The sequence below is a fragment of the Podarcis gaigeae genome (assembly GCF_964106915.1).
Source record: "Podarcis gaigeae genome assembly, chromosome: 1".
NCBI lineage: Eukaryota > Metazoa > Chordata > Lepidosauria > Squamata > Lacertidae > Podarcis > Podarcis gaigeae.
Window position 1 is genome coordinate 41,674,929 of NC_139678.1, and position 72,089 is coordinate 41,747,017.

The window sequence follows — 72,089 nt, forward strand, 5'->3', positions numbered from 1 at the left end:
ATGTAGGTAGTTTTCAAGGCCTGAATGAATAAAAATGTCTTCATCTGGTGCCAAAAACACCTTAAGGCAAACCCCTCTGTGGAGATTTTCCCCAAACCTCATACCCTGCAAGTGTCCCGGAAAAAATGGGATATTCCATTTTCTCACATGAAAGCATGGCAGCCATTTTGCGCTCCGTAATCTTGCATAGGTGGTAAGACACACATCCTGGTTTCAGACTCAATATGTTGGAGGGTATGCAACTGGAGTGCCATCACTGAAAAGGCCTTCACCCTAGCAGGCAACTGTCTCACTTCATTTGGTGAAAGTAATCAGAACAGGGCTTCAGACAAGGATTTCGAGAATCAGGTAAGAAAATACTCACAGGAAGTCTGAATCCAACCCACAGAGTTCAGTAGGGCTTACTCACAGGAAACTGACCATAGGATTGCAGCCTTAAAACCTTTTTACCACATCTCTGCAATGAATTTAGAGGGCCCATTTATCTAAAGCCAAAATATATGTCAAGTCCAGCTTCAAAAATACATGCCACCCTTAATACATGCCACCCTTTTCTAGCATTTAATGAAACCAAACAATGAGATAACTTATCAGGAATAACAGTTTTTATTTCCATGGAGCCACAGTCACTTTCCAAGAAATATAGACAGCCTTTCCATATTTCCTTCTGCGGGCTTGAACTTGGGGCCAAGGAACTTCACATTGATGTTATTTTTTAAAAAATAATAATAATAATTCATTTCCTTATTCACTTTGGCCATAACTCTGGCATACCAACACACATGCAAAACCTGGTTTACAGTTGCACAAAGGCCTTATACACAACATTTTGCATGAGACTGTTTAATGCTGTCGTAAATGAACGGTGCTGAGAGACTCAAATCTCCATAAAAGCCATGCCTTTGGACCTATGAGGAAAGTGACTATCTTCCCATTACCAGATAGGTCAGGACTGGTTACAACAAGCAGGAAAGGAAAGGCTGAAAATTTGCATATTGGTTTGTAGGGATTGCCCATTAGTCACAGACATATTAGGAGCAGCTTTCTGCTGCTTCCAGGAAAAAAAATTATTTGCCAATGGTTAGATCTGCAATCAGTGTAATATCTCAACAAAGCCATGGCCTATAACTTCCTCTTGTGGGTGATACACATTTATGGGTAGAAAGACAACACTGACTGCTTTCTGAGCCTTTCTACTGAATAAAAACGTGGAGAAATATAAAGTTCCCCAGATCACATTAAATACAATGTGATGACAATGTGATGTTGAATTAATTACTCCCCAAGAGCTCCTTACTCCCTCTTTACTATTATTTCACTTTTAAGAGCAGTCCGGAAGGAAGAGGAAACTGCTCAACATTCCCTAAAACCACATTTGGATGACAGCCCACCTGCACATGAAGCTTCCTTATATTGCGTCAGAGCATTGGTCCTCATAGCTTGTTATTGTCTCTCCTGACCCTCCAGGGTCTCAGACAGGTGCCTTTCATGGCCTACTGCTTGAAATCCTTTTGGCTGGAGATGCTAGGGACTGAACTTGGAGCTTTTTGCAATCAAAAGAATGCACTCTGCCACTGTGCTGCACTGTGCCCACGCATGAGGCCAGGTGAGGTGGCTGCCTCAGGCAGCAGGATCCGCAGGGGCAGCACATCTTTCTTTCCCCCTTGTTTTCGATATAGATATTCACTCACGCCTTCTTTCTTAGCGGGGAAGAAAGCACCATTTTGTGGTTCACCGTCCTCTCTCATGGCACCTGAAGAGTTTGCCGGGCTCTGTAAAAATCAACTTTTGTTCTTTTGAAAGTTATGTTTTGATATCAGAAATAAGCTTAGAAATGTAACAGCAAAAATCTGAAAAGTCTAGGGGACATGTAAAAAGTCAGGAGTGCCAGTTAAGTTGATTCTCAGCTTTCTAAATTTCTGTCAGAATTCTATAGGTTCATATCACAGAAGGAGGGTCATTTCACACACTTACCATATTTTTCTGTGTATAGGATGCCCCTGTGTATAAGACAACCCCTATTTTTTAACCCAAAATTAGGAAATCAAGTTGTTTAAGGTTTTTTGGGGGGAGGTCACTTCTGCCAATCGCTCACCCACCTGTCCGCCACTGCTGATCGCACACTTCACCACAGCCACCAATTGTCTGCCGGCTTGCTGCTACCAACATCCCACCTGCCCATTTGCCGCAGCCAAACCAATCGCCAGCAGGTCTTGCTGCAGCCACCAATCACCCGCCCAATCGCTGCTGCCAATCTCCTGCTTCCTGCTGCCATTCATTGCTTGTCCCCCCCCCCCTTTGCATTCACTATCCGTGTATAAAACGACACCCATTTTTTGCCAATTTTTTTTTAGCAAAAAAATACACTGGAAAAATACGGTACTTTACTTGTGCTCTGCCTCCAGATTCGTGCTCATTAAGGCAAACGATTATCACAGAGATAATCCTTAGATCAGAGGTTTTCAACCTACATTCTTTCTGCAGCTCCCCTGGAGCTCAGGAGCCCAGCTATGTCACCCCTTGCCTACAGAGCTGGCAGCCCCTCACCCTTTTTCGAACACCCTCCCTTGTGGAGGGTTCCCTCAGCCTCCTCTTCTCTTCCCTCTCCTTGGGAGTCCTCCAGGCAGCTGCTGCTGCTGGACCTGCCCCCACCCTACCCCAAAGAGAGGTGCTCCCAGAGGGACTATTTGCCCGCGGAGCTTATAGCCAGGGCTGCTGCAATAAACAGCTGTGCAAGCCTTTGGGAGGCAGAGACGAGAGAGGGCATGAGAGGAGGAAGGAAAGGAAAGAGGGGCAGAGGCTAGTGTTGCCCGTGGCACCCCTTGACCATCATTCAAGGCACCCCAGGGTGCCATGGCGCACTGGTTGAAATCCACTGCCTTAGAGTATAGCAGGTAGAAATACAGTGGTACGTCTGGCTGCGAACAAGATCCGTTCCGGAGGCCAGTTCGCAACACAAAAAGAGCACAACCCGCAGCACACATGCGCAAGCGGCGAAACCCAGAAGTAACCCTTTCTGGTACTTCTGGGTCACCACGGGACGTAACCTGAAAGAATGTAACATGAGGTATGACTGTAAGTGCTGCTGTATTAATAGAAACACATCCATGATTTCACAACTCTAATGTTATGTTTAACCACCTGGAAGAGTAAGTGATTGCATGCATATTGGGGTCATGCATGTTCATAGCTGTGAAAAGAGTGTGTACATACCAATGCTGTTAAACCATGAAAGATCAGCTCTTTCTTGAATACATAGGCCATGAGTCAATGTGCTTCTGGATCCCACATTTTACCAATTTATGGTGGAAATTCTATCATTGTGCTGTGGGGTGTATTACTAGTAAATTATGGCTTAGAATTAAACCAAACAGTTTGAACCATCAATGGACCAGAGAGAGCTATGGAGAGGAACATAAGTATGAAAAAGATGAATAGCTTTGAAACAGAGTCTCTGCTAATGAGATGACAAAAACATACCCTTTGCATATTTTGTGGGTTTTGGTTTTGATATTCTACTTATGTCAAATATATGTAATTTTCAACCCTCATTTTATGAATTCATATACTATTCTGTTTCCTGTGTGGTTAGTAAGCATGCCAAAATTGACACTGTAGAAGTCTTGGAGATTTTCACGTCCAAGACATATTTTCAGGGGGATGGGATTTCTAAATCTGGCTTCTTCATTTTAGAAGATACCAACGGATATTTGGCTCAGATGCTTTCCAAGTTGGGGTGTCTACCACAAAAGATCAACAGGCAAACAGAAAAGTGTAGTCATATTTTTGGAAACTTGGGTTTGCTCCACCTAAAAGGCAAAAAAGGTAATGACTTTAGCAGATTTAAATCAAATGCTGCTGGACAAACGTATACAAACTATTTCCTATTAGAAATATTTTCTAGTTGGCTAAGCTTCTCCATGTTGGCTAAGCTTCTCCATGTTTTATTGAAAAAAGGGGGAATTGGATTGCATCAATGGAAATAGGTGCAGGAATGCTGTGTTCAAATAGGCAGGAGCAGTGGTCAAAAGAGTGGGTGGGGCTAACGGGTCTAGCATACTAGATAGTCATAGTGCCATCTTATGTAATGTTATGAGTTTGGGGAAGTATGCTATATGCCAAACCTCTCTAATCCCTAGATCCACCAAGTGCTAAAAGCTAATCAAGCCTTCTAATTCCAAAAATAGCCAAGCTAGCTTCCTGGTGAGGTGGTGGTGGATTAAGGGGGTCGGTGTGAGACTGCTAATGGGTGGGCCCCCTCCCTGAGCAGAGAATGCCAGAGTTTGGAATAAAGTTTTGCCGTGATGGGACCTAGAAGTAAAACAGCAAGCTGGACTGTACAGTAAGACATCTGTATCAAATGAAGTGGGGGGGGGGCAGAATTCTTATATTTTTATCTGCAGAAAAGACAAAGGCTAGGAAACAGTGATGCAAACTCTGCAAATACACCTTAATTTGACTGTAACTTTGAAGTGGCTGTAGCTTTGAAGCCATTTCCTCCCCAGAGTCTGCTCTGCTAACCATGTGACATGGCTCTCGCCTTGAAAGTCTATCAAGTTACATAATCCATCTAGCACATTCCTCACCATTCCTGTTTTTAATGACCTAGACCGGATTCAACCCAATGGCCTCCTTAAACATTCCTGCGGCTTTCTGTCACTTACAGTATCGAGTTAGGAGCGTGTGTTTTGTGTTTGCTTCTGCACTATTAAATAATACAGCGGGACATGAAGATGTTTCACATATTTATGGCTTTTTCGTTATCTTCTCGGTTCAGATTCCTTTTGCACATGGTGCCAGTGGGTGAGTGACTTCCCTACATCCATTCTGAAATTCATTTTCCACTATACTGCTGTAACCTTTAACCTGTCAAGAAAAATCTCTTGTTGATCAAAAGACACAAACATTTAAAGGGTCATGTGATGTCCTGGAATTCCCCCTCCCCACCCCTTAGTTCTGTCAATGTCTCTCAGTGATTTCGCCAAATTTCTGCTAAAAACCCAGCCAGCACCTGTCTTTCCTGATTAGTTTTTTAAAAGAAAGAAAAGCGATGGAGAATACAGGTAGACCTGGAGACACCTGATCTGATTTTTTTGAGGGTAACCAACAATCTGATACCTGTGAGAAGCAGGGCACATCAGTATGATCTGCAGGTGGCTTTTGCAGTATCAGCACATCTCTAATATTACTGGAGATTTTTGTGCGTGTGAAGAAAAGAAATACATTAACAAGGCCTGGACTGGACAAAACACATGGGATACAATGGATCTGTCAAGTTAATCCACTATTCTGTCCTCTTATCCCCTGACGGTAACCAATATCCCTTACATCGTTAAAGCAATTTGCCTTTTGTAGCCCTAAAGAGGCAAACATCTTCTTTCCCCTCTTTGTTATAGGGACCACTGTCCCTAGATCTAGAAAACTGTGGTAAAGATTCCACTGTAAACTCACTTTGAGGCCTTCCCTGGAAATAGGGGTGGAGAAGACATTTGGACCTGTTCATATTTAAATGCAGACCTATCTAATTTTGTACTTTCTGAAAACCAAAACACAGCTCTCCTTTGAAAGGAACATTTCTCTGAATTTTGCAATTCTGTTCTCCAACCAAATAATGTGTACAAAAATGTGTTCATTTGGGGAAGTGTGCATAAAAATGCATTTATGAGCAAAAATAACTTAGAAAATGTGTTCCTTTGGTAGACATTGCATGAAAAAATGTACATATTGTGGAAAATATGGGCTAAAACAATTGCAAACTGATGCAGGGCCGTGGAGAACTGAGGACTGGAAAATGAGAAACCACCATTGACATATTTGTCTATCCCTAACTATAAATAAGCAGAATTTAAAAGGACAACATGTTAATGTGACCATCTGGCTTACAGTTCTATTGTGTGGTTGTTGGGCAGGGGGAGAGGCAAAGAGTCTTGACTCACAATAGACCCCTTTACAAAACATATCAGTTAAAGGGCACATTCTCACTTTGTATGATTGCAATAAAACATGGCATGGAGGGAAAAAAGCACATTGTTGAGTTGTCTTGGTGCTATTTTCATAGGAGAGTTTTGAACTCCACAAGTACTTTAATGCTCTGTTAAAATGCTTAGCTTGACATCTAAAAATCATTACGGCTTCTTGTGTTTTAAAAACCGTTTTAGATACTATTGACACTTTATGAAGAAAGAATTTCAACTTCAGTTATGCCCTGAGTGTGTGTTGGTGGAAAAGAGGGGTGCTAATATTCTTGACTGTCATTTTTCAGAAAGCCCCAGAAGAGGATGAAGGTTCCATGGATTATTACAAAGAGTAATAAATATTCAGTGAACCATTTTTTTTTTTTAAGCCTAAAGAGCTCTGGTTTACGGAAATGCTGTGTGTTGCATGTTACTACTCAAAATAACAGTAAACCAGGCAAGATGGATTTATATTCAAGCTGCCGTTCTTAAGTAGCAGCTGAAAAGAAGGAGCACTCATGTGCTTCTCAACCAGTGAAGGAGGAGTGGGTGCCATTCAAGTGGTACAACCATAGAGACACTCTACTTACAGAAAGGTCTGTGTTAGCCTGCAAATGCTGATTACGGTACATCAGCCACTCAACTACTGAATAGTAGAGTTCTATGCAAATACAGTGGTACCTCAGGTTACAGGTACTTCAGGTTACAGACTCCGCTAACCCAGAAATAGTACCTCTAAAGAACTTTGCTTCAGGATGACAACAGAAATCGTGCGGTGGCAGCGCAGTGGCAGCTGGAGGCCCCATTAGCTAAAGTGGTATCTCAGGTTAAGAACAGTTTCAGGTTGAGAACGGACCTCCAGAATGAATTAAATTCTTAACCCGAGGTACCACTGTATATAATTTTTTTCTTAGATTTTCTCTTTTACAATTTAACATACTCATTTTACATCCTTAAGATATCAACAACTTCCCTTCTTATCTTTCCATGCTTCATTTTACATACCATAAATCCCTGCATATTTTACAAAAATTATACATTTCAGTATTCCATTATTGCATCCATCAAAACTTATTTACACTATTGAATTTATCTTAATGCTGCCAGCATTTTCAGCTGTATAGTGGTACCTCAGGTTACAGACACTTCAGGTCACAGACTCCACTAACCCAGAAATAGTACCTCAGGTTAAGAACTTTACCTCAGGATGAGAACAGAAATCGCATGCCAGTGGTGTGGCAGCAGCAGGAGGCCTCATTAGCTAAAGTGGTACCTCAGGTTAAGAACAGTTTCAGGTTAAGAATGGACCTCCAGAACAAATTAAGTTCTTAACCTGAGGTACCACTGTACAGGGTTGCCGTGGTTGGACTACTGTGGTGAGTTTATTAGACTGTAAAACTGTAAGCTGGGACAGTTGTGAATTTCATTTCTTGGAAAGCACTTACTATACATTAAATAATAAATGAGGAAAACAATGAGGAAGCAATCCAGATGGAGAGGAAGGGACGTGAGAGGTGGAATTAAAGAGCCATACATTTATGGGAGGGGGTGCCACATAACAGCACCCCGCTTTCAAGAACATATGTGTCTGGAATACGCCCAGGGTTTGTTTGTTTTTTACAGTTGTTCCAAATCCACAATGATTTCTTCTCAATCAATTTATATTTTATTCCTCATCCTCTTCCAGAGGAGGTCCATGGATCCAAAAGCTTCTCCGCACAGCCAATTCTCCACAGCTCCTAACATACTTAAGATTCCTTCAGCTTTGCTCAACCCAACTCTGTACCGCATCCATTTAAGATGATCTTTGTATTGTTCATTCTTGGCAAAAGTAGAGCCCAGTCCATCTGCCTTATGTTGGGGATGCAGTGCACAAGGGACCATTCTGTTGCATATAATCTGGTGGTTAGGACTTAGAAGCTGAGAGGCAAACCAGCAGTTCAGCATGCTCAGGCAGGGCTAAAATGCAAAATATTCATGGCTAGGTCACAATTTCTACTGGCCAACAGTTTGGCATCAAAAGGTAGAATTCAAATCTCCTAGCTCCAGCCTACCTGCTAGGCAGAAGTTAGGAGAACTAAGGAAGGCCTGTTGCTCAGTGGTAGAACATCTGCTTTTCATGCAGAAGGTCACAGGTTCAATTGCCACTACCTACAGTATAGTTAGGCCCAAGAATGAACCCATAAGAAATCCCAAAGAGTCACTGACAGTCACTGCTCAGCTAGATGGGCCAATGACTGCATCCTATGTTCCTGTAATGTTTTCCCATTCTCACTATCTCAGCCACATCCCGCAGTTCTCCTGGTCAAAACTGCCTCTTCTGTTCTTGTTAAAAGTGAAAATCCGGAAACAAAAGTGGTTGAGGTGTTGTTGTTTTTTGCATGTTTGTTTTGGGCCAAAGTTGTTGAGCGTTGCAAAATCTCAAAAAAAGAAAAAGAAAAAGGAAAGACGTTTTGAGCTGTTTTTAAGGAAATTCGCCAAATTCTACACTTCCAACAAGGGTTGCCAGTACGGGGTTGCCAATACGTCCAGATTTTCCCAGACATTTCAGTGATTTCCGCCCAGACACTGTTTCTGACGGCCCAATCCAGGCTATGTCCGGGAAATTCCGGACATATGGCAACCCTAATTTAACTCAACTTCATGCAGGAAATAGTTTCTCTCCAGTGAAAGCTGTTTTTTTTAAAAATAATAATTAAGAAATCCCTCTGAGTAGGAGGAAAAATAAGTATGGTAGCCCAGGGTTGATTTACTCTCCTTCCTATTTGGGGAAACATGTCAGGGGAAGCAAGAAGGCTTTGGATCTAGCAGATCCAAGTATCCCTCAATCTGTATCCTGGTGCATCCCCTTTGCCTTGTCAGTTGTCAGAGTACTGACAGTCAGCAACACCAAGGCCATTTTCCCCATGCTGGCTGGGAAGGTGCTTCATTTAAGAGAACTCCCTCTGTGAAAGTGGAGCTTCTTCTCTACTTGCAGAGCAGATCTGCAAAACCCTACCATGCCTAGGATGCCCTCCCACAGACCATAAGATTGTGCCTCAAGTAAGTGAGAAATAGTTCTTTTTTATTGGAACGCATGCTGAAGCAAATATGCCAAAGAGGGAAATTCTGGTTTTATTGTTAATTTCTATCAGAATGGGTTTTTCCCTTTTGCACTTGGGTTTGCCGTTTTGAATTCCAGCTGGATAAAGTGTTCTTTTTGTCTACTTTCCATTATGTGTGGTGTATACCTTTTCAAATGTCAAATCCCTCAGACATCAGTGGTTTTATACAGTTGAGGACAAAGTTACTGTTGTAAGAATCAAAGTATTCAACATGACCTTTGTATGGATGTCTAGTGGTTAATTAATGAACTGATTCTTTTTGCAGCTAGAAACCTCCTGGCATATTTTTTAAACCCAATTTTTCATATGTATATTTAAATGCATGTTTAAATATCAGTTTCTGAGACCCTAGCATATTTTGCACAGGGTTTCTGAGCATGTGCTGTTGAACACTTTTTAGAGGAGACCTTTAAACTAAACATGGAAAGGACTGAGCCTGCATGCCCAGGGACCCTGGCAATGGGGCTTTCTGTACAGACCTCTACCCTATCCCCAATTCAAGCCCTTGCATATGTAGTCCAATGCCTGAACCAGGCTTATGTTATATAGCATTGTGATGTCATTACATTAACTGCATAATCCCTCAATGACTAGGACAAGGGCGAATTTCAATGCACTGCTGACTTTCCTTTGGCCTATAGTGCTTGACTGCTTCCAACATCACATCAGGTTGGGGTGCCTGCTTGCTTCCCATGCCAGGCCTTTCCCAGGAGGGAGGGAGGAAGAGATCTGGGGTACGAGAGAAAAAGAGGGGTGTGCTCAGCAGAGAAATAGAGGGACAGGTAGCAGAGGAAGAGGGGTGGATTGGGAGAGAGAGAGCAGGAAAGAGAGAGAGAGAGAGAGAGTTGTGGGAAATTATAGGCAGATGGAGGGATGCGATCAAAAAGAGAGAGGCAGGGTGAGAGTGTGAGAAGAGTTTTGAAGGTGTGGATCAGCCAACCCAATCTGTACTTTCAAAGGCATCCCGCAATGGAATGCATATGTTGATGAGCTGTGTCCTGTCTCTGCTTCATGCTTCTGACAAATTCTTTTCCAGGCAATAGCTTTGAATAACCCAGTGACGCCATATCCAGAAATATTTCTGGCAAAGCAGCCCTGGAGGTCCGCTCTGCACCAGCAGGTCACTTCACACAACATAACTCTGTACTAGCACAGTGTCGATTGTGCATAAAGGTCATGGCCCCAAATCAAAAAGATGTGATCAATACAGTTAGACAGAGCAGTAGAAAAATGGTGTTGGATGGACAGGGTGTTACCATTCCATTTTCTGTTGTCATTTTCATAATCCACAAGAGTTCTTACCGCATTCACTGCCCAGAAACAATGCAAAAAGGAAGTATTGGGCAACAGGAGAAAAGAAAGATTTGTGGGCTCTGTTCCAAGTTATTTCATAATGTTTTTCTTGGATCAGTTTGAAACAAACGGGAATGACTATGCCTCCGTTATTATTACTTCATACACCACTTTCTGTGGAACCCGCAGAAAAAAAACATTATTAATCAACATGGGGGGGGGGAAGGATTGCAAATCAAGTCTTTCTGAGATGCGCAAATTGCAGCAGCACCACAGGCCTTGGAGGTTGGCACTTTCAACATAATCCGCACTTCTTGGCACCTCCATTGCCAGCAGTAAGAAGAAAGGGATGTTTTTAATATACAGTAGTACCTTGTTTTGTGACCAGGATCCATTCCGGAGCCTCGGCCGCTAGCCGAAAAGGACGCTGGACAAAGTGCCGCGACTGCACACATGTGCGGAGTGGTTGGCACTTCTGCGCTTGCGCAAAGCACGATTTTGCAACTCCAGGCTAGCCTCAAAAAGCCAGTTCTAGATACTAGTCCCTGTTTGGTCTGCAGTATTAATACATGTTTGCCCAGCAGAATACAATTATTTTTTTAAGAATAATTTTAATCATGCCTAGAATGTAGCACCTTATGGCTTGTTCCTAATACTGTGGTGAAGTTTTCAAGCTGTGGAGTCAAGCACAGAGCAGCACAAAGCAAAAAGTAGCAAGAGGACTTTTTGAGCAGTGTAATGTGTCATGGCTTCAGCATGGTGCATTATAGCACAGGAATCAACTTGTGTGTTATAAAACACTAGCAGCCTTGTTCCCGGCATTGCTCAGGGATTCTCAGAAACAAAAAAAACAGAAAAATCACCTCAGTTTTGAAATCAGTGGCTAAAATCAGGGCAGTTTTTGAAAGGATCAGTCCACCCTCTTGATTCAAAAATAGTACCCAATTGTATCTAAACCTAGGCAAAAGCCTGCTCCATGATCTCAGGAACTATAATGTGAAATTTGGTTATGGTATCTTGAGGTGCCCAAATGAGTGGCAAAGAAACAAGCAGCTTCTCAAGATATATGGTGCATAATTGGAGCTCTTGCCTGGGTCTGTAATCTATAGAAATCTCCTCTAACCAGCCTTGACATGAATGTGTTTGTGGCTCTGTTGCTCTTAAACAGATAAAAGTTGAGCTGACATACTTGGCTCATAAAGATTGTTCCATCAGTGCAAGCATTTCTCCTTGCCCAGTAGAGCAATCTTCCCTGTCCTTCCCCTGCACACTGTTCTTGAAGGTCAGATTTTGGGGAGCTAGGGCGGGGTGCAATCGAAGGAGGAGGGAAGCCCCACTGCGCTTTCCTCCTTGCACTGGCTTCCACTTGCGGAACAGGCCACTTGAATCCCACCCAGTACATTTGTCTAAGCAATGGAAGCAACATAATATTTAGTTTGATGGTGGGTTTCTGTCTGAAGTTTGCACAGTTCTTGATCTTATTTCTTTGCTGATTTTCATTTTCACATAAAATTAAAAACACAAACAGAGAGAGAGAAAGCATGTCCAACTGTTTTATTTTGATTTGGGGGATTCATTTTTGCTAACCTGAAAGCCAGCTTGAATCTATGTAAATCAATCAAGAACTACAAAACCACAGTAAACAGTCAAAGGACTGTAAACGGCAAATTAACAAAATACTGGCAATGCTGTAGGGGGACCCAGTAAACACAAAGAAGCAGGGCCAGTAAATACAGAAGACACCGCTTTGCTTCCTTTTCCCATTGTCATTTCTTCATTCCTCATTCTCAGGCCACATCCTCTCTAGCCTGATTATCAACCTGTCTTATACTGAGTCAGACCATTGGTCCACCTAGAACAGTGCTGTTTATTCTAGCTGGCAGCTGCTCTTCGGGGTTTTAGGCAGAGAGAACTTTCACATTACCAGCGGCCTGATTCTTTCAGCTGGAGATGTTAGGAATTCAATTTGCTGTATGTAAAGCATTTGCTTTTCTAAAGACCTGTAACCCTCAGAGCAGACGGTCTATATATGTCAGAGAATGAGGTATCAGGATGGACTCTCCCACTTCAGACGGCAAGTGTGTGGAGGGGATGTCTCATTGCTGAATGCTCCTCTGCAGTAAAGCGTGTTCTCACTAAAAGGAGAGCACGGGTTGCGGATGGGGCTATACAAGGCACCCCATGATTGCTAGGCAAGTTAAAGCCAGGGCTTGTTTAGATGGGAGGATCTGGTTATCTGGGGAAAGTTGATGTTGCAAACTTAGGGGTGGGGTCAGTGGCTATTTAAGCAAGGTCCACAGCTTTCTCTTTCTCTTTTGCTGTGGACATCGGATCTCATCGGATCTCTGAGTGACTACAGCAGAAGTTTGGGTCGTATACCTTTTCCCTTTGTTTTTCTTCCTCCATTTTCTCCTCTTTCTTTAATTTGTTGCTGAAAGATCCTTCCCCACTTTATTTAATTTTCCTGTTTGTTTTGATTCCCTTTAATTTAGTCGGGGGGGGGGTGCTCGGCCTGGGCCCAGGGGCCGTGTGGGGAGGGCTTCCCTCAATTCCCCTGCCCTCTTGCAGGGTCGATCCCTTTCCTCCCCCCCTCCCCCCCCCGCGAAAACGCTATTCAGGGCCTTTGCTTCCCTGCGGCTGGCTGCCTGGCTAGGGGTGGCTTACCTTGCCCTGTAGCAGGCCCTGGGAGGCCGGCCTGGTGTTGCTGGGGGGCTGGGTGCCGCTGGTTGTCCCCAGAGGTGCATTGATTTGAGCGGAGAGCTGTGAGGCCTCCATTTTGCAGCCTCATTAGGCGGGAGCGCCATTTTGATTCCTCTCGGCCACGTGGCGGCCTCTAGCGTTCAGGCCTAGTAATTGCAGGGCCTGGTGGTTGCTTTATCCTAGGCTGAGTATAATTGGTACTACTGCGACCTCTTGTGGCAGTTGATATGTTTGCAGGCAATTAATTTCTTCAATTGCACGCAGCCTGGACGGCTAGTGTAGGTGTGTGTGCTGGTAAAGACAGCTTCTGATTTGGTGGCTGGTGCTCTTCCCAGCTGCTCCTGGGTTACCGATCTGTTGCATAATCTGTAAGCAAGTGGTTGCCTCCTGTCTACTGGTGCATCATTTTATAGTCTAGGTCTTAGTTTTAATTAACTATTTAATTCATTCTGCTTCATTTTCTTGCAGATTCTAGCGTCTTAAAGAACTTAGTTGGGGTTTTTTTTTGTTTTTTTTTTTCCTCTACTTAATTTTATTTTCTTTTCTTTTCTCACCAGTAGTAGGAATGGCTCCTAAGAAGGCAGCAGGAAGGCCTGTTCCAGCCCGCTCCTCGAAGCGGCCTATAAAAGGCCCATCCCAGGCCTTGCGATCTCCGCAGCCTGGTCAGTCCTTGAAACGCATCCAGGCTATGGTTTCAAGTTTGTCTGGCGACCCGGTGACACTGGCAAGGGTAGAGGCGGAGATGGATGGCCTGCTACACCGTTGCTCGACCCCGTCAACGTCATCAGCATTCCCGCCTCCCCCGGTGGATGTTTCCTCTCCTGCATCATCATCTAGTGAAGAAGGGGAGCCACTGTTAGCCGGAGTTGGCTTACCTGATGCTCCGCAGGTCCAACCTTCGGTGCTGCCTGTATCGCAGGATGCAGTGCCTAGGGGCCGTGGTCGTGCCAGGGTCGGCGCCAGAAGAAGCGCATCGACCCGGGGCCGCGCTGTACGGGGCTCACCTGTACGGCCCCCAGCGCTGGGGCATTCTAATCCAGTTCATTCACAAGTTGTCTCTGTTCAGTCAGCCCCAGGTGCAGTGCAACAGGGTGAAGCGTCAGATTCTTCGATTGAAGACAGTCTTCCTCTTCCTCCAAGGTCCTCTTCCGGTGGGCATCGTCGCCGAAAAAGGGGCTCCAGGAGGCACTCTAAGAAGAGACGGAGGGACACATCGTCCTCCACTTCAGGTACTTCCTCCATCAGCTCTAGCAGTGATGAGGGGGCCCCCCTTAAGCTTTACTGGGGCTACGGGGAGTCGTCGGGGCTGCCAAAGTGGGTTTGGGAGCGTAGGGCAAATTCTCATAGGGCCAGGTATGGCGCCGTACAGGAGTGTCGAGAAGGGGTCCTGGTGCCTGACGTAAGAGTCTCCACCAATTCTGCTAGGGATATTATTCCTGGTGCCCACTTGTCTTCCAAATTGCGGTCTAGGATTCTGGATGGCCGCTACGTGGATATTTTCAGCTTGGCTCCTCCGCTTGATGGTCGGGAGCCGCTGGACAAGGGCCTTTCCGTTCCCAAAAGACGGACAATTGTAGCAAAGGCTGACAGGACTTTTGAACGTTGGATGGATAGTTTCCAGGTTTTTGCTGGTGTGATTTCTGCAGCGTATCCCAAGAGGTCTCTGCACCTCTGGGTTTATCTGTCTATTGTCCGTTCAGCTTTTACGATGGCTGGCGAGACTGCTGCATTATCATATGACCAGAACTTTAGGCGTAGGGCGGCCAAGATACCGACGGCCCGCTGGGACAGGAAGGACTTGGATGTGTGGACCACTTATGTGGCACCACGTATTGAGAAGAAGGCTTCTGAGTTGCAAAAATTCAAGCCTGCCACCCAAAAAGTTGGGCGCAAGTGGTTCTGCTGGGACTTTAATAAGGGCATTTGCCAACGTCAAGCCTGTAAATTCGCACACCTTTGTGACAAATGCTCTGGGAGCCACTCGGCTTCTGCTTGCTCCGCGGCCAGGCGGCCCTTTCGCAGGGGAGGGGGCTCCCAGCAGCCCCCCAAGGTCCCTGCCCAGCCTCCTGTTCCCGGAGCAGGAAAGTGATATCTTTTCTTTGGCCTATACTCCGGTTCGGCTACAGCCGTTACTGGCGTTACTGGAATCTTACCCAGACAGAGAGTCAGCGTCGTATTTGAGTAATGGTTTTTCGCTGGGATTTAGGATCCCAGTGGTCGTGGCCCCTGTAGCCCAGAATCCTAGGAACCAGAAATCCGTTAAGGACATGCCTGGTGTGGCGCGTAAGAAAATTGAAAAGGAACTGGCTTTACGTCGTATGGCTGGTCCTTTCGCCACCCCCCCCTTTCCTAATTTGCACATTTCACCCTTGGGAATAGTTCCCAAGAAGGCCCCGGGGGAGTTTCGCCTAATTCATAACCTCTCTCATCCTAATGGTACGTCGGTTAACGACGTAATTCCCCCGGAGCTCTGTTCGGTGAAGTATGCCTCTCTTGATCATGCGATCAAGATGATAAGGAAGTTTGGGCCTGGTGCCCTATTGGCCAAGTGCGACATTGAGTCGGCTTTTCGTTTGTTGCCAATTCATCCTGAGGATTTCTGGCTGCTGGGTTTTCAGTTTGACGGGGGATTCTATTTTGATAAGGCTATGCCCATGGGCTGCTCGGTAGCTTGTGCGGCTTTTGAGTGTTTCAGCTCATTCCTGGAATGGGCCTTGCGCGACAGAACCGGTTTGGGCGGGGTTACGCATTATTTGGATGACTTTTTACTGGCCTCCGCGAGGGACACGGGGAATTGCGTGGTTCTGCTGCGTGCCTTTGCGTCCCTGGCTGAAGACCTGGGGGTTCCATTAGCGGCAGAGAAAACTGAGGGTCCCACTACGCAACTTACCTATTTGGGTATCTTGTTGGATACCGTGGCCCAAACCTCTAGTTTGCCGCCAGATAAGTTAGTTGCTTTAAGGAAGGTCATTGAAGAACTGCTCCCATTGAGGAAGGTTACCTTGCGACAGCTTCAGTCGTTGCTAGGTCATTTAAACTTTGCTTGCAGGGTGGTGGCGCCGGGGCGCCCGTTCTGCTCTCGCCTGGCCAAACTTACCTCGGGGCTGCAGGCACCGCATCATAGGGTTCGTTTGTCCGCCCAAGTGCAAGCCGACCTCCGTGTGTGGCTGGAATTCCTGGAAGAATTTAATGGCGTATCACTGTGGCAGGACACTTTGAACCTCCACAATGATTTTCAAGTGCATTCGGACGCGGCAGGGTCACTGGGGTTTGGTTTGTTTTGGGACGGCAGGTGGTGTGCTGAACCTTGGCCCCAGGCTTGGTGTGGGGAAGCGATAACTCGAGACCTGACATTTCTTGAGTTTTTCCCCATAGTTGTTGCGGTACACTTGTGGGTCGAGCATTTTAAGGACCATCGGGTTTGTTTTTGGTCCGATAACCAGGCAGTAGTGACTGTTTTAGCTAAGCAGTCATCCCGGTCGTCTAGGGTTTCGGCCTTGCTTCGGGTGTTTGTTTTGCACTGTCTGCGTTTTAATATTGTATTTTCTGCTCGCTTCGTTCCGGGTATTTCTAACGAGATTGCTGATGCTCTGTCCCGTTTTCAGATGGAACGATTCAGGTCATTGGCGCCAGAGGCTCGAGACCGTCCGGAGATTTTCCCGGATCATCTCTGGAACCTTGGCAACACTTAGTTTCACAGGGAGTAGCAGCATCAGTCGCCCCTTCCACGCTAAGGTCCTATAAGAAGGCCTGGGCTGATTTTCTGTCCTTTAATGGCCAATCGGCGGGGGCGGTCATCACCCCTCATTCTACTGCCCAGGTGCTTAAGTATCTGGCACATTTGTTCCAGATGCGCCGGGCGGCTAGGACCCTGCGACTTCACTCGGCAGCAATTTCTTTCTTTAGCAGGGCCACTTTTGACAAGGACCCATGTAGGAAGTTTGTGGTGCGCCGGGCATTGGAGGGATGGGGACGGCTCACCCCATCGAGGACTGTTCCCAGAAGTCCCATCACTTTTGAGTTGCTGATACAGATGCGCAGTAAACTGCGGAGCATCTGTTGGTCCAAGTTTGAGGCCCGTCTATTTTCAGCAGCCTTTTCCTTGGCATTCTTTGGGGCACTGAGGGTAGGCGAGGTGGTCCTGGAGCAAAAACGGGATGGAGGTTCCAGGGGTTTGCTGTTGCAGGACGTGAGCATGTCACAGTCGGACCTGAGGGTGCATATCAGGAATTCGAAGACCGACCAGGTGGGTAGGGGAGCCGTCATTCGGCTCTCGGCAACGGGAGAGAAGGGTCCTTGCCCCGTAAAGGATCTTAAGAGATACTTGTCCTTGCGGCCGGCAGGCGAGGGGCCTTTGTTTATTCATGAAAATGGGCACCCTTTAGTCCGGCATCAGTTCACTAAGGTGATGCGCAAGGTGGTAGTGGCCTGCGGCCGCAAAGCATCGGAATTTGCTCCTCACTCCTTCCGTATTGGTGCCGCAACGACAGCTGCCCATTGGGGTTTGTCTGCAAGGAGGATAAAGGACCTGGGTCGTTGGAGATCGGATGCATTCAAAGTATATGTGAGGAAATAATGGTGGTGTGTGTACTGACATTTTTGTGTTTTAACCCTAGGTCTGGCCGCTATCCGTATTTGGATAGTGGGACACAGCATTGTGCACTGGGCCGCTGTCAGAGCTCGTCAATCTGGTCTGGGAGCTGGCTTGGGCCTTCCGCAGCACGTGCAGGTGTCCTGGATTTCCAGACGAGGGATGCAGTGGAGAGAATTATTGCCTCTCATGCACAGACGGGTCCTCCACGCTGGCCCCCCTACAGCGATAGTGGTGCAGCTGGGGGAGAATGATATGGTTTCCTCTTCCTGCTTTGGGCTGCGTGCTGCCATATTACTGGACTTGAGGGATTTGGCGGCCTTGGTGCCTTCAACCACACTAATTTGGTCGCAGCTGCTGAAACGCCGCATTTGGAGGGGTAGCCCTTGCCCGGCGGCCACCGAAAGAGTTAGGAAGCGGATTAATTCCGCGGCAAGCAAATTGGTGGTTGGTTTGGGCGGATTTGTGATTCCTCACCCTCTGATTTCGTTCAAGGCCTCTGAATTATTCAGGGATGATGGGGTGCATCTTTCCCCGTTGGGGAATGATGTCTGGTTGGATGCAGTGGTGTCCAAGTTGAGGGTGTGGTTTAGTCTGTGAGTGGTTGGCGGCGAGCGTAAAGGGCTCGGGTGGCGGTTAGGCATTGGTTAAAATTGGTTGGTGGAGGGGTATGGATAGGCTGGGCCTGCCCCTCCAATGCTGCACGGGTATTCCGTTAAAGGAATTCTGGAACTTACCATCCCCTTCGTCCAAACCCTTGGTGCAGGGTGCGGGCCGTGTAAGTTCCAAGGAGCATGCGGGGATTAGCTGAGGGTCTGTTTCGCAGCTCCAGTTGACCCTGATCTTGCTCTTCCGCACTGACTACGGAGTCAGGGCTGTCCCCAAGGCGGGGAGGACAGATAGTCTAACCAATGCCTAAGCAACCACTCACAATTTGTATTGATAATAAAGTTGTGGCCAAAATTATGCCAAAAACCTTAAACAAAAATAATGTGTGAAGTTTGAGTTATTGGGTTTGGGGTGTCTTGGGGACCTCAGCACGCAAAGCGTGTTCTCACTAAAAGGAGAGCACGGGTTGCGGATGGGGCTATACAAGGCACCCCATGATTGCTAGGCAAGTTAAAGCCAGGGCTTGTTTAGATGGGAGGATCTGGTTATCTGGGGAAAGTTGATGTTGCAAACTTAGGGGTGGGGTCAGTGGCTATTTAAGCAAGGTCCACAGCTTTCTCTTTCTCTTTTGCTGTGGACATCGGATCTCCCGCCCGCCCTCCCTTGTTGGGCTTCGCTTGACCTTGCTATGCCTGTCATGGGGTCGTTCGCCTTGGTGCGGGGGCCCAGTAGGAATTTACCTCTTGGCTGATTAGTGTGTGCCAATTGGGTTTTGCCTACTGCGTAGCAAATCGTCACAACTTGTAAGGTTGGCGGTTAGGCATTGGTTAAAATTGGTTGGTGGAGGGGTATGGATAGGCTGGGCCTGCCCCTCCAATGCTGCACGGGTATTCCGTTAAAGGAATTCTGGAACTTACCATCCCCTTCGTCCAAACCCTTGGTGCAGGGTGCGGGCCGTGTAAGTTCCAAGGAGCATGCGGGGATTAGCTGAGGGTCTGTTTCGCAGCTCCAGTTGACCCTGATCTTGCTCTTCCGCACTGACTACGGAGTCAGGGCTGTCCCCAAGGCGGGGAGGACAGATAGTCTAACCAATGCCTAAGCAACCACTCACAATTTGTATTGATAATAAAGTTGTGGCCAAAATTATGCCAAAAACCTTAAACAAAAATAATGTGTGAAGTTTGAGTTATTGGGTTTGGGGTGTCTTGGGGACCTCAGCACGCAAAACAAACAAACAAGCAAACAAACAAACTTCCAGAAAATAGAAAACAGCATGGCAGGCAAAGAACTGCTGAGTTTCTTTTCTATTTGCTGGAGAGTTTGGGAAAGTGGAAGAGGAGAGTTGAAAGCCATAATCCACCAGCTGTTGTCTGAAGTGGTACAATCCAGCCTAATCCCTCATCATTCTTTTGCCTTATTTATTTGGAAGAGAAGCCTCTTCCAGGCCTATGGTGTGAGTGGAGAACCATTCAATAAAGTACTGGTTGTTGTAGCAGCAACAGTAGAAGTAGTAGAAATACTAGGATGTTTATTTGCTTAACATGTGATCATTACTAAAAGGGCTTATCTTGATGTATTTTAATAGTGTTTAATTGTACAGTACAATATTATGCAGTGAATCACTGAATGACTATATAACATGGTTTATCCATATATGCCAAGGTAAATTTGGAACTATGTGCTCTGGCCTGATGATGTCGGTTATTTTATTTTCTCTGCGGCACTTGAAACTTGATAGGTTTCCAAACACGAATTGAAAAGTTTCTTCTGCCACTTTATGAAAGCGCAGTTTCTGGCTTTCCAGTTGGCACAAAGCTGTTGTTTGCCTCCTGATCTGTAGTTTGTAGAAATTACGGGAGTCAGAATGAAATTCAGCAAAAAGCACTTCTTTCCCTGCCTATAACAGTTGACTAGATTCTTATCATAACTTTTTGCTTACAGTACTGTACTATGGCATTCTCCTTAGTCTACAATTCAGGGTAAATGAAAGATAAATGAAAACAGAGCTCGTAGATACCAAATGCCACAGCCCAGGCCATCAGCAGCAGCACTTCTGGATTACCATTCCCTTGACAAAATACACCAAAACACTGTCATATATTTTTGCAACAATTCATTATTTTACACATTACAGTGGTACCTCAGGTTAAGTACTTAATTCGTTCTGGAGGTCGGTACTTAACCTGAAACTGTTCTTAACCTGAAGCACTTTAGCTAATGGGGCCTCCCGCTGCCGACGTGCCACCGGCGCACAATTTCTGTTCTCATCCTGAAGCAAAGTTCTTAACCTGAAGCACTATTTCTGGGTTAGCAGAGTCTGTAACCTGAAGCGTATGTAACTTGAAGCGTATGTAACCTGAGGTACCACTGTACCTAATACCTCTCCCCCCCAAAAAAATGACCCCTGAATTTTTGAATTTTATTGACATTGATGCTGCATTTTATGTTGTATTTTATGCTGTTTTATGCTGTTTTTAAGTCGCATTTTAATTAATGTTTTATATTTGCTGTTAGCCGCCCTGAGCCCGGTTTTTAAACCAGGAAGGGCGGGGTATAAATAATTTATTATTATTATTATTATTATTATTATTATTATTATTATTATTAAAGTCGAATGTACAATCCCTTTCATGAGTAATATCTCACTTCCCATAATGGATTTGGCCTCCAAATCATGCACCTAGGAATACATTACCATAGCAACATAGATTCTCTACAAGAGGGATGAGGAGTCTGTGGTTCTCCAAAGGTTCTTGCTCCAATTAGCCCCGGCCAGTATGGCCAAAAGTCAGGGATGATGACTAGAGGGCCACAGGTTCCCCATAAAAGAATGAGGGACGATAGTTCCCTCCCCAGCCCTTGTGCAGCTGGGCCATGCATCACCCTGTTAAACTGATGCTTCTGTGGGCATCCAGGTAACGTGAAACAGGGGGACTGCCCTCTGCACTCCCTAAATGACATCTGTTTCTGGCACATTCATAAGAACACCAGAAGGGCTCTGCTGGATCAGTCCAATGGCATCCTTCACTCACAGTGGTCAACCAGATGTCTGCAGGAAACACAAGCAGGATCATCATCATCATCATCATTTTATTTGTATGCTCCCATAGTTAAAACAATGCTCAAGGCAGCCTACAACATGACAAGATTTACATAATGATCAACATAACAAAAGTCATAAACAATAGACACATCAAAAAGTACACAACCAAATAAAAAACAATTTCCACATAAATCATAAAATCTACAACTAAGAATACAGCATTAATATCAATCACAATTTAAAATGACATAGATAAAAAAAGCAATTTAAAAACAAAAAGAAAACAAAAACGGAGCCCTCTCTGTTAGAATTCCTGCTCAATGATTACAGTCATGGGATTGTTGTCTATCACATGGTGGTGTATGTTTTGACTCCACAGAGTGGGAAGTGACAGAGACAGGATGTTTGTATTACTGTGTTCCGTGAAGTGGGACTATTGTCTTTTGTTCTTTCTCTCTTTGCTGCCTGATGCTAGAGAGAGAGGGAGCCATGTTGGAATGCTCCGTGTGTGTTTATATGTAAATAAAGTAGATTAGCCAAAATGCTGAGTTGCTGAGGTCTGTCACGCAAGCTGTTGAAGACTCTGTGGATCCCTAAGTGTGCTGATGTCTGTTGGCATCTGTCGCTGTGATGTTTGGGCTGAAGAAAGCTTCTGAAGCTCCTGAACAAAAAACCAGGAGGGAGAGAACATGCCAGTTAGGCATGTGTTTCTGCCAGGGTCCTACTCGAGTGTAGGACGAGCTCCTGACACTCTCTGCCCAGCAGCAGCAGCAGTCCTTTATGGAGCCTGTCAGGCCCCGCCCCAAGCCAGGTGGAGAGAAGCAGGGCAGGGCCCTTCAGGCTCCCAGCAGGTCAGGCCTCCATAAAGATCTGTGACAGTCCTCCATAAAGGATGTGAGCACAAGAGCACAGAAGCATTACAGCCTCCAACTGCAGAGGTAGGGCATAGCCATCGTGGATAGTATCCACCACTAGCCTTCTCCTCCATGAATTTTTGTGCGGCATGCTGGAAGCTTTCCCTGTGTAAAAACACCTCCATACGTTAAGGAATGGTGACACGGTCTAAATGAGTGATTGGTGCAGAAATCTCTTCCTGTGTGCTGATTGCCCTCCCGGATTCTGACATGTTATTTGACTTGTAACCATCTTTTGGCATCTGCTCTTATTTGATAATGACTGAAAGTCTTCCTGATGCAGGAATGTTCTAAAAGTTAAAGTCTGCCTAAAGGTCTATGTTATTGCATTTTGAAATGCTGAAGAAGAAGAAAATTCTCCATCTTAAAAAGATGCCACCCAGATTCCTTCGCATTTGTCTGTCTGCAGGAAGGATGAGAAACCTGTGGTCCTCCAGATGCTGTTGATGTCATTTCCCATCAGCCCCAGCCAGCATGACCAATGGTCAGCGATTAGGACAATTGAGTCCAATAACTTCTGGAGGGTTCCCTATTCCTGGTCTGCATTTTTGTAGGATACTGCATCTGGTAATAAGCTCAGTATCCTAATAAAAATAGTTACTGTGCATCTTTCTGCCTACATGGCGAATTCACTTTTAAATTTACATTGGCATACTCCTTGATTGGGGGAAAAATAGCAACAAAGGAAATATATTGAAGTCTATTAAGAATTATTACATTTTTTAGGGAAAACAGTTCCAAGTATTGCACATAAAATCGCTCTTTGTTCCTTGCCAATCTTTGTCTGTAGAGCATTGTTGTCTTATCCACCCTCTTCAGAAAGAATTCAGGAGAGAGAGAAAATTGGCCTCTCTGAACTTTCCCTCACTTGTTGTCTTTCTTTCAGCTGCAACTCTCCATGTGACGGATCCTGTGTCATAAATGCTGGCATAAGGATGCTATAAAAGGCAGCTGGGCTACTTTGAGAAAACATCTGGCAACCCCCTCCCCCCAAGACCTTTTCTTAAAGAAAGAGGAGGATTGGGATCTTATCTGAGAGCCGTTGTGCAACAGAGGATTGTGTGTTGGTGTTGGACTAGGACCAGGGAGACCTGGGTTCAAATTCCTTCTCAGCCTTGAAGTGTACTGAGTGGCCTTGAACTCTTTGCCAAAAGAAGAGACAAAATATAAACAGGAGAAACTGCAGCTGCCCCAGTGATGAGCAACCCTCTACACAGTCAAGCAAATAGTGCTTCAGGTTATTAGAGGTGCATGTCTCTCTCTCCCAAAGCAATATACCATGGGTAGGGAAACTAAGGCCCAGGAGCTGGATCAGGCCCAATCGCCTTCTAAATCTGGCCCATGGATGGTCCGAGAATCAGCATGTTTTTACATGAGTAGAATGTGTCCTTTTATTTAAAATGCATCTCTGGGTTATTGTGGGGCATAGGAATTTGTTCATTTCCCCCCCCCAAAAAAATATAGTCTGCCCCCCCCCCCAAGTTCTGAGGGACAGTGGACCAGCCCCCTGCTGAAAAAGGTTGCTGACCCCTGCAATATACCTTTGATTTTTTCTCCCATTTCAATACTTTACTCTCTCAGGGGAGTCTCCCTAGCTCCCTGCAATTCCAAACAATTAGTGGGAGTGCTGTAACTCAGTTACGCTTTGCATACAGAAGTTCCCATGTTCAATCCCTCGCATTGCCAAGTCTGGGAAATGCCTGTCTGAAAAACAGAGCCCTTACCAATTAGGATAGTCCAACCTTCCCCAACCTGGTGCCCACCTGATGGTTTGGACCATGATTCCCATTGAGGTTAGTATTGGCCATGCTGATTAGAGCCATAGCTGTCAACGTTTCCCTTTTTTAAAGGGAAATTCCCTTATTTCGAATAAGATTCCTCGCAAGACAAGGGAAAAGTTGACAGCTATGGTTAGGGCTGATGAGAGCTGTTGTTCAACACATCTGCAGGGCTTCAGATTGGGAAGGCTCGTGTAGACATTATTGAGCTAGCAATGATCCAAAGTAGTATAGGACAGTTTCCTATGTTTGGAGCATCAACAGTGGTGGTAATTACAACTTAGAGATCCTTTGCAGCTGAAGACCATTGGAAGATCTGCCATACAGAGAGCAAGACAGGATTTTCCATCCCAAAAACTGTTTGAGATTTTAAATACTGACGTATATTAGGGGTGGTCCAAGCTAGCAATATCTATAACAGAGGTGGGAAAGCTCAGGCCTGGAGGTCAAATGTGCCCCCTAAGCCATCTGTGTCTGGCCCTCTCTCCAGGCCACACCCCTCACTGGATCTGCTTTGAACTCACAATTGCTTTTGTTTCCAGACTGGAATTTGTCTTTGATAATGCTTGCCTGGAGGAGAATATATGAGTGTATGTAGGAACCAGCCTACTGCACAGTGGTCAAATTTACAGTTGTTGCTCTTCTCACTTTCATGTCTGGTCCAGCCCACAACCCTTGGAAGCTTGCCCATAAGAGAGTTGTGTGTATGCACACTTCTTCAGACGAAAACTCATACCAATAACTAACTTAGTTGGTCTCTAGGGTGCTACTGGAAGGATTTCTTAAATTTTTTTATTTTATTTGTTTTATTTTGTTTCGACTATGGCAGACCAATCCAGCTACCTACCTGTAAGAGGATATTCAGAGAGACTAGCACAATCCCAAGAGGTTTAGCGGGTATTGGTTCACAGGGGAAATTTAAGACAGAGTTTGAGGAGAAGTTTCTTTCAACAACAGGAGTTTGACATTATCATACCTACAACCATCTATATCTGACATTGGCGGGAAGGTAAACTGTGTTTCTGTGAGCTCTAGTTTCTTTCATGGTGTTCCATTGCGCCAGAAGTGGTTCAGTCATGCTGGCCTCATGACCCAGAAAGCTGTCTGTGGACAAATGCCGGCTCCCTCGGCCTGAAAGCGAGATGAACGCCACACCGCATTGTCACCTTTGACTGGCCTTAACCGTCCAGAGGTCCTTTACCTTTACCTTTTTTTATATCCGACAGTATCTGATAGTAGGCATTTAGTAGCGGTCAGATTTGAAAGTATCTGCTTTACAGTGGATTTGAAGATATCCAAACAATGATCAATATTTGACATGAGACATGCAGAAGCAGCCAGTACTGTATCTTCTTTTCAAAATTTTCTCAATTTATTTTCCCTTAACCAAGCGGTCGTTATTCTGCAGGGAACACCAAGTTATTATGTGGGAAAATTAAGGCCACCCTCTGGCATTTTTGTATGCCTCTTCAAAAATGAGGGAGAGGTTGTTACTAGGGAATCAAGAGTACACAAACATAGACACAGGGACTGTCACATGAAAGCAGGAACGGCTCAATAGAAGTGGCTCTGGGATATGTCTACTTGTGAGTGTGACTGCTTGGTTCATCCCCAAGGGAAGCCGAATTGTCTGCCTGAGGAAAACGATAAATGCCAGCACTAAATTAAGAACATTAGGAGACTGCTGCAGAGTTTTGAGAAATTAAAAAACAAAGTGCGAGATTGGCTTCATTATTACCAGATAATGGAGACATATAATTTGGACAAGAAAATTGGCTTCCAGGTGGAAAAATCAAAATTAGAAACAGAGCTGTTAGAACCTAAAACTAAGATTTTGTCAAAGATGTATAACTTGCTGTTGAAATGGAACACTCAGGATGAAACGGTGAAATCTGCTATGATTAAATGGGCACAAGATGTTGGACATAACATTATGTTTGCTGACTGGGAACAGTTATGGACCACAGGTATGAAGTTTACGGCATGTAATGCCTTAAGAGAGAATATTATGAAAATGATATACAGGTGGTACATGACCCCAGTCAAGCTTGCAAAAATTTATCATTTGCCCGATAATAAATGTTGGAAATGCAAAGAGACTGAAGGTACATTCTTTCACCTTTGGTGGATGTGCCCAAGGATTAAGGCTTTCTGGAAAATGATTTATAATGAAATGAAAAAGGTATTTAAATATACCTTCCTGAAGAAACCAGAGGCCTTTCTCCTGGGCATGGTCGGCCAATTGGTGCCAAAGAAGGATAGAACTTGCTTTATGTATGCTACAACAGCAGCAAGAATACTCATTGCAAAGTACTGGAAGACACAAGATCTACCCACTCTGGAAGAATGGCAGATGAAAGTGATGGACTATATGGGATTGGCAGAAATGACTGGCAGAATCCGAGACCAGGGGAGAGAGACAGCGGAAGAAGATTGGAAGAAATTTAAAGACTATTTACAGAAATATTGCAAAATTAATGAATGTTAGAATGATGTCGGATAGAAACTAAGTGGTTTCCAGCTGTAATGCTTTAAGAGAATATGGGGAAAAATGGTTTAGAAATAGGTTAAAATTTATTGATAAGGATTTGCTGAACTAACAATTTGAACTGGAATACACAAAAGGGAGGTATGAGGAGGTCTGGGAAATAAGTTAATTTAAAATAAGTAATGGAAACTCTGTGTGTTTTTAATTATTTTGATTTTTGTTTTTTTTTTGTTTTTTTTGTATTATTATTGAAAACTTTAATAAATATTCTTTTAAAAGAAAAAGAACATTAGGAGACTGGAGAAACAATATTTAACCATTCCTGTGTAGAACTCAGCAAAAAGAAGCCAAACTTCCCCAAAGGCTGGTTGAAAGCACATTCCTGGTGATAAGCTTGATTTGGATTCATTTCTTTTTTTCCAAGTACAGTTATTTTTAATAATCACAGGTTGAACAGTCTTGTGTCTTTAAAAATGGGAACGAACTAGATTATAGAGAATACGTGATTTGCCACAGTACCAATGACTTATTTCTAGGCTGTGTATCAGAATGATATTCAAATGGAGAAATAATAAAATAAATTTTAAATTTTCCCCTACTGGAATCACAAACAAACTTGTGTCCTGTGATGCTTCTAGATTTCATATCTGATGCACCAGCAGGATTTCTGCAATCCTTCAGACACCTCTTGAGGGACTCTGTCAATCATCAAGCACTTGAATGACACTATTGCGCAAGGATTTGCTTCAGTGCCAGATTTTGGTACCTGTCTTGAGGATGCTCAAAGCAACTGAGCAAATTCTTAAGAAAAGCTAACTGAGCAAATTCTTAAGAAAAGCTGTCAAACTGTGGCATTGCTCCCTGCCAGAATTTGCAACCTGAGCAGGATAAAGAGAGGCAATAGGGGGAAACAGAGGCACAGTTTTTGTCCAGTTTAAGCAAGCAGCTTCCAACCTCATGTTAAAATGACTTGTAATGGGGAGATTTCAGACAACTGGAAAACCCAGACAGTCTGCTCGAAAACAGGAAGGTAATGAGAGCACAATATTAGATTCAGGAATTACAAATATCTGATGCCCCAGAGAGAAACGGCCAGGTTATTCTATCTCTTCAGATGAAATTGATACAAAATCTGGGATTGAAAACAAAATTCTTTATTCGGATTCTGAAAATATGACTGTCCTTACTGGAAGGTGCCACATTTGGAGTAATGTGAGATTGATGTGAAAGGCTGCAAAGTTTGACAGGATGTCTGCCCTCGGAACTCCTAGCCCAGATGATAAATTGCAAATCTAGGAGGAACGCTGTGTTTGTAATGGAGTGTTCACACATGAAGGGGGCACATGAACACTAACAAGCAGTAAACCCCAAGTGAGAAGAAAGGAAGAGATTTCCCCAGGCCTCTCAACCTCAGAATGTCTGTGTATTCCCTATATTTTGCAACCTCTGAGCAAAACATAGCAGAGGCACGACCACAGATGCTGACAGAGATGACTGGCCCTTGTACGGTCAGAATGTTAAATTAAGGCTCTGGCTGCATTCACCAAGCATTTTATTCTGTCTTCCCAGCATTCCCATACCTGTTAATTTTCACATTTTATGTGATCTTTCACACATCATGTAAAATCCACTTCTGGAAATCTTGCAGAATCTAGTTTAATGCCCATTTCTGTTTTAATTGTTTCAAGACAAGAATATATTTGCACCCTGGAAACCCAGAATATCATGGGACTCTTGCATTGTAAATTTCCTTGAAGGAAAGGCTGGCTATAAATGGAATAGTTCTATCTGGCAAAACACTGATTTAGCATGAGACAGTAGGATCAGGGCAGAACTATGGCAGCCCAATGCATCAATTTCTGAAGTACCACCTGCCTATCCTAGATTCCATGGTATCTTTTAGGTCCAAGTTTGAGTTTAATATTAATATTTAACATTGAAAAGATGACTTTCAGGATGAACTAGCCTGAAGTATATTTGTGGATAGAAAATACATTCACTATTTTCAATCATAGATGTTCAAAGAAATGTACTATGTAGAAGGGCTCTGTTTATTTTATTCTAAACGTTACACTGTCCAGCAATAATTCTGGTCATAATAACAAAGCAAAATGTGGTGTGAGTTAAATGCTGACAATACTTTCAGAACATACATTTTTTTCAGAATTGGAAGTGTCACTCAGACTTCTTGTTTAGGGATGTTTAAGGAAAATCATTAAACAAAGCAAGTGCCATTATGAACGACTTCCAGTGGATGTTGTTAATAATGGCACAAGGCCATTATATCTTCCGACTGTTGCAATAATAAAAGCAACACTTGATGAATAATTTTATACTTTCAACTGTTTTTTTTTAATATATAACATTAGCTGGCCTTAGCTACAAGCAAAGAAGTATTTATATCTGTAAGACAGCCACACAGATGTCAAAAACTATGGATGTCTCTACTGCTAAAGTTCATAGGAATTTTGTCTCTGATATAGGCAGGAAAGGGAGACCCAAAGCACACATAAATATATTTGACAGTTTAAATTTATTATAGTAGCTATGTGGTACCTATTACATCAGTAAATTCTTATGAAAGGAAATGTTTATTTCAGAATGCCTGAATGATATTAATGTGTTTGCTCTGCCAGATCAAAATGAAGTGTCAAGAAATCCTCAAAGAAACATAAGCCATCAGAACAAACCATCAGAACCAATCAAATAATTCTGCTGAAATGAAAGTGTGTTAATGATTCTTTCCAAACTCTAAAGTGATGTTGTGCTGTTGTAATTGTAGGTGCAACTCCACAAGGAAGGGACAGAAAGCCAGAGTCTTATTCACTGATCTGAATAACTGGGATGAAAACATGCTGGAAAAAGCATGAAGTCCAGTGCCGAGGGCCTTCTGATGGTTCCCTCGCTGCGAGAAGCCAAGTTACAGGGAACCAGGCAGAGGGCCTTCTCGGTAGTGGCACCTGCCCTGTGGAACGCCCTCCCACCAGATGTCAAAGAGGAAAACAACTACCAGACTTTTAGAAGACATCTGAAGGCAGCCCTGTTTAGGGAAGCTTTTAATGTTTAATAGGTTATTGTATTTTGGTGTTTTGTTGGAAGCCGCCTAGAGTGGCTGGGGAAACCCAGCCAGATGGGTGGGATATAAATAATAAATTATTATTATTATTATTATTATTATTATTATTATTATTATTATTATTCCCTGATATTTTGGTGCTCAAGTTTCTTGGTATTCAGGCTTCTGAAAATGTACCAAATATGAGATTCAGATCCTTAGGTCCATCACCTGGAGTGCTGGAGCAACTTAACATTTGTCTAAAGTGCCATTGCAGATTATCTGCATAACAAGTAATTATTTGGGCTTCCAGTGGTTCAACTATTTCAAACTATCCTTCATTACATTCAATGCAAAAGGCTAAAGTCAACACAAAGGGATCGCGATCACGATTGCTGAGCTTCAGTATTCCTCGTGGGACGTCCTGTTCCCTTGTCTTCAGGTTGTTTTGACATTCAAATAAGATCATCCCTTTAAAAAAGGGAAGGTGATCAACGCCAAAGAATGCTAAAGCAATTTGTGTGTGGTAAATATTCATTAAAGAGTTTTCATTTTCAAATAATAGCTTTACCATCTTAACCTCATAGTTGAGCAAGGGACACTGCCCTTTCTTGAATTTTCAGTTATAAATATTTGCTTGAAGGTTACAGAACATTTTCTTTACACAGACATGTAATACAAAGGTTGTGAATGCTGAAACTTCAAAATAGAAAGCAAGCAAGCCATCTGGCACTCCTCCCATGTTTTGAGGCAAAGACAAGATTGCCAGCATTTAGCTGTGGCAACCATAGCCGCATTTAGGCATTTCTTAGGAAATCCAAGGGATATGTTTTCTGCCAAAGAAGGATCATGTGCTATAATAATTGTTAATCATTAGGTATTTGGCTACAGCCTACTTGGGCAATTTTCTTTTTAATAAATTCTAGTAGCTGATTTGAATATGTGCCTCATATTTCAGACACTGACTCACCATCAACAAAATGCCATTCAAGTTCATACCGGAGAGAACGCTGATAACTATAGACAAGGTAGGCTTCACATTTGGGAGAATGTAAGTAAGTCTGAATCACTGTTCCGTCCAACAGCCAACTGAGTGACAATCAGTTTGGAAGTGAAATGGGACCACACAAAAACAAAACAGTAGTTTCTTCATTTTACTTAGGGGACTTGCTAAGTAAGGAGAAGCATATGTCTGTAAATCAATAGGTGAAATAAATAACTCCAAAATGGGTTGACACAAACCTGAATTTCTAGGAGGTAATGGACCATTCTCCAGTGATACCCTGCAATGTCTTTTTGCACGTTGTGCTTTTAACTGTACAACCAAGGAAAATTTCAGCTTGTGCAGAATGTGGCCAACCATTTTCTGATGGTACCAAAGCCCCTGGTTGCTTCTTACAAGTCTCCTCCTCACCCAGCTACCTTTTGCCCGGGTAGGCAAATATATTTTGAAATCTGTTTCTGGATGCAGATTGCCTCTACTGAGTTGTGGCTTCAATTGGAGAAAGATGTGGAAAATCTTGCCGCAGCCACTGAAAATAGATGTACCATCAACCGCACTTTCTACACAACCCTGTATGTTGCTAAATTCAGCCTTAAGTGAGACATTAAACTTGTTGGCAAATGAAACTGCATCCGAATGGGCTCTCTGAAACACAATGCATCAGTAACATGGTTTTGTTGAGCAATGAAGAGAGACTTAATTTAATGTTATAAAATTAAGGCGGGAGTTCAGTACAGATTCCCCATTGGCTCTGGTATTGTTTGCTTGGCTTTTCCTACAGCATCTTTCTTGGGTCACGAACAATCTACAGCTATCTACTCTGCAAGCACTTTCCTGAAAGGGCACCCTCACTCTGTGACACACTGGTGATCACAATGATGTGATAGTTTGGTGACCCGGAGGGAGCCTGCTCGGCAGGGGCTGGGTTCCACCGTGTCGGCGTCGCGGGTACCCTCAAAAACCATGGGCGCTGAAACCCATGGGCATGGTGACTCAGCGGGCACTGTTTGCGCCCCCCGACCCGCGAAGGAGCCTTTTTAAAGGCTACGGAGTGGGTGTCGGGGGGGGTGTGGTGCTATGAGTCCTCCGCTTCCCCTACCGAGCGAAGCCGCATGCCATTTGGCGGAGAGTGCTGACTTCTTCCATTGAAAATTCGGATTAAAAGAACAACCCGTGAGTAATTGGAAACTGGACTTAAAAAGGGAAAAGATTTTAAATTTTAAATTAGGAGCAAGCGGGGGAGGTGCAAAAAGGAAGTCAGCCTCCCCCCTGTCGTAGAGGATTTAAAGCAAAGGATTTAACAACTAAGATCGAGTGCTACCTAAGTTTGATAAAGTTACTAATTTCACGATGGAAAATTATAAGACTGGGCTGGAGGAGAAAAGTAGAACGTGAGCTAAAATGCAACCCCCCCCCCCGGGAACTGGGAGCGAACCGCGAGAGCGCCGGGAGAGGAGAAACAGAGGCTTTGACAGCTGTCAAAGGAGCTGTCAAAGCTGAAGAATAAAAAAGAGAACTTTGTTATGAGGATTTTGCCGGTTACATTTGTTACAAATTAGATATAAATTGTTTAAAACAAGGAATAACAAGTTACTTTGACTGTTGGGTGTGATCTGGAAGGAAACTGAGTTACTATAATCCCTCTAGAGGGGCTGTGGGACACTACAAGTATTGCTGGTATGGAATTTGAATTGGACTTTTTATCTCCTGGGAAACTGCAGAAATGGAACACTATTTTGTCTACAGAGGTCTCTACACTAAAGGAGACAATAGACTTATCTATTGAAGAATGGAAGGGACTTGACGTAAAGTTTTGTTCCTGAATAACAAAGCCTCTGTAGGGGATTTAGAAGCTTTTGGAATTGGAACATTTTTGCAGGAGAGCAGGAAAAGAAATTAGAGAAAAGTGAGGAGAGAGAATAATAAGAACAACATGAACAACAAGAATTGGACAAAGCTGGAAGTGGGAACATTTGGGACATCCAGATTTGAAAGCTCTAAAGAAACAAAATTGGAGTTTTTACTCTTAAATACAGAGATCTGGATGGAAGAAATGGACCTTTTTGAGATAAAGTTTTTCCAAGATTGGACGCTCGAAACTAAAGATGATCAAAAAGACGGCAAAGACTATTAAAAAGACGGCAAAGTGGACTTGTGAAGGATTTCGGCCTAGATGTGGGATCTCTAGGATGACAACAGGCATTGATGGACATTGGGGAACGCAACCGGGAAAGGGGGGAGGGAAATTTGGAATCCAAAAGGTGTTAAATTATACTTTATTCTTTTTTCTATTTTCTTTTATTTTAATCTGTTCTGCATATTAAAAAGGGGAACTCGTGGAAGGGAGCGGGGTCGATTTTAGGGGAGGGAAAAACATTCTTAACATTGGGTTAATTGTAATAAGTTTAAAATTTGGGGTAAGAACTTGTTGAATCTATTTGAAGGAATTGGAATACAAGAGGGGGTGGGGAGGGGAAGTCCTGGAAGGATATTAATGAAAATAAGGTTATAAAATGGATGTTACTTTTTTTTCTTTTTTCTGTTATATTTGAAAATGTTCAATAAATATTATTTAAAACACACACACACAATGATGTGATAGTTTGGTCAGTTAGGCAGTACAGTGGTACCTCGGGTTAAGTACTTAATTCGTTCCGGAGGTCCGTTCTTAACCTGAAACTGTTCTTAACCTGAAGCACCACTTTAGCTAATGAGGCCTCCTGCTGCTGCCGCGCCGCCGGAGCACAATTTCTGTTCTCATCCTGAAGCAAAGTTCTTAACCCAAGGTAATATTTCTGGGTTAGCGGAGTCTGTAACCTGAAGCGTATGTAACCTGAAGCATATGTAACCCGAGGTACCACTGTAATGATTTCACATAATGTGTGGCAGACATGCCGCCTTTGTGAAAATAACGTAGAGGGGGTGGTCTTCTGTTTCTTTCAGCTCTATAAGTCTACGTCATTCTCCCACCTGACCAGTTCAGTAACTATTTTGCAGCATGAGTGCTCGAAGCAACTAGCACAAGCTTGTATCAAGTGCCTAATGGTGCACTATTATGCTTGTTTTCCTCATTTTCCTTCCTACTTGGTGTTCTGTGGTTTCTGAATGACTTTACAACAGCCCTTTGATGTTTTTTTTTTCCAAATTCATGAGGTTATTTTTGTCAGTGTTAGTCTTGTTTCTGTGGCTGCTGCTATCATATGCCAGGTGCAGTAAAAACACTGGAAGGTTATTTGTACAAATACCAGTGCAAGGAAGAGGACAAGAATGGAGAAGAAATTTAAATCAGTTCACATTTAAAGGTGAACCTTCCTAATTCATACTTTCTGAAATGATATGTGAACTAAAACAGTGATTCTTCGTGGTTTGCACTTTTTTCAAATTTTTCAATGCAGTTCTTCAGGCAACTAATGTATACAGAATTGTATTTACTAAGGCAACACGAATGTGTGAGTTAGAGAATAACATGCAAAGTATGGAAACTTGGTTTGGAAACATGTATATTAGGCAAAATTGGATAGAAAAATGTGTATAGTAGAAGAAATTCATACTAAATGCTCATTAATTTTCATGAGGGCTTTTTTTCTAAATGTAAAATGATGTGGAAATGTAGATAACTGAACTTAAGACAGGAAAAATGAAAACCAGTAAGAGGTTGAAACTGAGAGATTCATCCATCCCTAACTGTGCCCATTGTTATTTAGCATGCAGAAAAGAAATAGTCACCCCAAACAACTGCCAACTCTCTTCCTCATGCAAAACATGGATAAATGCCTCATTTGCCTTCTTTTTGAAGGCCTCTGCAGTTCTATTGCTATCAAAGAAAGGACAAAATGCATGTGGTTTTGTAGAATTTACTGTGGTGTTTTTCCTCAGTTGGAGATTTCACTTCAGTGTTAGCTCCTTCTCCTGTTTCTACCCAAGTTTAGCAACTTAACACCATCATTGGCAGTTCATTAACAAAGCTGTATAATATCAATACAAAAGAGCTGTGGGAAATTCTGCAATGTTTTAAAAAGAAAAATACCATGTGTGGAATTCCTACATAACATTGCAATCTCAATTTCCATAACATAAAAATTACTCCCCCCCCACCTCACTTTTTGTTGCAGAAACACTTTCCAGTTCTTTGTTCCATACTGACCCAACTGGATCAAATAAGCCGGTTATCTCTCTTTGTGTTAAGCAGAGCTAGCTGCAATCTGATGAGGCCAATGAACAAGCTCCATATGCCCACAACTGTGTAGGAACAACTGGTGCCACTTTACTGATGCTCTGTGTGTCAATCATGGCAGAAAGGACAATATTGGAGTTTGCTGCGAGGCAATCCAGATTGCTAATCCTTAAACTACTAGCTAAATCCTGCCTCCATGACTGAAATCTATAGGCCCACCTAAGCAATTCTAAGTCTAGGAAAGTAAATGCAGGAGTAGAAGATGATTCAAAGTCTTTATGCAAATAAAGGCTGCCAGAGGGACATAGTTTATCAGCCAATGCCATCTATAAATTGATCTGCATCCTCAAATAATTAGAATATAAAAGGCTGAACCTTTGATGTTTCGCCTTTCTCTGAAAATAGGCTGAAATATTTACCAGGCCAAACTTCCTTAGTGATTTATAATAGTAGATGCTCAGATAGTTCCCAAGCATAGTCACTGGTTTGGACTCTGGGGAATTTTTGTTGATATGATTTTATGATGTTGAACCAGTTGAATCACTCATTTCTAAATAGAAAAACCAAGTCCATAAACTTTAGATCCCCAGAAATAAGCATAAGGTTTTCCTTGGAATTTACTATGTGTAATAAGTTTATACTTGTCATTCATTTATTACATTCTGTATAAGTAAATTGTTGCCTTAGTCTGCCCTTTTCAGTGGGTTAATCTGTTCTTGTATAATTTGATTATTTGCTCAAAATAGCCAAGGAAAGAGCTTAAAGACTAGAATCTCTATTTCATAAAACTTAATTATCCAAAATTCTTTCCTGGGAACAATGTGTCTTATCCACATATACCCCTTTTATAGAATGACCACTGCTGAAAGTTACTGAAATTGAAAGGCAAATGAGATGGTACATTAATTTTAATGTCTGCTACTTTCAACAATGAGGATAAAGACTTTTTTTTTACTGTTCAGTGTTTTCAGTGTTCATAGTCTTGCCTGTATCTGCCTGCTAGATTTCTACTTGCATGTTAGTTATATAGGCTTCATTCACATGGCCATTTATTTTGTTTCCCCAACATAGGTAAAGGGTAAAGGGACCCCTGACCATTAGGTCCAATCGTGGCCGACTCTGGGGTTGCGGCGCTCATCTCGCTTTAATGGCCGAGGGAGCCAGCGTATAGCTTCCTGGTCATGTTGCCAGCATGACTAAGCCACTTCTGGTGAACCAGAGCAGCACATGGAAACGCTGTTTACCTTCCCGCCAGACCTATTGTCTACTTGCACTTTGACATGATTTTGAACTGCTAGGTTGACTGGAGCAGGGACAGAGCAACGGGAGCTCACCCCGTCGTGGGGATTCGAACTGCCGACCTTCTGATCAGCAAGTCCTAGGCTCTGTGGTTAAACCCACAGTGCCACCAACATACCCCTCTGTTAATTTCCACATTACATGTAAGCATTCACACAATGTAAAAGCCACTTCCAAAAATCTAGTGGGATCTAGTGGATGTTTAGTGCACATTTCTGTGTTAATTGCTTCCATTAAAAAAAAATCCATTTGGAACTCCATTAACCCCCAAAATTGTGAGAGTAAAGTGACAGAATTTGGGGCAGTACATTGGCAAACAGTTCTTTCCTCCCATTTTCATGAGTGAACCACGGGGAAATGAAAGCACCCATGTGAGGGAAAATGTGGGGAGTAGTGATGTTCTCCAATTATGTTTATTGTTGTGTCACACCGTGGCCACTGATGTCAGTAAAATTTAGTGCTAAATTACTGGTTGTTGTTTTCTAATCGTTTAGTCCAATTCTTTGTGACCCCATGAACCAGAGCATGCCAGGCACTTCTGTCTTCCACTGCCTCCCACAGTTTGGTCAAACTCATGCTGGTAGCTTCGAGAACACTGTCCAACCATCTCATCCTCTGTCGTCCCCTTCTCCTTGTGCCCTCCATCTTTCCCAGCATCAATCTTTCCCAACATCAGGGTCTTTTCCAGGGAGTCTCATGAGGTGAGACACAGGGAGTCTCATGAGGTGGCCACAGTATTAAAGTCTCAGCTTCAGGATCTGTCCTTCCAGTAAGCACTCAGGGCTGATTTCCTTAAGAATGGATAGGTTTGATCTTCTTGCAGTCCATGGGACTCTCAAGAGTCTCCTCCAGCACCATACTTCAAAAGCACCAATTCTTCGGCAATCAGCCTTCTTTATGGTCCAGCTCTCACTTCCATGCATCACTAGGGGAAAACTATAGCGTTAACTATACGGACCTTTGTTGGCAAGGTGATGTCTCTGCTTTTTAAGATGCTGTCTTGGTTTGTCATTGCTTTTCTCCCAAGTAGCAGAAGTGACGGTATATTGGTATAAAAGCCACACCTCCATAATGCAACATGCACCACAGCATGAAATGAGTGTTAGAAACCAGGATAGAAGCATTAACATTATAATAAAGAAAACTAATGCAATATTCCCTGTGTCTGAATGCACCCATATTTGGCATCTTTTAAATGATAAATGTCCATTCAATACTCTCTGGAATTCCTTGCCTATTCATACATGTCATTTTTAATGCCCCATCCATAGGCTAATTCAGCCTTTTCTGTTAAATCTCCAGCTTAGACAAAACATCCAAAGGCAATTTATTCTACTACCTAAATAGCCTTAAAATGGGGAAGGTCTTTCCGACCATTTAATTGGAACCCGCTTCCTGTAATATAATCCCATTGATCTTTGCCGTAACCTTAGTCAATATAGAAAGTGTTCGGAAGAGAGCCCTGAAGAGGATAAATAGCTGAGACGCTATGACATTCAGAATTAAGTAGCAGGAAGGTGGATTATAGGCAGATATGGGATTATGCACGTGTAAGGAAAATAATTATGACTGGACATCTCCTTTGCCAAGTGTCTTTCGTCAGCTACTCATCTTGCATTAGAGCGAGGATATGAGCAAATCCAGATCAGAGATCATGAGCATATTATAGCAGAGTCTTCCAAATGAGGTTAACTTGGAGGTTTGGCCATAGAAGAATGAGGGCTGCCATGCAGAAGCAGAAAGACTTATTATAATTTACTCTTTATCCCATAGAGAGTTTCTTGAAACACTCTGCTACCACATAGGCCAAATTATGCGTCAACGATCTGGCTGATTCTCACTGATATTGTGGCAGGCTGACATAATGTTTTCTGTGATATTGAAGTCGATGATGGAATCCTATGAGAATGGAACCCGCAAACTGTTGAGAAATAGAGAGGGATTTTTTTAAAAAAAGACATAGGCAAATTACAGCTCCTATTATTTACAAAATCCAAAAGGTCAGCATGGAGGAGAAACTGTAAATGTCTTGATGCATTTTGGATCAGAAGGCTTGGGGGAAAACACACAGTTGGGCCATCTAAATGAAGTGTGATGTCTGGTTGCTGTTAAATCTATGGTTATCATCCATGAAAGCCACAAAGAAGTCTGGCAAAATCCAGCTGCTTCTTACTAAAATAATCTGACCAAAAAAAGGTGCTTTAAAAATGCCAGCATCCTTCTTCTTCTCTCAAGCTGTTTGGCATCAAAGACATGGGGGGTAAGTCGGTGGCAAGCTCATTTTCAGAGCGTGAGGTGAATTAAGCAGAACAGCTGGATTTGCTTCTGAGATACAAAGGTGGGGTTCATCTCTAGAAATGCACGTGACTTTACAAATGGACAGTTTGTAAAGGGTGCTGTCATGGGCAGAAGTCCCTCCCATGCCATTAATGTGAAGAATATTGTCTAAGTGAATGCAACTGACAGAACAACACACATCACACACAGTCCACTCTTGGCCAGAGTCCCAACATACAAACTTCAAGGAGATGTGTGGTACAGTGGTACCTTGAGTTACAAATGCCTCAGGTTACAAACGCTTCTGGTTACAAACTCCACTAACCCAGAAGAGTTACCTCAAGTTGAGAACTTTGCCCCGGGATGAGAACGGAAATCGTGTGCCGGCAGTACAGTGGGAGCAAGTGGCCCCATTAGCGAAAGCAGGCCTCTAGTTAAGAACAGTTTCAGGTTAAGAACAGACCACTGGAACGAATTAGGTTCCTAACTAGAGATACCACTGTACAACTCCAGCTCTGCAAAATGGACAGATTTAAGGTAGCAAAGTAGGGAGGTCTGCGACAGATCCACACTTTTTGGCCTAAACATTCAGCGTATGTAAAATACCTTTTTGCCCAAATGATGAACGACATGCACCAGCCCTTCTGTCTTACTCACAGGCAGATTAAGTGAGAGGGCTAATTGGTTTAGGCATTTAAGTTCCCCACCTTTCAGCACAAGTTCTCAGAGCAGCTTCCAATGTAGACATAGACAACACTAAGATAAAATGAACAACATTTCTAGGGAAAAACAGCTTGACCAGCTAAAACCCACGTTGAAACAGAATTCTAAAAAGCTGAGGTGAAATTAAGGGACTTTTTCCTAGAGCTGAAAACAACAGCAAACAATGTTTTATCAATGCCTGCCATTTATGCCTGCCAAGCTTCTGCCACTATTTTGCTTCTCAGTCATAAACCTACCCTGTTAACAGATTATATTTTATTACTATTATTAATTTTATGCTTGGATGAAACTGGGAGGAAATAGTTTATTAATGCAGCATACAGGACCGGTCCAAGACATTTGGGCACCTGGGGTGAACCATAAAATTGCACCCCGTACCCCACAAGGGAAGATGGGGTGAGTGAAGATCTACATCAGGAACCTTTTTCTGCCAAACCTTTTTCAGAATAAAAAGAATAAAAAGAATAAAAAAGAGAGAATTAAATTGATATCATGTGAATTGTTCTCATGGCAAGAAAGCAATGGAAATAGTATTTGCAATATCTAATGGGCCCTAACTCAATTTTCTGGTCTTGGTTCATAGAATCCTTGTTTTCATTCTGCAATACGTGTGATATGATAAATCACTGGCTTTGTTCCCCAGTCCTAGGGCAATAAATTATACTGAAAGAATTTTTGTAAATTTAATTTATAGTAGGTTTGGCTTCACCCAAATATGGATTGTTATGTTTTGTTTTAGCAGGGAGCTTTAATACGTGATGTAATTTTTGAACAAGAAATGTAAGTATAATGTTTGAATCCTTCATTTCCATTAGTCAAAATATGTCCAAATCAGTGTCCTAACATATTTAAGAAATAAACACAACAACCACGGGCACAATTCACTCATTGGTTCTCTTGCGTGTCAAGGTCCCCAGGTCTACCCCAATAACTCACACATCACACAGAATTTTTTGTTTAAGATTTTTGGCATAATTTTGGCCACAACTTTATTAAAATACAAATTTGTGAGTGGTTGCTTAGGCATTGGTTGCGACTATCTGCCCCCACCATGGGGGACAGACTGACATTCCGCACGATGCGAAAGTCAGAATGGGGGAATACACTTGGGGGTTACGCGGAGCAGGGAACCTGCCCTCACCCCAAATGCAACCAGGAGCTCATTGCTATGGCCCGAGCCCCCTTGACAGAGTGGACAAGCAATAGTTAGCCCCCAATTCCTTTAACGGAATCCCTTGCAGCAGCAGCATTAGAGGGGCAGGCACAGCCAATCCATGCCCCTCAACCAACCAAACCATAAACCAATGCCTAACCGCGAACCTTACAAGTTGTGACGATTTGCTACGCAGTAGGCAAAAACCAAATGGCCCCAGCCAATCAGCCAGATGGACAAAATTCCTACCAGGCCCCCGCTCCAAAGCAGACGACCCCATGACAGGCATAGCAAGGTCAAAGCGAACAACCCTATTCTAGGGAGGGAGGGACGGGCAATCCGCTGCACGGGCGAAAAGAGGAAGCCCTAGCCTCGTGCAAGGAGTTTTACTATTTCTGGCTGTCAATCAATAAATGGCAACATTAACTTCTTCTCAACAACAAGGGAAGCCCCAATCGCATCAGTGGCCAACAATCAATTAGCCCGCCCTCCAACTTTGGAGTGTCCTGGCAGCCCCCACCGCAACACGTGCTCTCTATGAAGGAGAACACGCTTTGCACAATGAAGTGAATGGGAACTAAGCAGACCCCATTTATTTCCATAGGGCTCCTGAATTCTATGATTTTATGGAAAACCTTCCTGGCAATGTAAAACAACGAATTATGATTATAATTATATTTGTTCCGGCTCTCTGCTCTAGCTCGAACAACTTCAGATGAATGAGACTACTGTATGCTTACAACTAACTACATTTCTCTTTTCATTCAAAAGTTTATAGTAGTTGTTGGGCTCAGCTTATCATTAAGATAAATCAAGGTGCAATTGCATCTTCTTTGTCAATGGGAAACTAGGTAGGAGAGTTGGGGCAGCAGACTGGGAGAGTAACCTAGTGGCATTGAGGGCAGGCACAGATTGATCAATAATCATCTGGAATTTTTGGAGGATACAGACTATCTGGTTATCTAGTTCCATTTAAAGCTGGATTCAGACGCTGTTTGGGGACTGAATATTTTGATGGGAGTCATCCAGAGTGACTGGGGGAATTTGTATCTGCTTCTGCTTCTTGGTGGCTGGGTGTGATCATTCAGAGTTTTGGGGCAAAGTCTCAACAGTATACTGATGATATGCAGCACAACTTCCCGATAACATCTGAGTCAGAATATGCAGTGCATGATCTGGACGATTGTCTGGGCGCAGTGGTGGAGTTGATGAAGGCCAATAAGCTATGCTTGAATCCTGGGAAGACGTCTGTGGGTTGGTGGTTCCTGTGTCCAGGAGACTGGCCGGTTGTGTGTTCTGGATAGGGTTGCACTCTTTCTGGAAGAACAGGTTCAGAGTTTGGCGTGCTCCTAAATTCATCTTTTTCACTGGAGGCTCATGTAGCCTCAGGGCCTAGGAGTGCCTTTTACCAGCTACAGATGGTACGTCAACTAAGGCTGTTCTTGAACAGGGATAGTGATTCGTGCATTGGTAACCTCAAGACTTGATTATAGCAATGTGCTGGGCCTATCCTTGTGCCTCATCTGGAGGCTCCAGCTGGTGCAAAATACTGCAGCTGGACCCCTTAGCCTGAAAAAGTTGGGAAACCCCTGTCTAAATTTAAGAGAAATTGTTTAAAAGCAATGGACCTAGATGCTTTCATACACTGTGCAAAATATATCACTCTTTTGAACTTTTATGACTGTTCAAATTATCAAATTATGAAAAAGGGAAAGAAAACAAATGTGTCTTTCCCAGTAAAGTACCACAAATTAGCCTTGTGATGTACCAGTTCTAGGAATGTTATTCTTCAATAGCAATGGGCTGTTTTTAATGGTGCTTATTTTAATATCTCCTGCTGAAAATACATTTCTAGCAAGAAAATGGATTGATTGAACTTCAGTACACTTTCCAGGCACTACATTTTTTTCACCTCGACTTTACCAGGTCTTGATTCAAAAACTATTCAGAAAAAAAATGCTGGAGTCATATATTCCTAATGAGACCTTGGTTTTCAGAATTATTAACGGACAGTATTAACTTAGAGGCCAGATTTTCGCATTACGTGAATTGACATTGGAAAAGACCTTTCTTAAGAGAGAAAGAGACTTTGTTGAGTCTAAATGTTTTGGACTTGCACTGCAAGGTTTGTATTTACATCAGGTACCTTGCTGTTCTTATACAAGAAATTGCAGCAGTAAGTGAAATTCTTCACCTGAGTTATGTAAAAGCTCACCACATTTCAAAACATTTTAAAAACAAATACAAACTTTATTTATTTATTTATTTATTTATTTATTGGGGGGGTGGAGCTATTCAGTAAGCCAAACCCACACAGAGACTCCATTTCATAGATGCACTGGTTGTGTTTGGACTGAAACCTAATTTAGTGCTACATGAACAAGTCTCAGGCTCATGTGTTAACTCCTCCCCTCTCTTCCTCTGACACAGTTGTGAGGAGACTGGAGGAAACGATGAGCAGTTAGTTGAAAATAGAAAAGAATGCTTCCCAATGAATTTTGACTCTGGCTTGCTTGAATAAACCATAGTTAGAGCCAACCACATCTGTGGTTCAGATGAAATAATAAACTGTGGTAAATTGAAATTAGAAGATCTTCATGGGCCCAGGCCAGAAGTCCACAGAAGCAGACTTATCCAACAGCAGCCCCGAGAAGATGGATCCACTCCATGCCATGGAGGCACCAAAGCCCACATCGCCTTCTCTGAGGAGCCTCCTTTCCTAATTTCAAAATAGATACAACTTCAAGATATACCATAGTCTCAAGGAGCTAATAATTATTATGTGGCTCATTTGTGCATGTTTCCGCTATTCACTGTTGTGTTGCTGTTAAATGAAAATACACTTTCTTCTCTTTAACGTGGAGCGAGGCAATTATCTTTGAGTCCCAATGCTCACCCTGGAATTTACTTCTTAAGAAAACAGTTTCTGCAGGCTTTTAACCATAACAAGAAATAAAGCCATTATTTAAAAAAGAGTCAGAATGAAAAATTTCAGGTCAAAAATATATTTGACACTTCGGCCGGTTTACCTTAAAACGAGGGCATTTCAATCATAAGCACATAGGGCAGGCTTCTTTTTAAGTAGAAAAACATGACCAGGCCATCATCCGGATTTTGAGCACGGTATGTCCACTATGAAGGAAATTCCAGCTCGCTGAGGCTGAGGCATTTGTTCCTGCATCACTTGTGCTAAGTGATTTTCATGTGAAGAGAAGGTCCTGTTTGTGTGATGTTATTCATATTTGTCTAACTCTTGTGTTTTCTTTTCTGGGTACACTTTCCATTAGGAGGACAGACCACTAAATTTATCATTCATCTGTGGTCGATGTCAAGTCAGGATAGAGATGTGGCGCAAGCGGAAACGCCTAGAATGTTGCATAAATAAATACAAGGAACATTCTTTTTGGATGCTCTTCCAGTCATGGAATGGGCATCGATCCAGCAGAGGCATCCATGAAAGGAAGCCCATGACTGCCCTCCCAAGAATCCTTAGAACTGTAGTTTCTTAAGGGTGCTGGGAAGTGTAGCTCTCTGTGGGGAAAATGTGTTGGACACGCTTTTAAAGGTATGGTATGAATGCCCCAAACGTGCCAGCCATTCTCTTTTTTCTCCTGATTCCTTCTACTTACCTCCCTCTTACTACTTACCTCCTTTAATGGTGAGACCTCTCTCTTCCTTGGTCTTCAGGACCTCTTTATAAATAAGAACTCCAAGGACAAGCTATTAGAAAAGGCATCTTATTAGAAAAAGCATCTGGAATTATTCAGGTTCCCAAGCAATAAGCAAAGCATACAATGTTATTACTCTTAATGACATCAATAAAGCCTTTCTTCAGCAATATGAAACATTTCTCTTGTAATAAAAGCATCTAGTATTCCCCCCTCCCCAAGTTGCATCAATCACTGAGGCAAAGGCAAAGGCAACATAGCACCTTCCCGCTGGTGTTAGACTCCAAATCCTATCAGCTTCAGCCAGCATGAACAATCATCAGGGATGAACGGGAGAAAATATTAGTTCATCTAAGCCTGGGGTAGCCAATGGTGTGTCCTATACATGTTGTTGGACTACACAGCCCCTTATCTCTGACCTCCCATTATCCTTGGCCTCCACTGCCAGAGGCAGCATGATCCTGAACACCAGCTGCTGAGGAGAGTGCTGTTGCAATGGGGAGTTTCAGCTTGTGCATGCTGCCACTGTTTTCTCTCTAAGAAAAACAAACATCTCCATGGTTAATGGAAAGGGCTGCCATCTGAGAGGACAGGAGCATTAACCCTCAAATACCATTGAGCACCGTCTCTAATTTAGGAATTAAGGCATAACACAGGGCATGAGTTCTCGAATCCATGTGTTTTCAAGGACAGCAAACACATTTCACACCCACTGCTAAAAATCCAAATAAAGACATCAAAGCTTTTGAAATGTCAGGGAACACTTGCTTCTTGTTGCAGGCAGGCTCCCCCCACGTCTCAGTGAGTCAGTAATTTTGTCAAGTCCATAAGTCATTAAATCTTTAAAAGAAAACAAGTTTACAATTCAATAAATTGCTGTATCATGCAACGTAAAAATGATCAATTCCATGTTTCGCTTCACATTTTTGAGGTTTCTTGGTTTTCTGCTGTAAAAAGGGTGGCAGAAATTACCATCATTTTATTAGCAAGTAACTGTTCAATCGTTTCTTAACTCCCAACATATAATACCACTGGGTAGCTTACCAGATAAGTGAGTTTACCTAAATCCAGAAGTATCATTTGAGACACATGCATACCATTTACAAAGAAGCAACCTGGAAAGACACTCAGTACCAGCTAATAAATGGGGCCCTTGTGTCATCTGTTCAAACAAAAACAACAAAGGGACTTATGGCACCTTAGGTCTAGACCCAGGGGCAGAATTCAGCCCTCCAACCCCATGTGTCTAACCCTTTGGACTCACCAGAGGCAACACCCCTGCCTGGTCCTGTTTCACATCCTCCTCGTGAGTTGTGCCAGGTTGAAACTGTAATCATGCCTCCTGCTTATCTGACAGGAGAGGTTCGTGTCTAGAGGCCTCTTTCTTTTCCCTGACTGGAATGCAGCCTGTTGTACAAAGCCACAGCCATACTCTGCCCATTTTGCCTCCGGCCTCACTAGAGATGGAGCAGAAATATGCTTCAGTTTGAATTTAAAAGCCAATTTAACAAATCCACACTTTCAAAACAGTATGAGAACTGGAACACGGCCATTATTTGAAATTTGCACTGCTCCAGATTTCGCAATACAGTTCCCCAACCAAGCCTTGTTTACAAACAAAAGAAATGTATCAGGGGAAAGTGTGCATCAATATATTAGTGAAAATAACATACACAAATGCATTATGTTAGGGGAAATTGCTTGGGGAAATGTGTACATTACTCAAAACTGTGTCTACTAGGAGAAATTTGCAGTAAGATGCTGATGAATTTTCATGAGGATTTAAAAAAAAAAAAGCAAATTGCTGGGAAATGTGGAGAACTGAATGTAAGACAAGAAAAAAGAGAAATTAAGAGGACCAAAACTGACAGATCTTTCCATCTTTAGGCCCTACCAATATTTTGCCTCTGACTCCCTCACCACTGGAATGACCATGTCACTCAGGACACTTCATGTATCTGACAAATTATCTGTAGTCCATGAAAGCTTATGCCATAATAAATGTGTTAGTCTTATCACGTCGCAAGACTTTTCAGTACCTTTCAACCTAACCAATTTTATAATGTTGCTATGAGGCTAACAGCGCAATACTATGCATATCTAATCAGGAGTAAGCCCCATTGAGTTCAAGTGCCATTGGGTTCAATTGGATTTACCCTCGGGATAGTGTGCTTACACACTCACCTGGAAATAAGTCTCATTAAACCAAGCAATGCTTACTTCTGAGAAAATACATGTAAAGGATTACACTGTAATCACTACTTTCAGCTTCTTGGAAGAAGGGCAGGTACAAATGACCCAAGAAGAAGGTGGCTTCATATTTATACTAGTTTTCTAAGGTACTAGTTCCTTGCCTTGTGTCATTTTTAACTATTAGACGCTACCTCGCACACATAAAATGATGTTGGACTTGCTTTTACACAAACACACACACACATCTGGCAGTACTTACATATTGCATTGATTTCAACCATGGAGCTCCCCTATCCCCCCACTGTATCATAAGTTTGTGACTTGTTGCCATGCTATGCAAAACATCTTAACTATTCATTTAGGGAAATGTCAGCATTCCATAGTTACACTGGAATGCTTTGCCGAGGAAATATGGGAACTGGTGAGACATTAAAGGGAAAATACAAATGATGAATATACTCTATTACTGGATATTATTTAAAATATCCTGCCCATTTTCAAGTGGGGAAAAATTGTGGGTTTCAAAAAATTTCGTGCACGATGACTTTTTCTTTTCACCTACTACTTCATTATTGACATGTTGCAGAAAGCACCAATGGTGAAATGGGAGAAAAATCTCTCTTACTTCCTACCACTATTAGCAAGACAAATGAAGTGCCTTGTTACGACTGACTGAGGCATCCTGAAACAATTACATTTACTTTTGCAATCTGAATGTATCACCCTGTCCCACTCATTTGTAGCATGAGGCTGATCTCACTCAAATACAGATGTGAGGAAGGGTGCATTCCATTGATGTCAGGGCAACATGGCCATATAAAACTGGTGTGATGGATGAGAGAAAATGGTCAGGGATTTTTTGGGGATGACTGGATAATTTACCGCAACATTTAGAATGTAAGGCTTTTGGAACTGAAAATTCACACATGCTGTGTTACCGATTTGGAGACCTACAGTGCCCAGGTATTGATATTTGTTATCTCTTTTAAAATGAACACAGGCTCTCTACTCCAGCCTCTGTCGCAATGTCAGCATTATAAAGCCCATATCAGGTCTAGACTGGGTTGGGTCCCTAGCACTGCTAGAATGGGGTCAAGACCTTGTTCTCTTAGAATGGCAATAGTGCCCACCTGAGAGGTGAGCTCCAGCTGAAAAAAACCCCCTGCCTATCCTGCACCTGCTATTGTTTGTTTGTTTGTTTGTTTGTTTGTTTGTTTGTTTGTTTATACCACACCCATCTGGCTAGGTTTCCCCAGACACTCTGGGCGGCTCCCAACAGAATATCAAAACAGAGAAAAACATCAAATGTTACAAACTTCCCTAAACAGGGCTGCCTTCAGATGTCTTCTAAAAGTCAGATAGCTGTTTATTTCCTTGACATCTGATGGGAGAGTGTTCCACAGAGCGGGTGCCACCACTGAGAAGGCCCTCTGCCTGGTTCCCTGTAACCTCACTTCTCGCAGTGAGGTAACCTCCAGAAGGCCCTCGGACCTGGACCTCAGTGTCCGGGCAGACCGATGTGGGTGGAGACGCTCCTTCAGATACAGTGTATGTGTGAAGGGGAGCAGGATCACATCCACTGGCCTGACCCCTGATACTGATGTGCCCCCTGGTGGCCAAATGCTTGGTGATATTGAGAAAGGGTCCTGTGAACATACAGCTGTACACTTCAAGGGTTCCTCCATGTGACCAAGACCATGGGCCAATTGGGGCTCCTGGTGGAAAGGCTGAGTCTTGTGTTCATGCATAGGATTCTTTCTCACTCATACAGATCTAATTTACCCAGCTCTTCTACCATTTTCCAAAATGAAGACAAGCATGCAACCTGATAATAACTATTTAAAACAGGTCAACGAATGCAAATGAATAAGCGATCGTATAATAAAATTAGGATGTGAAAAAACAGTTAACAGCACAAGTCATCACTGTGCAGCTCAGCAGTGACAGACAGTACTGCAACTCAGAAAACAGCTGCCACCATTTAAAATAAATTGTACTTTTATAAATGTGCAGCCCACAGGAGCATTGCCAGTGAATCCAGGGCTGTCTTAAGCATATACAGTGCCGGAGTGCAAAGATTTGCCTGACTCCCCCCCCCCCAGTTGCCCAGTCCCAGGCGTGCAGGGGGGTGGAGCCAGCTGGCTGCCTCAGTGTCTCGCTGGCTCGGTCGCCCCCAAACTCGCGGCGCAGAGCCGCCTGCAACAGAAGAGCCTGCCGTGGCACTCCAACCAACGGACGGGCTCTTTCCCAGACTCAACTCTCAGGCCCTGGACTCTTGGCCTGACACCCCGGAGAGCCTGGTGCCCAGGTGCCCCGCACCCCTAGCACCTATGGGTAAGACGCCACTGAGTGCATCAGCATGCTGCATTCCCTATTCCTCTCCCAGAGTTACAGATCTCAGAGTGGTTTAAAGAATCAATCCATCTTCCCAAGGAACTCTGAGAATTGTGACTTTGAGGAGAATTGGGATCTCCTAACATTATCTTAGCCCCCTTAAGAAACTACACTTCCTAGATTCTTTGGGAGAATCTCAAGTTTAAAGTGGTATGATACTGCTTTAAATGTATATAGATTTTTATCTAAGACTGCAACTGTATACAGACACATAATCAGGAGAAAGTCCTGGACCTCACCTCTGTGTAAAAATGAATAGGCATAGACATGGGACTTTCTTCAGAGCAAACCGATTGTGTCATGAGTCTCATACAAAGGAGCTGCACTAGTCTAGTTGATTTCAAAGCTATGTTTTATTTCCTGTGAACCCCATATTCCCCTATCATATCCCAAATTGTCTTTCAAACCTCCCTAAGTTTCAAAAGCAGTTTGTAGATGGCTGCTGCTTGAAGAAAACCAAATCTAAAGCTTCCACTGGTTTTGGAACAAGTCAGACTCAGAAGAGACTCTAGAAAGACATTTCCTTCCAGATGGGGAACATGTGGCTCTTGAAAAATTAAATATTAAACAGACAGACGTGCACAAAGAATCCCAGTTTTTCTTTTCCTCTTAGCCATCCATACTCACGCTGTAGAGGAAAGTGAAGAACCTGACTAAATGACATGTTCAAAAAATGTCAAACCATCCCTGTACTTTCCCAATCACACATTTCATTTCACGTTAATGGTCAAGAGCATAAATCCTGAATATTTCATTTGCAGGATATATATTAGACTATTTCCAGTAACAGTTTGTCACGTTCTTCCCAAATGTGACCTGTTGCAACATGTTTTGGCATGAAGTTTAAAAGAAAATAGCCTTCTCTAGGAGATTTGTTTTGCGTTGCCATTATACAGAGAAACAGAGTATGTGCTTAGAAAACTGGGCTCTCCCTTTGAAGCATCCAGCCTGTCTGGGGGTGGAACCCATTGCTTGAGGGCAGCAAGAGGCAAAAAGCCAGGCCTACACATGCTCAGACTGCCTGTAGGGCAGAGGTGGGGAACCTCAAGACCCTGGGCCAAATGTGCCTCTTGAAACTTTCCTTTGGCCACACCCCTCACTGTCCCTGCTTTGCACCCCAAGTATTTTTGCCTGGCTAGAACGTGTCCTTAAGCTTTGATAATGTCGCTTGCTTGTCTGAATGGAGGATAGAGAGGGAGGTGAGTATATGTAGAAACCAGCATAATGTACAAATGGCAAAATTCATGTTACTCCAAACACTGAATTCTTTCTTCATTTAATTTGGTTCCTTCAGTCTGGCATCTTAACCTATTTCATTCTTGAACCCAACATGACTGGAGCTACCTGCTTTTCCACCCTTGGGGTCTTGACTTTTCAAAACGGACCTTTTCTGACCGCCCAGAAAAGTTTGTCTCACCTTCTTCAGCCTCAGCATCGTCATTATTTATAAAATTTATATACCACCCTTCATCCACACTTAGATTCGGAATCTCGACCAGCAAGGGACAGCACCAAAGAGAGTCTACTAATAGTTTGTTTCCCATGTGCCCACAAAAATCTGGAGTCAGCCCTGAGTTTGCCCTTCTTTTCATCCCAGCAACCAGGTTGCATCTTTCCTGTGGTGGTTTCACTTGAGATCAGGTACTCTTCACAAGTTACTTTCTGCAAATACAGAAACAATGCAAATGTACAATAAATGCAAAATGTGAAAACGTTACACAGAGGCTTAGGCAAGTCTCCTGCTGTACAGGAGTTGAATTCTAGACACGCATTAAGAATTCACTGCATAATTAAATTACAGTAAAATGCTATACATAACAGTAGCCACTCAGAAGCACACATATTTGAGATCAATAGGTCTTACTCCAAGGTAAGTGGGTACAGGATTGTAGCCTTGGTTCTCCTGTGAGGAAGTGGCAAAACTTAAATTCAGGCACAAAGTTATTTTATCCAAGAGGGGTATAAAATCAAATAATTTTAAAACAATGAATTTATTAATAATAAAATAACATTTTTACTGCTTTTGCTGTTGTAGCAGAAAACTGGAAAGTGGGAATGGGTTGATGAGTTTTTTTACTAAGCACTTAGGAAAAATAGTAACTATGCTTTACCTTACTATTTTACCTGAACAAGAAATAAAGAAATCATTTTGAAAATGAAATCCGATGACTTTCCTTTCCACAGTCCCCTCACAGCAGCTGCAGGCCTAAAATAATTCCTTAGGAATCAAGCGACGTACACACTAACCTGGGAGTAAGCTCAACTGAATACAAGCTGACCTTATGCACCTCAACTACAATATCATAGTACATGAACAATGATTACTGAGGGGGCTGGATAGGTGAGAAACAGGGGTTTAGATAATCTGAGCTGGCTACGCGTTGAGTGGGCTCATAAAACATGCATCTCCTTTGAAGCGATCTTCAGAGAACAGAGAACTTCACTGGCATCCCTAACTAATATTCCGGGAAACGATGATCCCTCTCCAACTAGCAAAGTAAGACAGGTTAAATTTAAACCTGACATCACGTCCCGAGTGCAAGTTTGCTGCACACCCGTCATTTCTGTATCGTAGTTTGGAACTTAATTCTGAGGATTTCCCAACTAAATTGATATCAGCTCACGAAGTCTGACTGTTTCAATGTGTCACTGAAAACAACGTGGATGCTCTCCAGCAGAGAAAATCTCCGAGTTTGGGTCAGGAGAACCTCTAATAATGCATGCGCATAGAGAGCTGTGCTGGAACTGGAATGTCTGAATCACTGACATACTGGGGAGCAGATGGAGGACAAGAATGCATTAAATCTGTCATCACGCCCTACTGTGCCATTCCAAAGTTACAACTGGAAGAGGGGAAAACTACGTAATAGGTTTGGGGTCGATTACACAACAATCTGAGCAGCCAAGCCTTGTGATATATGTATTCCAAAAATCAAATGCAGCCCTGGCTGTTTTCAGGCAAGTATTGTTCAGTCCACAATCTCCCCAAAATTTCTGAAGCATATCATTATAATGGAAGTTTTTGTGTGTGTGATAGTACTCACCAATATGCAGTGCCAGCACCTCTCTCTTTTTTTGCTGCCCTTGGCAGACACTTTGTACTGGCACCCAAAACACTTTTGTCAATATGTGAGTACTCATACCTCATTTTTTTAACCAAAAGAAGCACCAGTAATAACCAATGTACATAAATGTCCCACTTTATATTCCTAGGGTGGTGGATGTTTGTTGATGGCAAATCAGCCATTGTTAACTGTAAAAAGCCAGCACACATCTTGTGACCCACCATGCTGAAAGCATGTGTGCATTTCCTCAGGTCCGTCACATATAGTGAATTAGCAAGAGTTTGATCAGTCTCTCTTTTCCCACCATTCACCTGTGATTCTTCCATGGCAGGAGCTTAGACTTGACCCTTGGTGTGCCTTCCAGCTCTATAATTCTATTCTTCTAAAAGCAATGACAAACCTAGACAGCATCTTAAAAAGCAGAGACATCACCTTGCCAACAAAGGTCCATATAGTAAAAGCTATGGTTTTCCCAGTAGTGATGTATGGAAGTGAGAGCTGGACCATAAAGAAGGCTGATCGCCGAAGAATTGATGCTTTTGAATTATGGTGCTGGAAGAGACTCTTGAGAGTCCCATGGACTGCAAGAAGATCAAATCTCTCCATTCTTAAGGAAATCAGCCCTGAGTGCTCACTGTAAGGACAGATCCTGAAGCTGAGACTCCAGTACTTTGGCCACCTCATGGGAAGAGAAGACTCCCTGGAAAAGACCCTGATGTTGGGAAAGATGGAGGGCACAAGGAGAAGGGGACGACAGAGGACAAGATGGCTGGACAGTGTCTCAAAGCTACCAGCATGAGTTTGACCAAACTGCGGGAGGCAGTGGAAGACAGAAGTGCCTGGTGTGCTCCATGGGGTGTCCATGGGGTCACAAAGAGTCTGGTGCCTGGTGTCCATGGGGTCATGAAGAGTTGGACATGACTAAACGACTAAACAACAACAAATATGATGCTGGCTCTCCCACTGCCCAGCCAGTTTGTGAATTGTGGAGGCCTACATTGAGATTTGTGGATTGTGGAAGCCTACATTGAGATTTGTGGATTGTGGAGGCCTACACTGAGATTTTGTTCTGTGGGAGGAGAAGCTTGTCATCTGTTGGATGTGGGCTTTTATGAGCCCCATAATATATGTCCATGCCTGGCTTAGGAGAACTTCACTATCAACCCTGTTGTATTTCAGGCACTGTTCCTTGAAGTCAACCTTTTCAAGTCTGCCTTCATTTTCTGGGAGGACCAGTGCAGTCTAAAACTGTTCTGTGTCTAAGCTGTTTGTAGAAAGAAAGGTGTTCCCTGTACCCTCTTCCAGACTACCAACACCTTTCTAACCTGCCATATGGGTGTGCCTCAACTTAGATGTCATTTACTGCTCTTTGTAACTTGCTTTGTTCTCCCGCATGAATATCACATTATTATTATTTTCTACATGACTGTTTTAAAATCAGATTGTGCTGAACAGAGTCGGCCACGGTGGAAAAGATTTAACTCGGCTGACTTTAACTGATGTCTTCCTCGCACACTAACCTTTGCTGTACAGCATGCCTACAATGCTTCATTGTTTGACTCCTTGTCAGTGATAATGAAGCCGGCATTCAATTCCCACCCTTGAATGATTTCAGCGAGCCTTTTAAAAGGCCCATCTGATATTCCTGGTATTAAATAACATTTTTCGTTTCTGTGCACACAACCGTGTGTTCTTGTCAAATACCTTATCTCTGGGTTCGCATTAATAACTAAGCATGAGTCATCAGACATCTTTGTGTTTAAATGCAGCGCAGGCCACCAATTTCCCAATCCCCAATGATTTCTCTGCTGACTGCATGTCAACATGCTAACTTGATTATCACTTGGGTGGCCCTTCATTTACTTTGGAGGTGGCTCCAGCCCGTTTGTGTCTGCACACAGTTCAGCATTAGGCTGGAAATAGCAGAGATGATCACAATCAGATTGCATTGAACAATCAGAAAACCTGCTCGGCCCAGAGGTGTTTAGAAATGCAGAAGTCTAGACTCTTGGAGCTAATAAACAAACTAGAACTAGGATCTGCAAGGCACCAAGCCTTCCAGCTGCAACCCAGCCTGTCCTGCCTTGAAGGGTGTGCTCCTATCTGCTGGTAGATCTTTGGGTGACTTTCGGTAGATCAGCAACCATTTCTGACTCCCATTCTGCTGTAATGAAGAAAGCTTGGGAGTACCCAGGAATGGAATTTTATGTGGAAGGATTGTGAGCTCAGCTGAGCTATGGGACTTAGTAAAAAAACATCCCTGTGTTCAGCAGCTATTCAGAGGCACTGTTTTTAAAAGCCTAAGCATGGATGGAGTTTTATGAAAATCTCGATGTCAAGTTACAATATGTATAAAAGAGTCAAGCCCCACTTGGTACTATATTTCAGTAGCAGAATTTGGCATATAATTTTGCATTTTAGGAGAGGTTTGATAAAGATACACACTGCTTTCAATAATTTTTCCATAATATAATGTATTTTTGGGGAAAGGATATATTTTATGTATCATATGCATAGTTTTATAAATACATATGTTTTTGTATAATTATACACTGTGATATGTGTTTGTGTATGTACGTCTTGTTACTTTAGGAAACCTGGAGTGTATATCCCTTTAATATGGTATAATAGGTTAATCCTGCATATAATAATGCCTATCTGAGAATAGTGGAACTGCATATAGTGTATGAGAATTGTGGAGAAGCAACTCATTTCTTGTTGAGAGCAAGACGTGAGACAAGAGTTAGAAAAAAAATCAATGCAAAAAAATCAATTTAGGCAAGTGTCCGCTTATTGGTGAGCTCATGCTGTCAAACCCAGGACAGCCAAGTTAGTGGTACATCCCTCTGTTGGACAAAGATACAGGTGATATATTGACATGGGGATTAGCCAATTGGTACTAGATTGAGGGCTCTTCAAGTGACTTGTATTTCAGCATGCATCTCAATTTGCTTCTGCAGTGGTTAGACTATGTCCATTCTTTATTGGGCATTCATTCTGACTTGTTTATGGGTCACAGTTATATGACAATGAATATTCATCATATGGGTTGTATGGGGTGTTACGGGAGGGGTAGTACCTCTGCTGGGGGACACATAATGCTCCTTCTGGGGTAGTTTCTCCATTTTTGGTCCCCACCCAGCAGTCAGCTCTCACCTGTGGCTCCTAGAAACTGTCAGCATGTGACAGTGGACACACCCTGGGAACAGCTTCAAGGTTAAGGTAAAGGTACCCTTGCCCGTACGGGCCAGTCTTGCCAGACTCTAGGGTTGTGCGCTCATCTCACTCTTTAGGCCGGGAGCCAGCGCTGTCCACAGACACTTCCAGGTCACGTGGCTAGCATGACAAGCTGCATCTGGCGAGCCAGCGCAGCACACGGAACACCGTTTACCTTCCCGTTGGTAAGCAGTCCCTATTTATCTACTTGCACCCGGGGGTGCTTTCGAACTGCTAGGTTGGCAGGCGCTGGGACCAAACGACGGGAGCGCACCCCGCCACGGGGATTCGAACCGCCGACCATGCGATCGGCAAGTCCTAGGCACTGATCCGCGTCCCAATGGGTTAGGGACTCCCCCTACATGCAAATATAGGCTCTGGAAAACTGAGCAGATGAACCAATAGTGGGCCCAATGGTCAAGAAGGCAGTTTCTGCACATGCTGTAGGGGGGCAGGGGGGGCTCATCAGACTGGGAAGGTAGCACATATAGGAGATAGAAAAATCTATCCTAAGGCTCTGCTGCCTTTTGGGATATCTTTGGAATAAGAAAAGGCTATGGAGTGAACCCCACACAAATCCGGAGTGGAGTCCCTAAGATGGTTGGATGGAGCCTTGTACACCTCCTTCCAACAACCCCTATAGCCAAGTTGGTGCAAACCATATTGCTCTGCTTTCCTTTGGAGCACATCAGCAAGGCCAAGACAGGGGTCTGGGCAGCCCAGGACCTCCATACACACTGCCCACTCTTGCCCACCATGGAAAATCACTTCAGTGCTACCAATGCAGCAGTTTGACTTCACCCCCAGAGACACACTCCATAGTCTTTCCAGACAAACGGATGTCAACACTCACCATACATTCATTTTGATTTGCTTGTGGGGTGTCTTCATGCCTTCCTGTTAAACATTTGTTCATCCCACATTTTTCAATGCATTTGCCGTTACTTTCCAAACCACAAGAGGTCCATTTGAGAAAAAAGGAAAAGGGAAAAAAGTGGATTTGTTTTGATAGGGCAGCACAGCACTTTAATCCAGTTTAAATGTGCAAACAGAATGTTCCGGTATGTCCCTGAATCCAGCAAAATACTCACAAACTGCTGGAGGCCCTTTGAAGAATGTTCTGAATAGGGAGAACCATTGGAGAAGGAGGCAGACTCTCCCTTGCAACTCTGCCGCTAAGAATGTTGCAATCCTGGTGTACTTCCAAAGTGAAATGGCAGTTTTTGATTCAGGCAGAGGCAAAGGAATATAAGGAAAACTAAGTCTGGACTCTGCTAGGATAGGTTTTAGCACAGCTCTAAGCATTCCTACAGAAAGCACAGACAGCCAGGGTCTGTTGTTACCACATCCGATCTTCAAGAAGACAATAAGCACCCTAAAGAGTCCAGGTTCTGGGTGTGAGTTGTTGCCCAAAGCATCTGAAGGGCACATGGCTGGCAAAGGTGGGCGGAAAGAGCAATCATGATTATTATGATTATTATATTACACACAAAGTGAACTTGCTTAGGAAATAGTTGTTGTTTTTTAATCCAGAAAGAATCAGGGTGGTTTTTCCCTCCCCTGAGAACATTCTCACCAAATGGAAAGCCAGAATTCTTTGTTTTATTTTTTTTTTTAGACAAGCCCAAATGTGTTTGTTTTAGTCTAGGAAAGGGAAAACTGAAGAAAAGTTCAAGGAAGGCCCATAGCCTTGCTTATCCTGATATGTTTCTGAATCCCAAAATGTTTATGTCGCCAGGCCAAGAATTTTTAATATGCTTTTAAAACAGTTAAGCGTCTACCAATGTGTACAGAACAAAATCTGACTTTGTATGGGATCAGTATTAAAAGCTTCAGCTGGGCAATCGTAAAACAGCTGCACTCCCCCAAGTGACAGTTGACACAGACTGAGGGAGTAAAGCAGGCTGTTTTCTCACATAGTTTTACGATGTTGCTTCAGTGTGGTTTGCAAATTTTGCTCCACACAGCGTTATATCTACTTGTGGGTGCACTTGAAAAGGAAGGATTAGGAGCTTTCTGTACCCGGTTCCATGTTGGGATTGAAGAGACTTATTCTGACTGATGGTTCTTGGAAGTCCTTTGTTTAAGATAAATTTCTAAGGTCATTCAGCATATTTTCTGTGACGCTCATTGCAGTACCAATTTGTCTCGGATGAGTTTCACTAATACGGAACTTCAAGAAGCAATAATTTAAATGGAAAGTGCTTTCCTTATGACGGTCTGTTGTATATAATTGTAACACTCACTCCAGATCTCAATGTGGTGAGACGTTCCAGGAGTACAGCATTTATTCAGGTTTGGTTCCCTTTGGAAAGCCGAAGGTGTTTTGTAAAGTTTTCATTTATTTTCATATATAACAGTTGTTGTTGTTGATGATGATAATTTTATTCATTCATTCATTCATTCTCCGCCCATCTGGCTGGGTTTCCCCAGCCACTCTGGGTGGCTCCCAACAGAATATTAAAAACACGCTAAAACATCATACATTAAAAACTTCCCTAAACAGTGCTGCTTTCAGATATCTTCTAAAAGTCAGATAGTTGTTTATTTCCTTGACATCTGATGGGAGGGTGTTCCACAGGGTCGGCGCCACTACCGAGAAGGACCTCTGTCTGGTTCCCTGTAACCTCAATTCTCACAGTGAGGAAACCGCCAGAAGACCCTTGGCACTGGACCTCAGTGTCTGAGCCGTGTGATGGGGGTGGAGACACTCCTTCAGGTATACTGGGATAAGCCTGAACATTCCAGGAGCTTGATCGTTCCAACTTGAACATTCCAGGAGGTAGCCAAAGTCCATTGGTGGCACATCAGTTCTCCACATCAGTTTCCCCAACCACTCTGGGCGGCTCCTAACAGAATATTAAAAACACGAAAAAATATCAAACATTAAAAACTTCCCTAAACAGGGCTGCCTTCATATATCTTCTAAAAGTCAGGTATTTGTTTATTTCCTTGACATCTGATGGGAGGGTGTTCCATAGGGCGGGGGCCACTACTGATAAGACCCTCTGCTTTGTTCCCTGTAACCTCACTTCTCTCAGTGAGGGAACTGCCAGAAGGCCCTCGGCGCTGGAATTCAGTCCACATTTCTAGTTCTTTTCCAGGAGCACTTCCCACTCTGGCAACCTTATTGGTTCTTCACACGGAGTTACTATTCCTGTAAACAATTAAGTGCACTTGCACACTAGGGGCACAATCCAGTCACTTTTCATAACCCACCAATCCAATCCTGCATCTGCTATTCTGAACACAGTGTGACTTAGTCAGATTCAACCCAAAGGCTTGTTTACTTTAGAAAAAATTGGGGAGACTAAGGGGGGGATATGATAGAAGTCTACAAAATAATGAACAGTGTGAAGAAACAGTTGTTCTCTTCCCCTATTAGACATGTCTAGAAATTCTAGAACAAGCATATGGAGGCAAGTAGATTCATTTGCACTACACTGAAGACGAAAAGAACTTCATAAATTTGCAAATGCATAATTGACCAGAATCTATCACCACAAGATATGACCACTTACGGTTTTAGAACTGAACATTTAAAACAATGGTTGGAGCCTTGCTCATTCTCACCACCCATTGTGCAAAACCACTTTTATCTGAGGTAACCAGTGTCACATCCACACCATACAATTAAAGTACATTTAAAGCATGTGGCTCCCCACCCCCCAAGAACTATGGGACCCATAGTTTGTTAAGGATTCTGTCAACTGTAGCTCTGTGAGGATAAACTACACTTCCCAGGATTCTTTGAGGGAAACCACACATATGGTGAGGATGTGTCCTGGGTTTGGTTAAAAGCAGAAGTAGATACCTGCCTTCTCCTCCTCCAGCATGCCAAAGAGCAGAAGGGAGCAGGGAGTCTGAGAGCCCAAGGTGTCCCATTGCATCTGACCTGGATGGGCCAAGGGGATAATCACTGAGTTACTTTATAATTATAGAATGTCCCCATGAATCCACAACAAGTATACAGTGGTACCTCGCAAGACGAAATTAATTCGTTCTGCGAGTTTCTTCGTCTTGCGGATTTTTCGTCTTGCGAAGCACGGATGCACCCTGGTATTAACGGTTTTAAGAAAAAGGAAACAAACTCGCAAGACATTTCGTCTTGCGAAGCAAGCCCATAGGGAAAATCGTCTTGCGAAGCAACTCAAAAAACGAATAACTCTTTCGTCTTGCGAGGCATTCGTCTTCCGAGGTACCACTGTATTTGAAAGCCAAAGTGCACATATTCTGTCTGTGTTGAGGTGACTTCTGTACATGGTACTAAGTAATAAAGGATGAAAAGTGATCTAGGATTTTCTTGAATAGATGCTACATGTTTGAGTGCTTTGCCTCAGTCCAGACAGAGAATGCCGAAATCCTCACTTTGTTTTTCTCAGCTGCATACCATAAAGCCTATAATATTTAATGGTGGCCAGAAGGACTAGTGCAGTGTCTAAACATAGTAACTTGCCTCCGACCATTAGATCATTTTAGACCCACAGTAGTTATCAATCTCTTCCCTTGGGTGCCATTTATTGTTTTTATTACTTCACAACTAATTAAAGGTTCCAAAAGCGCATTCTTTCAATTGCAAGAGACAAACCTCTGTTTTTAACTTCTCTCTATTACAGTGTTTGGCGAATGTTTTTCTTTGAGAAATATTTCCTTTTCCTTTAGACATTTCCCGCAACTTACAATGGCTCATTATGACATTCTGAAACCATCTGTAAGGAACCATTACTGCTTGTGGTTAATGGTTATTTTCTTTGCCCTGTGCTTCTTCATTGGAATTAATATAATAAACTTTTTCCCCCCACTTACGGTTACCATCAGTATTTATTTTTCTCTGCTATTTATAGTGCTCATTCTTAAAAGTGTTTTGGTTTTTTTTCCCCCTCCCAATTATTTCCTGATTATTATTTTTCTAATTTGAACAGTTTGAAAGTTGTATTTCCTGTGCCCACGTTGCATCTTCCCAGAGCATAGGACTGACTTATCAGGGCTCTCAAAACCCATGCAAGCATTCTCCTTGCCTTGCCCTTGTTCCAAATCTGGGAGCTGGCACTACCCTAGGGATGTAGAAGGAATTCAATTTCCGAGTTCGCATTCACAGGTGAATCTATCAAGTTCACCCTTTCTGAAACAATATGAGAATCAAAACACAGTCATCTGCAAAAAATTGCACTTATCTGAATTTTGTGATGCAGTTCTCCAACTAAGCAATGTATACAAAAATACATATATTAGGGAGAAATGCATAAAAATGAATATGTTAGTGAAAATAACATACACAGTGCTTACAAAAGTGAATTATAATAGAGAAACTTGTACATTAGTCCAACCTGCTTACAAAAAAAATGTGTTTATTGGGGAAAATTCATATTAAAATGCTGTTGAATTTTCAAGAGGATGTTGTTGTTTTTAAGCAAATTGCTGCAGAAATGTGGAGGGCTTGAATTAAGATAGGAAAGAATGAGAAACAGAGAGAACTGAAACTGACAGCTCCTTCCATCCCTACCCTGAACCAAAGTGGAAGCAACCATTGGCACTGATTTATAGGAGCAAACACTATGCAGGGCACTTTGGGGGGTAAAAGGGCAACGAGGCTGCCTGTAAGCCACCTTCTATCCCAAACCAACTTTTGTGACCCAGGGGCACATTTTAAAATTTAAGAACACCTGCAAGCTTTGTATTTACAGTGGTACCTTGGTTCTCAAACTTAATCTGTTTCAAAACCAAAGCATTCCAAAACCAAGGAAAGTAATGGATTAATCCATTCCAGACATTTAAAACCAACCCCTAAAACAGCAATTTAACATGAATTTTACTATCTAATGAGACCATTGATCCATAAAATGAAAGCAATAAACAATGTACTGCAGTCACACAATCAATCAATCAGTAGCTGAACTGGGTTCCACACAGTCACACACAAAAAGAGCCTCAATAACAAAAATGCAAAATAAATAGCAAAAACAGACAGACCTCAACGTAACACTCAAAACAGAAGTGTAGCACTCAAAACGGAGCACGTTCAGCTTCCAAAAAAGTTTGCAAACCGGAACACTTACTTCTGGGTTTGCAGTGTTTGGGTTCCAAGTTGTTTAAGTACCAAGGCATTTGAGAACCAAGGTACCACTGTATGTATAAATGGATTTGTGTATGTAATGTATTTTTATATTGTAAAATCCCCTGTGATTCTTGGATGAAGGGTGATAAAGAAATATTATCATTAGTAGTAGTGGTGGTGGTGGTGGTGGTGGTAGATGGCAGCTATGCTTCAGAACTGAATGCATGTTTAGTACAAGACTTTCTGGAGGAAGGTATTTGTAGATACCATAGATTTGATCCCAAGATAAATGTCACGTATTGCAAAACCTTGGATTGCTCTCTGCCGGGAGGATCAAAGGCTCCCACTACAAACCTGCTCACATTGATGTGGCGCATACTATATGTTTTTCCTAACCTCTGAATCCAATTTGGCATGGAAGCAAGAGAAACTGCTGAAGTGGCCATACTTTTCCTTTCAGGTAAACCATTGCTTCTGGTTGTTTTTGTATCCAGTTTAAAAGAGGGAAAGGCTGTGCTCTTATTGACATATATCATATGGATTACTATTTGAAGCAGACTGTTTGAAGCAACACTCCCATTTTTTAAATTGTAGCCGGGAGGCATCTCAAATTACAGGTCAATGCATAGAAGCAACCCAGTGAACTTGAGTTTGGTAAACAGATTTGTCCAAGCAGGCAAGCTTGCACAACGAGGAATATACAGAGACCATACTGGGCGGAAAATATTTCCCCCGTCTCCGTTAGATTTTGAATGTACATGCATCCTATTCTCTTAGCAGAAGCAAAATGAATTTGATTAACTTACAGGTTGTGTTCTATAGTCAAACTCACCTTTACCTACCAGGGGGAACATACAGTAACTGACTTTTCAGAGTTCAAAATTTCCTGGAGAAGAGGAGAGGCCTAAAAAGGGCTGTGTGCCAAGACAATAAAACGATGCCTAGCAGTCCTCTTCAGTCATTCCAAAGGCTGGTGTGTCCTATGCCCTTTCAGCAGGTGGAATTTATGAACAGCTGAAGAAAGCTAAAAGAAAGGTCGCTGCCTCATACAGTGCTCAGAAACCTCAGAAATATGTGCCTAGCCACTCTTTGTTTTAAAAGCAACTTGTTACAAAAGTGTACACGTATAAATAATAAAACATGAGGTGACTAAAAGGGGGGCACTATGGGGGTAAAGTACTAAGCATATTAATTTATATTCAATAATTATGAGATTATTGCAGTAAACCAGTAAACTGAGTTCTTCAATAAATCAACTTGGAAAACACAGAGTAATAGTAGTGAACTAAAGAGTAGTGCCTGCTTATCCATGCCAAGTTGCAATATATGTTGTAGGTATTCTTCATCCATGTGTTGTTTCATTTGCACATTTTTTTAAAAGCCCACCACACAGTGCAAAAATTACATTGTTTTTTCTCTCACCACCTTCATTTTTTGTGACAGCTTTTCAATTATGGCTGTTTGCCAGACTACATTATATCAGTGATGCATTCATGAATAGCAAGGTTTTGTTGGGATACTGCCAGGGAGACAAAGGCCATTATGCCCCCACGTCGATTCCGGATGATCCATCGATCTCCCGTAGATACAGTATCAGTCAATTAGCGACACGAGACTCAGAAATAACATGCCACATTCCAGGGCTCATACACGCTCTATCAGCAGAGTTCGTACAACGAAAGGTGCACTCAGGAGAGCATTATTTGCCACTTTATTCAGCGTTGATCAGAACAAAGAAAAAAACATGACTGCCTGCTTTGATGTCCAGGCACACAGAGAGAACAACAGCTATATAACAAAAGGGAAACATCCTGTGAACAGGAAATACGCAGGCTGTGACACAACAACCTGCTCCCTTCTTAAGGTGGAACGGAAATATCCTAACAGGTTTTTCACGTTCTGGCTATTAACATTGTAGCTACTGTTAATAAATAGGTTATCAATTTCTTACTTCTTAACTGGTCAATATCTGATGTATATAAATTAAGGAATGAGATACCTGGGGTTATTGGGATTGTCTGAGCTTTAATCTGAGCTCTCTTTTTTAAAAATTGTGGACATTCCTACCACATATGCTGATATGTACCTATAATTTGGTATCATCTCCAACATAACAGAAGGCTATTGGGCTTTATATAAGATAGGTACCTCGGTGTTAAATACTATCAATGCACAATTTTTAGTGCCCATTCCCTAGTAGTTACTGACAGATATTTATATGATGCTTTGGTCCATAAATTGGTCCATTTATCCTCTGGCTAGCCACTCTATGAAACAGAACATAGCATAGTGCATAGAGTACATTCACTAAAAAGATATCACAGCATATTTCTTGCCTTCATTTATTTAGGAAAGTGTAGAAACTGCTTATTCCCCCCCCCAAAAAAGACTCTTAAATAGTATAAAAACTATCAATAGAACCCAGTTAAAATCAGCATTTAATATATATATATACATAACAAAATCTAGTGATTTATCTGTTTACTTCTTACTTTGAATTTAGTGTGTAGTCATTTTCATTCATTGCTCCTTGCTTTTTGTTCTTTAGCAAATTTTAGATTGTATTTCTTTTATATTTCTCATTGGAATTCAGTCTGAGCCCATCTTGGCATAAAGCAATGCTCAAATTTATAGCAACAACAATGCCCTGAGATTTCTATGGAACTTTTTCACAACCCCATGAGTGCCACAGTTTTTATTCTGTTTCAGTCATGGGCTAACTACTAGAGTATAGTGAGCCACTTGCAATAGAATATCTTCGCTTTCCCATTTCCACCAAGAATCAATACAATGTCTATTTATAGAAAGGCTTCCTTAAATTAGACCTTCCAAGTGCTAAGTAATATTTGACAGCTGCTCCTCTTGTTGAAGGTCTTGTGACCCTGTAATAAAACTGATTAATGGAGTGTCACACGAATCAAAGGCACTGCTCTTGACCCTGATTTGCAAATACATTTTCTGTCACCTCTTGCCCTCTGTTTGACACTTTTGACAATTCAATATCCTCTTGCAATTAGATGTGCTGTCAATTTGTCTTTCTGGTCTCATAGCTCCGATAAGCACGTCTCCTTAGCACATCTTCAAGAACCACATGGTTGTTTTTGATGCCAAATATATTACATAAATTAACATCTTTTTATTATGTGCAGCTTCCTTAATAGTCATTCCTCAAAATCCCAATTCTACTTTAGAAAAAATGTGTCTTCACATGGATCGATTCAATGTTTTAATACTTTGTTTCTTTGTTTGTGTGTTTATATGAAGCATTTATATGCCACCTTTCCAGGAAGAAATCCTTCCAAGCTGGCTTACAAAGCACTATTTTCTTTTTTATAGAAAGACTTAAAACAAGTTTTAAGATGCATGTAAAATCTTCCAATATAATGCTAAAAGCTGCAGCAGTTGAAGCAACTTTATGCATGACAGTGGTGCTGGGATCTGCTTCTGCCACTCAAAAGTGGGACAAGAATGTGCCAAAAGCTTGTGGCTCTCCTCATAGTTGCTGAAATTTCTCTGCTGCATAAATACAGCAAGCAGAACTATACCACCATCAGGACCCCTAACTCCCCAAGGCAGCTTTCCTAATTTGATTCAGCTTTCTCTGTTTGAATATGTTCCATTACAGATGACAGATTCATGGTTAACAGGAAAGAACAACGATCTTTACATTATAGTTTGGGTTTCCTGCAATATGTGAGCTTCCTTGTGTTTAATTCACAGCTTATTGTGGTTTTGTTTGCTCGTCTTCATGGGTGTTTTATCTTCTGCTTTTCTGGCATATCATTTCACACAGAGAGATTTTCCATTAATATTGTTTACTCGTGGTCTCTGTATGACACAGGCCACACAAAGTTGACATGGAAAATGACATTCTTGATGCATGTGGGCATTTTGATACAGGAGCCAAATAGCCATTGATTGTCATTGTTTTTGACATCATGTTTTCATAGCATTTGCATGGCATGGTTATAGTTCTGTAAACAGTTTGAAGATGTTTTGAAACGGTGTGGTTTCCTGGATTTTTACTCTGCCTGGTACACAATTTTTAGATCTCTTTCAGCTTAAGTTCCATACAATTCAGTGGCCCCTAATGAATCACTGTTGAGTCCCTGTGTAAATGTTTGCTGCTGTGCACATATACAGAAACCATGAAGTTGTAATTCTTCCACTTTCAGTCCCACTTTTCCTTCTGGTCCATATTTTATGGGGGTTTTTTTAAGTTATACCAGTGACTGGGAGGAGAACAGATAGATACCTCTCAACAAGCATGGGCATTTGTGTGCTACATTTGTCATGTATATCATTTCTCCCATATGTTCATTATGAACTATTCAGTAGGTCATCCCAGGTGGTGTTCAAATGTCCGTCCCCCCCCCCCAACACACACAGGGAAAAATGCTTAAGAGAAAAGTGAAATTGGGCCCATTGACAAATCTATTGGCCATGCAGTTGATGTTAAAAAGAGCACACACATCCATGTTAAAGCTGGACTAGATATTCCACACATACTCTTATCATCCATGAAAATGCAGGTATATTTGACTATTCCCAGGTGCCAGGCAAATTATAAGCACTACAATTGAGTGGTCTTACCATGCCTGAAGGTGTACTCATCCACGCAACTGCAAGTCCTTCTGGGAGCAGCACTAGCAACATTCCCATCAGACATTCTGTCCCAGGAATGCAGCTGGACTGTTCTGGGTCAGCAAAGCTATCACTTGAACAGGCAGCAAATATATATCACCTTTTAAAACCACTCTTCCAGAAGTCCTTAAGTCCAACCCACCATCTTCAGGAAATTTTGCTCCACCTGCATGCTCCTAAGGCCCAAGAAGTTTTGCTGCCTGGCGTATGGGACAAGATGGCTCCCCCTGCCATTCCACATACATAATATTTGTAAGTGATATGTGCATGCAGGTCATCATCTGTAAAATTTTATTTTCAGTTTATGAAGCAATTCTGTATCCTCCCACCGCGCTGACGAAGAATTCTATGAAACAGTAGTCTGAAAACACTGAAATCACTGTTCAGTGTTGGACATCATATTTGCTGGACACAAAAAGCTTCACAGCTTGTCTTTCATCATACAGAGTCTGGTACCTCGCTTCATTTAAAGATTTCCAGAGACTTTGAGACTAAAGATTTCATTTTGTACTTGTTATGGTTTGAAGGAATTCTATAAAGATTGTCTATTGCATATGTACATGGTCATCATGTTGCCTAGACGTTGCTGACATTCCACATACAGAAGCTGACTAGGCTGGCCATTGAATTTGACTGAGCAGCATCTCCCGCCAATAACTGAGGTCAGCAGCTTCACAGAGCAGGCCATGTGGCACTCACAGCTCTATCCTTCGGCAGAGGGAAATGGCTGGGAGGCTAAGAAGGTACATTCAGAGTGGCTGCCTCTGCTGCCTCACCAGCATTTGCAGCCTGAGGCACCTGCCTCACTCTACCAACCTTGCATGTTCCCTATTCTTTGCCAAAAAGCAATAGCATCAGTTCAAATCAGGATTGGTGGAAAGTAATTACCCGGCTTCATACAACACTGTTCATGCAGAAATAGGCTGCATATTGTTGGAGACAATGGAGGAGTGCGCCTTTGTGGGTGAAGTCAAGCTGTTGGAAGGTTGCAGTGCTTGCTGTGGTTGTAAAGACCGAAATGGGAGAGACATGTATTGTTGTAGCTGAGGCAGATGAAGGCGTCCAATTGTGTTGCTGCAGATACACCAAGCCTTTTCTTCTCTCTGTGCTCCTCCCAGTGGTCATTCCTCTTCGGGTCACTGCTATGGATACACAATCTGACTAACTGTGTTTACAATCCTGTTTACTCAGCTTCCAGTGCAGTTCCACCACTGGTTTAGGAAGCAGTGGGCACACAACATTAGCCACAGTCCATATCTATCCTGTATCCTGTCATTTCCTATGAAAGACAGTATTTTGATATGTTTTCCCCCTAACCTGCGGAAAAGAATGGCCTAGCTGCATTTTAAGCTGGTAATGTGCACAGAACCGTAGACTAAAGCTCTTTGTTCTGACCATTTAGTGCCTGACATCTGTCCATCTGTCCAGCTGCTGTTCTGTCACTGAAATCTGTTATTTCCCCCAGCTCTCTGTCCCTCAAAAAAGGAAGGAAACTAAGGCATGTTCACTTATTGGGTCAAAACATAAAACTGATTTATAGGAAGGTGAACTTACTAGATTTTCCACATCAAGGTCGACATGCAGGACAGCCACAATTAGAAAATTGCTATTTAGAATTGCATCATGCTGGAAAATATTTCATGAATAGTTGTTTTCCTGAATTAGTTGGAAGCTGACTAGAATGGTGGTGTGTCTGAAATGCCAGAGTAGTGTCAATTCCTATAAACGCTATAAAGCCAAGTAAATGGAATGCTGTAAAGCCAAGTAAATGTAACATAACACAAAAAGGAAAAAAATCATATGGAAATAAGAATTAGGATATTTTATTTTGACAAGTCTTGAGAAGTGGAGCTGTTAGTTTTTTGGTGGAAGACCAGGTTATGAGTGGAATGAACAATAATGCTTGATTGTCAGAGACAGCATGCTTCTGAATCCATTGGTTCAGGTTCTTGCCTCCAGAGCAGGAGAAAACAAGCTTGCTCCATCTTCCATGTTACAGCCCTTTAGATATTTGAAGATGACTGTTGTCTTCTGCTGTTTATGTATGAACTCACTGCATGCTGAGTTAAAGGTAAATCAAACTTGATTCTTGATGAAGCCTGGGAGTCTGCACATTTTGTTGGCATCCGTCTGTCTTGGAGGATAAAGGAAGAATGTGCCTTCGGGGGTAAAGTCAAACCATTGGAGAGTTCCAGCACCTGCTTTGACGGTAAGGATTGATACAGGAGAGACACGTTTTACTGCAGATGGGGCAGATAAAGGGGTCTGGTTTTGCTGCTATAGGTGCACCATGGTGTTTCTTTTCTCTGCACTCCTCCCAGTGGTCATTCCTCCTCTGGCCACTGCACAGAGTAGTAACTAACTCCTCCAGCCAGACCACACTTTTGAATCAGCTTTCAAGGGGGCCACATGCAAGGTATTTAGTTGATAACACATACACTACAGGAGTCACCCTGAAATTCAACTTTAAATGTGAAAACCGATCCAATGGTACAAAATAACAACAATGGAAATGTGGATAACTTCTGCGTTGACAAGTATTTCATATAGTAACCTTTCACAATGTGCCTCAGCTGAAAAATAATTGATATGCAAACCAAATGTGACATTATATAACATGTTGATGCCAGTCAGAGTTGACATTTTCTGTGAATTTGTTGAACCAATCAAATGCTGTTGAACCAATCAAATGGATGATTAAATGCATGCTCAGATTCAACCCACTTCTTGGAAATTGCTCTAGATGATGTGAATCTTAATCTGGACACAGTAAGGCATTCACAAGACTCTTTTAAGATACAAAAATCTACCCCCCCCCCATTTTTTTTATTAAAAAAACATTCCAGATGAAACAATGCTGCAGGTGGCCAACCAAGTAAATAGTCATTGGTCACATTCATTATTAAAATATTTGAGAAGGTATACATAATATCGGATATGCTGCTCTTCCAGATCTGCTGCACCCACTTCCGGGAGTATGGTAGCAGTGAGGGAAGTCGTGCAATGGCCGTGGTGGACTATGGCAGAGGCCGCCAAGGCATCATTGAGAACCAGTGTGGTGTAGTGGTTAAGAGCGGTAGACTCGTAATCTGGGGAACCAGGTTCGCGTCTCCGCTCCTCCACATGCAGCTGCTGGGTGACCTTGGGCCAGTCACACTTCTTTGAAGTCTCTCAGCCCCACTCACCTCACAGAGTGTTTGTTGTGGGGGAGGAAGGGAAAAGAAAATGTTAGCCGCTTTGAGACTCCTTAAAGGGAGTGAAAGGCGGGATATCAAATCCAAACTCCTCCTCCTCCTCCTCCTCCTCCATCATAAAGGAGGCAGTGGAGGTGAGAAAGAGGAAGCAGGACATCCAGGATTTCAAGCAGAAGCCGGGGTGACGTCTGTAAATCTGGGATGTCCCACTCAAAGTTGGACTCTTGGGTAGCATGTGTTGAAGCCTAAGAATGCAGCAAGAAACTTGGGTTGGGTGCAGATGTGGCTGCAGCAGAACTCTACCAACTGCATTCTTCCATAAGTGGAAGGGGAGGTGAATTTTGGCTTAGTTTCCCCCCCCCCATGTGCCCCCCTGTGTCCCCTGAGAAAATACTTTATTTAAAACACTTTTATACTGCCTTTCATAAAAAAAAAATCTCAAGGTGATTCACAAAAAAGCTCTGCTCCAGGTGGTTGGTGGACCTTCCAGAACAGTCTTGGGGGTGGCATGGGACAAACAGGAGCGTCAGCAAAAACTGCCTGTGAGTATGTCCACTAAGATCTTCTATACTCAGGAGATGTCTGGATCCAACTCATACATTTGTTTTATCATCATCATCAACATCATCATCATCATCATCATCATCTGTAGCTGTGGGGAGAGATAGCGGAAAGAGGAAAATCATACAAATGGAACAGGCATTTAATCCACAGAAAAGAAAACAGTACATGAAATGTTTGTTTACCTTTCTTCCCAATATTTAGGGCATGCAGGACACCTAAGTAATATACAAAAAGAAGGCAAGATGGAACAATGCCAAAAATAATATCAAAATGTGTTAGAAGACAGAAAAAAATACTAAAAACTGAGCACAGCCCTAGCAGGAAATGGCCAAATTGCCCTTACCATCTGTAGATGGTAGGAGTGCTTTTCAACAAAATGATGAAGGGATTCTATGTTTAAGTCAAGATTGAATAGGGTTTTTTTTGGAGGGTTTTTTTAATGATACATATATATGATGATAGTAACCAGGAGATACTCAACTTCTGTTAAGATACTGGCAAAATACTGTAAGTAGTTTTATACAGTGGGAAAATAGATAATCTAATGCCATATATTCATAGATAGGCATTCTTTGTGGAATTAATTTAAAAGATGTTCTTATGAGAACTTTCCTCAAATGTAAACACCAGCAACACAAGAATAATGGACTAAACCCTGAAGACTTTTATACAGCCTGTCCTAGGGCAAAACATCCAACCAACTTAATTAAAAATTGCTTGAATTCCATTGAGAGTTCAAGCAAATAAATTAGATCCTCGATATGTGAGACAATATTTGGGTCTGGTTTTAGAGTGGAAGGAAAATGGGCTCTGAATAATGAAAATAGGATTGACATTATTTGGTTAAGGTGTTGCTTTTTATTGTTATTTGAAAACATCTAGCCCCATTCCCACATACAGTACTGAAATGTCCCTTTGTGATCATTTGTGGGACTATTGAGACATAGCTTGCAGGTGTCAGATTCCAACATTTTAGATGCCACCACTGAAGTGTTGGGATCCATTGGAAATTATCAAGCTGCACCGCTAGATTTATAACCCTGCTCAAATACAGCCACAACACGTGACTAATTATTATTATTAGCTGACAAAAATTCATCTTTGAAACAGTTGACTTAATCCAGAAACACTGTTCTGCTTGTTTGCTGTTCATTATTGAATTCTACACGTTGCAGCAACCACCACTACAATACTGTGGGACATTATCTATTGAAAGGCATTCTGCCTGCATCATGGTGTTCCCTGACAGCAGTTCATTACATTGACTAGTTCTTGTTTATGGGCTTATACATACGTTACATAATGATGTTTATGATTTGTAAATTTTGGGTTATATTCTACATGACATCGTCTCATCTATCTATCTATCATCTATCTATCTATCATCTATCTATATCTATATCTATATCTATATCTATATCTATATCTATATCTATATCTATATCTATATCTATATCTATATCTATATCTATATCTATCTATATCATCTATATCTATATCATCTATATCTATATCATCTATATCTATATCTATATCTATATCTATCTATCATCTATGTATCTATCTATCATCTAATCTATCATCTATCTATCTATCAGTCATCTCAGTTTAATCTGAATTTACCGATTCTGCAGAAAATCTGCCAAGGTTTTTTTTAAAAAACCAAACCTGTGGAAACAGTAAATCTGGATTAATTGGGTGGAGAAAATATGGGATGCCATTTTGATGAGGACAACATTGTGTGGACCCAGCAAAAAAATTGCATGCAGCACCGAGTCCACAATACTACTGGGTTCAAGGGCCCTTAAGCACATAGCCAAATCATTTAAGATTTTTCAGAGATCCCTGTATACAAGCTGGTATTTTTGTTTATATTTATGTTCCAGCAGTTCACTCTTCCCCTGTGCTACAAAATACATTGTGGCTTATCATGTTTAATGATAAGTTTAATATGTGTCTTATCATGAAGAAATTCTGTTTCTGAACCTGCACATGAAAAGCTGCCATCATAAGTTTCAAAACAAAATAAGCACTAAAAATTCAAATTCGAAAAGTCAGAAACAAGTTGAATAACAGTGTAGGAATGTAGAATAGCGTTGCCATATTTCTGACACCTGCAGAAACCACCCAAATTGTTGAGCTTTTTGGAGGAAACCTGCCCACAAGATTGTGATTGTAAGCAATTGAGCTGTTTCTGCTATTTTTTCCATCATGTTGCCATACATCCAGGTATACATTCACCCTAACGCCATTTTTACACCCCAAAACCAGGATATGTCAGGAATTTCACTGACGTATGGCAAGCCTAACTTAGAATAAAAATGGTCAGCAGCATTTCTCAATAGATTTCTCATATATCAGATTTTTCCCAAAGTGGCATTCAAATTAAACTTGGAAAGTTTTGCTCTGGTGAATTTCTAGGGTAGTTTTTTAAAAGTCATGGAGAAAAGCTTTTTCCACACAATGTCTAATTAAGCCTTAAGATTCACATAGCTATTGATTGAATGTAGAATGCTTTTCATTAGGAATTTAAAATATTTTACAATAAATCTTGAAAACCTTGTGTAAATACAATCCTCTTTATCATTGTGCATTCTTGGCTTTTGTTAGTTTCAGTAAAACCCTTAATGCTTGTTAGACTTCTGATGTTTGTTTTTGTTTAAACAACAGAAAATCTAGCATCTTTTGTCTAGACAATGTTATCTTGACCCAAAGCTTCCTGTAGAATAATTGTACCTGACTCATAAGAAATCCTGGAACTTGCCTGGTGTTACGGACTCTCATATTTGGTTTGATGTCAGAACTAAGCTAAAGAGAGATCATTTAAAATATGAATTATTAACATGATTCCAAAGGTGCTTAATCAAGTTATGACATTCCCCTTGATTTAAAGCCTGGGCAAAATTATTCTGTTAGCTAAGAGAAGTTACCAAGTAAA

The 72,089-nt window shown here is 42.4% G+C and overlaps 1 long non-coding RNA gene across 1 annotated transcript; it reads left to right on the plus strand.

The window, feature by feature from the left end:
- Positions 1–3,793: 3,793 nt before the first annotated feature.
- LOC310847846 lies at positions 3,794–43,503 on the plus strand. The gene is made up of 3 exons (XR_014566052.1): positions 3,794–3,825; positions 30,488–30,557; positions 43,446–43,503. It is a non-coding gene; the product is annotated as an uncharacterized lncRNA (long non-coding RNA).
- Positions 43,504–72,089: the final 28,586 nt, after the last annotated feature.